The 72,089-nt window shown below is 44.2% G+C and overlaps 1 protein-coding gene across 1 annotated transcript; it reads left to right on the plus strand.

Moving 5' to 3' along the window:
• The first annotated feature begins 20,165 nt into the window (after positions 1–20,165).
• LOC137383654 (methionine-R-sulfoxide reductase B1-like) lies at positions 20,166–47,927 on the plus strand. The gene is made up of 4 exons (XM_068056810.1): positions 20,166–20,279; positions 42,447–42,589; positions 43,113–43,227; positions 46,856–47,927. Exons 1-4 carry the CDS (start codon positions 20,225–20,227, stop codon positions 46,879–46,881), a joined length of 339 nt encoding a protein of 112 aa, XP_067912911.1. The 5' UTR covers positions 20,166–20,224; the 3' UTR covers positions 46,882–47,927.
• Positions 47,928–72,089: the final 24,162 nt, after the last annotated feature.

Genomic DNA, 72,089 nt, shown 5'->3' on the forward strand with positions numbered 1-72,089 from the left:
TTGGAGACGAGTGCCTGACCCATTCCCTCCATGCTGGCAGTACTTTGAAAAACAGCATTGTGTTCCGGAGATGGTGAGACCCAGTGCCGACCTCCAAGAATGCAATATTCAAATTGTGCTTGCAGCCGTTCCTGCCCCCCAGCAGGTTTTGAAAATCCGGCCCCAAGAAGGTGGTGGACATATAGAACAGGCTGGCCAGAGAAGCAGTGAAGGCAGATAGCGTGGAAACTTTTCAGGAAGAATTAAGGGAGTGCGTGTTTGAGGCATTTGTTTTTGGGATTTGTTGGATGGACCACAGAATCTTTTCCTATCCTGTACTTTCCTAACTGAACAGGCACAAATAAAAAGGATTCTAAACTACCAACAGTGATAAGAGTCTTTTAACCCATCAGTCTGTGCTGAATTCAAATTTAGGTCTCTAAAATAAAAGGAATCGTGCTCATGTTCTGTACCATGTAGATCCTCTAATCTCCTTTTAAGCCTTCTTTATTGATCTGATTTTGTAGAAATTCCTGTGCTACTAATTATGAGTACGAAACTCTGATAATCAAGTCCCTGACCAAATGTCTACTTAGCTGTTTAACGAGCCATAATGTGGTTAAAAAGCAAATGGAAAATACCATAATCAGCATTAATATATATACATTGTACAGTAACACAATCGTTCTTTGTGATGGTTTCCCATCCTTGTCCATTGAAATATTTAATCATCATTTCACCCAAAGTTATTGCAAGGGGTCACTCCCAGCTTTTGAAAGCCTGTTTAAGCAACATAGATCAAGAATATGGGGTTGATTTCTTTTCATATTATTTCCCTAAAGAACTGTTTTTGTTTAAATTATTTTTGAACATTGTATACAATTATGCCATTGTAATTCCCTGAACCAGAAGATCTTTTCCTCAATTCAGGTTCATAATTTCCAATATTCCTTTATGTTCTGTTACACAAGACGTACCTTCACATCAGTTTAATATGACTTGGGAGAACAATGTTTAAATAATATGTGTTACTTATCCAACAACTGTAGTTTTGCTATTTCTTGCACACTAGGTCAAACAGCAAGCTCTACAATCTATCAAGGCTGAAAGCAAAGAGAAAAACACATCATGTCCTGATCAGAGAACTCCGCTAAGCTGACGATGCTGCACTAGTTGCTCACACGGAAACTCAGCTACAAAGACTCATGGACTGTCTCTCCCGTGCCTGTAACTTGTTCCCCTTAATATAAGCGTCAAGAAAACCGTGGTCAAGGTGTTGCATTTATGTTCCTGATCACAGTAAATAACACCCCACTGGAAGTGGTTAGCAAATTCTGCTACCTTGGGTCCATGGTGACAATCTGTCCCTTGATGCAGAGCTCGATACACACATAGGGAAAGCAGCTACTACCTTTGGCTGACTTGCAAAACGTGCATGGAATAACACCAAGCTGACCCTTAGGGCCAAGTTCATGGTTTATAAGGCCTGTGTTCTCAGCACCTTGCTGTATGGCTGTGAAACATGGGCGACTTACAGCTACAGTGACATGAAGGCCCTAAATATCGACTATCGCACGTGGGAGTGACTAGCTGGTGAAAGAGGGAAATGGCGAAACATCCTGTGGACTGGTGTGCACTACCACAACGACCAGTTGATACAGCAGCTTGACAGCAGGTGCCAATGTCAAAAACAACAACTCACAGTCATTTGGTAGCTTCACATGTGGGGGCACTTGCGGCAGAACCGACCTCTCAAGGATTGGCCTTAACAGCCATCAAAAAAGGTGCACCAAGAGAAGACACCCCAACTAAATGGATTGTTTGCTGCATGTCCATAATCTTTCATAGATGGAAGGATACCAACCAATTTCAAAAGTGAATAAACTTTATATGGCAAATTTCGAGCACCGGTGAAATTCCAAGTGTGTCTAGGTGCTTTTCTTTATACATTTACGAGTGCTTCTGTCAGGTATGACCCTTGCACTAGCAGATGGCCTGGGGTGACTTCGGCAGCTGCCCTCTGACTGCCTGAGGCCTGGAAGGCCCTGGCTGCCTGAGAGTTTTCTACACAGGTGCAGAATTCCCCTCAGGTGTCACAGCTGCTGAAGCTGGGCTCTCTGGCAGAGGGGCTGAGGAGCCACTGCCCATATTTGGAACGCCCTGAGGGAACCCCAAGATGTGGAGGTCAGCCTCTCCTCCTCCCTTTCAAGGCTCACTTGAACCTCCCTGCTGATCAGAGAAGGATGAAGAGCTGGAGAAGAGTTCCGGGCCTCGCCCTTCTCTCGTCTTGCCGCATCTGCGTTGAGTTCATGGCCAAGGCAATGTTGTGCAGGTCTGCGCTCATCTGTGGGATCTGACTCTCCATGAGGTTCACCAGCCTCTTGATGGAGGAAGCCTGCGCTCACATGCCTGAGACATAGCAGCACTCATGGCATGGATGGACTCCTCCATCGTCCGCTCATGGCCACTTTTGGCATCTCCACCAGATGTTGCCTTACCTCTCTCTGCGACACCAGCATGCCCTGTGCTGTTGATATCAGAGGCTCATCATCAGCCTGGGGCTCAGCACGGGTCTGGACACCCATAGCCTCTGACTGTCTCGGCCTCAGCCAGCTGCTCGGGCACGTGTGTGGTGTTGTCACTAGCTTGTGACCCTGAGTCTATAGCTGAGCAGAAACCCACTGAGGTGAAAGTATCTGCGATGATGGATGGTACAGAAGAGTCATGGGACAGTGCATCCTCTGACCGCTCACTGCTCATCCTCAGAGATTGACTGCTGCCTCCCTTTGGATTGTGTCTCCTGTGGACACTGACCTGCATGAAAGAACACAAAGGTGGGTGGGTTAGGCTGTGCAGATATCGCCATGATATCCATGCATTATGAGGAGCTCCAGAAGTGTGCTGTATGTCAATGGAAGACCATCCTCACTCTTTAGCACGGAGACTCCAGTCTCATCATCCATGAATAAGTGTGCGCCCTCGGTTCCCACCAAATCCAGTGCTTCACTCTCAGCTGCTGGAAGAGGCTATATGTCAGCTATTCCTCTGCCAGTCTGCGAGGTCTCACTGTTTAATATGGGCCTGCTTATCCTGCAAGTCGAAAGAGGGAAATAGTCATACTTCACAGGATGACCTACAGGACAGGTATACTAGTGGCAGCCCCTTGCAAGGGGAAATAATTGCTGGCCTAGCCAGCGATGCCCACATCCCATGAGTGAATAAAAGAAACTAAATCCAGTGTTACTCAGTACAAGAGTCTTGTGTGTTTTTAAAATAATCTTTTTAAACATTTGCCTGCTTGGATCATTAAAACATCACTGGAGATTGTCATACATCCTCCCTCCTCTGACCTATTGCAAGCAGGACTGTCAACTCTTCAGTATCAGAGGGAACAGTGTTGCCCATGGCTCTCTTGCATCACTCTGAATAAATATTCTATTATGCACGTCCATCCCAACTTCCACTTTAACAATGAGTTACAACCGTTTAGGTGCTGCTGCCAGGTTTTAAGCCTCCCAGTTAATGTGTTAGAGGTCAGATTCTCTGGGCAATCTATGTGCCTGTTCATGAAAAAGAGACTCACATTATGTAATTTGGTGTGACCAAGCCCTTAAACTGTAGCACAATGTCTTTTTTGGTTAGAGCCACAAATTTGGGGCTGTTATTCATGTCATATCTATATAGGGGGGAATTTTTTTGGCAAGGTTCAAAGGTCAACTTCCTGTTTTGTTCTTACCCAGCATGTCCTCTGTGCACCCTCACTACCAGCTCCTTCACGTTGGTCAGGCAGAGAAATGCACCAGTAGCAGCTTGCGGAGTGACCCCTTCTATTTTTACAGTGATTGGACAAAGTCCTCTTCTTGGGCAGTCCCTCAGCACAGAGAATTACTTACTTTCACTCCGGTTCAGTGAGCTCTAACATGGCTAATAAGTCCGATGGGCGAATCGCAGACTCTGTCACATGTGAGGCAGGTGACGTTTGAAGAGTTGGAAAGGCGAGTTACTTTAGGGGCTGTGAGCTCCTCCCACTGCCTGCACTTGGCTCCCGCATGCTCCCGTCGAAATCTCATGAGGTGCTCGGTACCTTCCCGAATGCACCTTCTGCACTTTGAGCAGTCGAGGAGTGTACAGGAGGAGGTGAGCGAGGCAGAGGCAGCTGTGGGCAGTTCCCTCGGGTAGTGGGAGGACAGACATAGCCCTGCTCAGCTGGACACAGATGCAGGGCTTTGGGAGTCACAGGAAAGGAGGCTCTACCTAGACCAGCAGCAGCAGATGTGCTCCCACATTTTGGAGTTTCCTGAAGCAATGCAGGATCATGGGCTGAGAATGAAGGAGTCCACCCAGCTTACGTGCGCCACCATGGCTCAGGGCTTTAAGCACATGAGCTCCTCCATTGAGAGAGTGGCCAACCTTATAGAGAACCATATGCGGCAGCACTTGGAGTACATGCAGGAACAGGATGCATGTGTAGCCTGAACTGGTCAGTGGTGCTGGCAACACAGAAACGTTTGGAGGGGATGCCTGGTACGTCTCAGCTGGTGCTCCTCTCCAGCCATCTGTAGTGTCAACCAAGGGCTGAGGATGTCACCGAGGAGGATGAGGGTGCCATCCCTCATGAAGCACTTTCATCATCTTCAGCCTCCTTAGCTCCTCTGACTGAGGGAGCATCTGTGCAGCAGGGCCCAGTGATGGAGGCTACCTCTGCATTGATTCAGGTGCTACAGCCTCTACAGGTGCCCCCATGGGCACCTCCACAAAGAGGAGGACTGCCACCAGTATCTCAGCTGCAAGCTGAGACAAATGAGCAGGCTGCCTCCACCTCCTGTGAGGCCCCAAGGGATGCACCATGTAGAAGTGGCCAAGTGCGGAGGCCACTGCATCGCGCAAAGCACCGAGTGGGTCACTGGAGTGTCTTCTTGCTGTAACTGTGCACTGTTTTGCTTTCCAAGCACTATGTAAATAATGACACTTGAAGCCAGATGTTTGAGATTCCTTTTATTGCTGGCAGGACAAGAATATTGTGGTGGTGAAGGAAAGTAAGCTTTCCTCAATGGTGATGATAAAACCTTTGGGCAGATGTGCATCCTTCATTGGCAGTCAGAGTTTACATTTTCCAGGCTGCATCTTCAATGGAAGTGTTCACACAGGCGTTCCAAACCACTACGGTTCAACCTGGATCAGAGGGGCACATTTGAAGCATTCCTTAATCAAATGATCCCTGACATTTATGGCATCCTGACAAGACCCTCAAGCCTCGTGCAGTGCCCGGGCACCTCCCAGTGCAGCCGAAGCACCTCAGTGTTCTGCATCTTTCGCCTTTCTCCTCCTCTTTCACCTCCTTTTCCATGTCCTGCTCCTCCTCTTCTTCTGATGAGCTGTGTCATTCCATGGTCTCACCGTCCTCAAGGCCCACACCTTTCTGGACAGCCATGTTAAGCAGAGCACAGCAAACAACCACAATGACCGAAACACTTGCAGGAGGGTATTGGAGGGCAGCACCCGACAGGTCCAGGCACTGGGACCGCATCTTCAGAAGCCCAATGGCCTGCTCAGTGGTGGTCATAATGAGCAGATGGCTTTGATTGTATCACCTCTGTGCCTCTGTCTGGGGCTCTCGTTGAGGGGTGAGTAGCCATCTCTTCAAGGGATATCCCTCGTTCCCTAGGAGCCAATCATGGACTTTAGGTGGATGGAGTGAAGAACTGCAGCAGTCTGAACTGGTGGAGGATGAAGGACTCATGGCAGCTGTGAGGAAAGCAAGCACACACATGGAGGATGCTCTTCTTGTGGTTTCAGACCAGCTGAATGTTGAGTGAATGGAAGCCTTTCCTGATGATGAATATGATTGGGTGGTCACTGAGTGCTTTGATGACCACATGGGTGCAATCGATGATGCCCTGCATCTGGGGGAATCCAGCAGTTGTGGTGAAACCCACACACACCTGTGCCTGGAAAGTCTCATCTGTTGTGAACGGAATTTACTGTCCAGCTCTGGCATATCAGTCATCAGTGACCTGCGAGATGCAGTGGTGTGCAGCCATTTGCGAGATGTCACCAAGGCCCACTGCTGATCCTTGGAAGGAGTCAGAGGTGAAGCAGTTCAAGACCAATTCTGATGAAAGGTCACAGACCTGAAACACTAACTCTGTTTATCTCTCCACAGATGCTGCCAGACCTGATGAGTATTTCCAGCACTTTCTGTTTTTAGTTCAAGGCCACAGTGACTTTGACGGCTACTGGTAGGGCATGACGACCAGTGCTGCAAGGTGTGAGGTCTTCAGTGATGAGGACACAGATGCCTGTGACCAATTGCCTGGAGAGTCGCAGTCTCCTGTGGCACGGAATCTTGATCATCTCCAGATAGCTCTTTCTTCGTTGGTTGATCCTGTGCTGAGATTATGTCCTCCTTCCCCTTTGTTCCTCTCCCCTGCCCTCCTGATGCCCAGGGCTCCACCCTTTCAGTGGAGGGTGTTGCTCCTCATCGCCACTGGGCTCAAAATCTGAGAGTCGTACCCCCATTTTCCAGCTGCTGCCTTCCTTGTGCGCAGGTGGCCGCCCAATTGTCCTTGGCAGCCTTATGCTATCCTCTTTTGCCCCCACGATGCCAGCAGGATGACGAACCCTTGCACTGCCCAGGCACTTACTGCCCACACTCCCTGCCACCTGCGTTGTGCCAATGGTACCTGTTGCCCAAAGGCCGAGTCCCCCTCTGCGCCGTTCACCCTTTCATGGGGCCCAGCCAATTCCCTGGGGTGGCCATAGTTGGCTCCCCATGTGTACCCCCCCCTTCCTTCATCTGGTCTGCCCAGACAGCGCGTGCAGCCCCCATGAAAATCACAACACCCCCCATTAACAAGCTCTTAATGAGCTCCTCAACTAGCTCAACTGGCCTTAATCAGGGATCGGGCGGGATCATGAGGCCGCTCTCCCCTCGCCCTAAGGAATGTGGCCAGCACTGGGAATGGCATCTGGAAACCTGCACACCGACCGGCGATAATAATTTGGACCCCCTGCCTCTTCTGTTCCCGGCCCTGGTGGGATCTGAAAATCCTGCCCTAAATTAATATAAAAATTTGCATGTTGTGGTAAGAAATAACTTTTGCCCACATTTTCCTCATCTGGGAGGAACGTTTCCTCTGTATGTTAGACGTAGCAGAATAGTAACCACGCTCTTTATAATTTACGTTTTTGTTGCAGCTAGTGCACAGAGGATATCTTCTCCTCCTCACTCCTGCCCCTATGATGAATTTATGGTCATACCTGTATCACTATGGGGAGGTTTGGTTTGGGGTATTATCTCTTACATTTGGAGAAGATGCATGGTACATAATCCAGAGACTCAAAGCTAGAAATTACTGTTAGCATTAATAGTGAATGAACCCATAATGTGAACATAAGACATTCATTTGCCTTATATTTTATTGGATGCACTAACACATGTTAAAATCACAGGCAGCAGAATGCCACACAAACCTATTAAACCTGCTATTATCACTGACAGTAATTACTAGCCTCTAATCACTAACATTCATTTCCTGATTTCTATTGCTGCATTGTGTTGCCAATTCTGTTTTTATTTTTGAAAGTCACAAACCCATTTAGTGGAATCCAACAGACACCTTTATTTAATTATTGATCGAGATGATGAATTCAAACAAAAAATTAAGTTGCCTAGAGAACAAAAATCTATAAAGCACAAAGAACTGGCCTCAAAATATCAACACTAATTCAACAAGCACTTCACCCAGCCTCCTGCTACATACCATTCTCCCAGTTTCTCCGTCTCTGACGCATCTGATCATGCTACCTTCTACAACAGCGCTTCTGATATGTCTTCCTTTCTCCTCAACTGAGGATTCCCCCCCCCACTGTGGTTAACAGGGCCCTCAACTGTGTCTGGCCCATTTCCCGCACCTCTACCCTTACGCCTTCCCCTTCCTCCCAGAACCGTGACAGGGTTCCCCTTGTCCTCACTTTCCACCCCATCAGCCTCCATGTCCAAAGGATCATCCTTCGCCATTTCCGCCACCTCCAGCGTGATACCACTACCAAACGCATCTTCCCCTCCCTTCCCCTGTCAGCATTCCGAAGGGATCGTTCCCTCTGCAACACCCTCGTTCACTCCTCCATTAACCCTACCACCTCGTCCCCTTCCCACAACACCTTCCCCTGAAATCGCAGGAGGTGTAAGACTTGCCCATTTACCTCCTCTCTCCTCACTATCCCAGGCCCCAAACACTCCTTTCAGGTGAAGCAGCGATTTACTTGTACTTCTTTCAATGTAGTATACTGTATTCGCGGCTCACAATGTGGTCTCCTCTACATTGGGGAGACCAAACGCAGACTGGGTGACCGCTTTGAGGAACACCTCCATTCAGTCTGAAAGCATGACCCCGAGCTTCCGGTTGCTTGCTATTTCAACACTCCCCCCTGCTCTCATGCTCACATCTCTGTCCTGGGATTGCTGCAGTGTTCCAGCGAACATCAATGCAAGCTCGAGGAACAGCATCTCATTTACCGATTAGGCACACTACAGCGTGCCGAACTGAACATTAAGTTCAATAATTTCAGAGCATGACGGGCCCCCCATTTTACTTTTATTTTTAGTTGTTTTTTTCTTTTTTTTTCCTTTTTTATATTTTTTTTGTTTATTTTATTTTATTTCATCTTAGTTTGTTCAGTTTGCTTACCCACTGTTTTTTTTTCATGTCTGTACTTGCGGCTGTTCAGTTTTCAGTCCATTAACACCCTATCTGTACTAATGCTTTGTCTTTCAACACACCATTAACATATTGTTTGCCTTTGCTCCATGACCTTCTGGTTGGTTATTCTCTGTGACCTTGTCCTATCTACACCTTCTCCTTTGTTTTCTCTTGCCCCACCCCCTCTTTACTTGCTTAAAACCTTTCACATTTCTAATATTTGCCAGTTCTGAAGAAGGGTCACTGACCTGAAACGTTAACTCTGCTTCTCTCTGCACAGATGCTGCCAGACCTGCTGAGTAGTTCCAGCATTTCTTGTTTTTATTCCTGCTACATAGATTTATTTTCAATTACTACCAGATCACTCCACTGTGTTACTTTTCATGCTTCTTTCACCAATGAATTCTAAAAGACATCTTGATCAAGATTTTTTGGCTGGCATATTTAAATATTAAACAGAGTCGATGTTCCAATCTAGACAGCTTATCCTTTCTCTCTTAAAGTGTCAGCCACAGCTCAGTTGGTAGCTCTTACCTCTCAAGCCCAAGGTTTCTGCTTTAAGTCCCACTCCAGGGCTTGAGCACTAAAAGCAAGGCTGATACTCCAGTGCAGTACTGAGGGAGTACTGCACTGTTGGAGGTGCTGTCTCTCGGATGAGACGCTAAACTGAGACCCCATCTGCCTGCTCAGGTGGATGTAAAAGATTTCATGGTGCTATTTCAAAGAAGAGCAGGTGAGTCATCCCTGGTGTCCTGGCCAATATTTATCCCTCAATCAGCATCACAAAAACAGATTATCTGGTTATTATCACACTGCTGTTTGTGGGAGCTTGCTGTGCGCACCTTGGCTGCCGCATTTCCCATATTACAATAGTGACTACACTTCAAAAGGACTTCATTGGCTGTAAAGTGCTTTGAGACATCTGGTAGTCATGAAAGGTGATATATATGCAAGTCTTTGTTTTTTTTTCTTATCTTGAGAAATCACAGTCTAATTATAGGCCATCTCCAGGTGTTATTATTCACTAGGCTCTGGACCGATCAACATCATGACTGGTCTGAAAGCCCGATGAAACCACAGCCAGCAACTGAAAGCCCTTAAAGGCAGTACAAAGGGTGTTATCTAATCTGTTCCCTACTGCCACCAGAACTGCTGTCTGTGCTTCACTGGAGAAGGCACTTCTTTTGGTATAAGAAGTTGGACACATATCAGAAATGTACTGCCTGATATATGTTGGGGTGATCAGGAAGAAGAAAATCTGTTATGCAAATTCTGTCAAAGCAAGATCTGAAAAGGACTCAAGGATCACATTTTTTATTGGTTGTGCCTCACGCGATATCAAGGATTGCGTGCTTTTCACATTAACTGATGGGGTTTAAGTGAAACAACTGTTGCAAGGCTTTTAACCAGGATCCTTAATGAAGAGCAGTAGGAAAACTGATCAACTGTGACTGGACTCCAGTTCTTAATATATTTTCACTCTTCCATGTCTTTAGAGAAAGCAATGCCATTAACAGCACTGTAAATGTAGAAAAATGTACTGTACTCTTCCAGAAGTATGATTTTAAAAACGGATACTGAGCCAAAGAAGGAGGTATTAGAAGGGATGACCTAAAGCTTTGTCAATGAGAATTAAACAAGAGGATGCAGGATTTAAAAAAAATTAAAAAATGACAAAATATGTTGAAGAAAGGGAATGCAAAATAGAAATAAAATGTAAATAATTTGTAGAAAAGGAAGTAAAAGCAAACATCTCATACCAAAAAATTACATTGGAAACCATCTCCTTCTTTTCTCAAATGGCTACATCAAAAAAGTCTTGACAAGTTTAGACACATGAGGTTGACACAACAGCTTGATGGTTCTTACAGCAATTCCAGCTGTAGCATTTGGCTTAACATACCAGAGGCAACTACAAGTGCCGAGAAGCACTTCAGCATTAGTCTAAAAGAAAGAAAGACATATTTTATATAATGCTTTTCAGGACCTCAGGATATCCCAATGCACCTTACAGCCAATTAAGCACTGTTGTTGTACTGGTAGTTTTGCTGGTCACAGATTCTATTTCAACAGCTCCTTGGGCCTATCCTGTTCTGAACGCTGCCCCTTTCAGTGGGAATAATTAATTCTGCCCCAGTTTACCATATGATATGTAGCAAGTGAATGAAATATAATTCAGAAGTTATATAGTAGAGCTCCTTTATTATGCTGTTTGACTGTACAATCCACTTATCACCACAGCACTTTAAAGTACCAATGTATTTCAAACATTACAACACCTCCGTTTTCCTGGGTGGTTGAGATGTCTGCCTGACATCAGGACCATGAAGCAATTTTAACTGCTGTCGTGGACACCCTGCTCAGGAGCAGTAGGAATGCTTATAGACCCAGAAACTTTAAGCCACAGCCACCCAGGGCTCCCACTCTCATCCCATTCCACCCAACCCTCCATGCTTCTGTCCTGTTAACCCTCCCGAACCATCCACCTAGCTCCCGGCTTTCTTACCTAACTGCCTCTGGGCAGCCTCTAGGTTCAAAACCAGTGTGCTCCCTCTGAAAGCCTGTTTTGGGGAGGCAGTTGACCGGTAAAATGTTAACGAGGCCCAGTCATTAAAATGCCTCAGACCACCCGTTGTAGTTCCTGGGCGTCTTCCGGCTTCGGAGTTCGAATTCCCCATCAAGTACATTGTCACCTAACACATTTCAACGATTAACCATTGAATTAATTTACGAATTTGCTGCAGGACATATGAAAAGACACAGGTAGTGGAAAAGATTCAAAAATAGAAGTAAGAATGCAACCAAGTCTTAGACTATTAATCCATAAAGAGCAGTTAAGGAAGCGAAGTGGGTTTTGCTTGTTTATACGTAGATTTGTATTTTAATACTGCTGTCTGCCTGTCTTAGCGTCATTTGATTGTAAAGTTGAATGCCAAGAAGCAAATAAAGATATTTGGATTGAAATCTCCTTGCAAGTTCAACAATATGCTGCATCCACATCTGCTGCTGGACGTGGCAAAATGCACATCCACGGGTCCAGATAGGGCTGCCTGCCTCTAAGGCTTCAAATTTCCAGCAACTGCAATTTTTTTCCCGCCTATTAATTTCTCAGCCACTTCCCGAGAACTCACTCAAACACAAACAGCCTCCCCCTCCTCCCAAGCTGCCAATCTTCACCTTAGCTAACAGCTGTAAATCGGTTGGTAGCTCTCTCACCTCCGCATCAGAAGGTTGTGGGTTTGTATCCCACTCCAGAAGCTTTAAGTGCAAAAATCTAGGCTGATCCTCAAATGCAGTTCTGAGGGAGTGCTGCACTGTTGGAGGTGCCCTGCCTGCTCTCTCAGATGGATGTAAAAGATCTCAATGCAATATTTGAAGAACAGAGGAGTTCCCCCCCCAATGTCTTGGCTGATATTTATCTCTCAATCAACATAATTAAAACAGCTAATCTGGTTTGTGTGAGTTTGCTGTGTGCAAACTGGCCTCCTTATTTCCTACAACAGAGACAAATCTTCAAAAGTGCATCACAGACTGTAAAGCACTTTGGACCATTCTGTGGTAGTGAAAGGTACTATACAAATGCAAATCTTTCTTTCTCTCTTGTGTTGGTTTGTCCGTGCTTGCATGGTCCTCGAGAAGGAGCACATGATGGCCACTGGTATGCCTGAGGCCTTAAGTGGGGATTGGAGTTTATCGTAAATACAGCGAATAATAATATTATTTTATTTAATGTATCCTTTGTCTTTTAGTGATTTAGGTTTTATCGATTGTGCCCCTCTAAAAGGGGCACATCTGATACAAAGTATTACAAAATATTTACAGCACAGAAAAAGGGCTATTCTGGCTAGTATATCCATGCCAGTGTTTATGCTCCACATTAGCCTCCTCCTACCCTTCATCATCAAACCCCATCAACGTATATTTCTATTCCTTTCTCTCTCACATACTTATCTAGCTTCCCCTTAAATGCATCTATGCTATTCCAGCACAGACACCTCAGGCCCTGTGGCCTCATTCTGTGCTGTTACCATTCTATAATTCTAGTCGCCTGAACTACTCTTTGTGGCAGCGAGTTCCACATTCTTACCACTCTTTGGGTAAAGAAGTTGCTCCTGAATTCCCTAATGGATTTATCAGTGACTATTTTATATTTATGACCCCTAGTTCAGTTATATTTCTTTTATCTGGGTTAATGGCATTGGGAAACCCATTAGTTAAAAGAAAAGGCTTGCGTCAATCATCATGAGCAATTCAAATAAACTAGACTCATTTGAAATCTGTAAAGCCTGGGTCTGCACTATCCCTAAATATTTAGGTTAATCTGCCAATACTGCTGAGCTGAAAGAGTGTACGCACTTAATGCGGTAAGATGAGCAATGCCCATTGATCCTCTCCTTCCTGTAATACTCACCACATAAAGTGACTAGATCACAAATGCCAAAACATATCGCCACTGAAAATCATGAAGCTTTATTGAAATAGACCATGCACCAATGTGCAACCTTGTTATTGTTCAGATTTAAACAGAGTTTACTGAGGAAGTTTGTAACAATTTGTTCTTGGGATATGGGTGATCATGACAGGGCTATATTTATTGCTCAGTGCTAATTGCCCTCAGAAGGTGGTGGTGGGTCTTAGTTTTGAACCTCTGGATTCCTTGTAATGATGCTACTCCTACCATGGTGTTAGGTAGGGAATTCGAGAATACGTATCCAGTGACAGTGCAGAAACAACGATATATGTCCAAGTCAAGATGGTATATGACTTAGAAAAGAATTCGTAAATAATGGTGTTTTCATAGCTTTGCTGTTCTTGTCCTTCTTGATGAGGGGGGGGGGGGCTTGGGGTGAGGGACAGCTGGGTTCATCCTATGTAAATGGCTAGATGGTCTTAAATCAATTGCAATTTGAAGTAGAAATGACCATCAGGCCAAAAATAGCTTATCCTGTCCTTTAGATAGTGCACCCTCATTTATCACCCTCTTCAGTCACTGGTAATTCCAACTTCTGAGGGAGGCAAAAAAAAGTTCTCATCAGAGGAAACTCTGAGCTTTACAGGCCCTTTGTAGTACTTTTTGACATATTGCAAAATGTAATTTGAGATTTCTTGGACCAACATCTCCTAATTCTTATTTTGCTGCTTGTTTGATGCCAAAAATCTCAGTGCCCTGAGTAGACTTAAGTGGATGCAACTTCCATAAATGTACATAGAGAATATACAATAAACATTTGTACCTAATCCATGCTCATTTTTCCCAGAACCCCATGTTTGAATCCCTTCTATCGCCATTGTACCCTGCCACAACATTAAAACAGCTGTTATCAGTCACAAATGACATCCATGTGACTGTGGCAATGGTAAACTATCCTTCTCAACCTGTCTGCAGCCTTTGACACTGTTGAACACAACATCCTTCTTCAATGTCTCTCTTTCTCTGTCCAGTTGGGTGGAACTGCACTCGCTTGGCTCTATTCTTATCTATCCAGTCACAGCCAGAGAATCATCAGCAAGGGTTTCTCTTCCTGCTCCCACACCCTGACATCTGGTTCCCCTCAAGATTTTATCTTTGGCCCTCTACTATTTCTAGTTTACATGATGCTCCTTGGAGACATCATCTGAAAACACAGGATCAGTTTCCACATGTCTGCTGATAAGATCCACAAGAACACAAGGAAAAGGAGCAGAAGTAGACCATATAGCCCATCGAGCCTGCTCCACCATTCAAAATGATCATGGCTGACCTTGGGCTTCAACTCCACTTTCCCGCCTGCTCGCCATATCCCTTGATTCCCTGAGAGACCAAAAATCTGTCTAATCCAGCCTTAAATATAAGTAATTTCTCCTCATCTCAGTCCTAAATGATAGGCCCCTTATCCTGAGACTGTGCTCCCATGTTTTAGATTCCCTGACCAGTGGAAATAAACTCTCAGTGTCTATCCTGTCAAGCTCCTTCTGAATCTTGTATGTTTCAATGAGATTACCACTCATTCTTCTAAACTCCAGAGAGTATAGACCCAAGTCACTCAGCATTTCATCATAGGACAACTGTCATGCCTATGTAATTGGCTGTATTTAAATTTAAGATTCTTCTTTGTGATTGGAGCATGCCACTTTCAAACTTAACACGGAATTCAATGGTATTATGATCACTATTTTCCAGTGGATCTTTTACTATGACATTGTTAATTAACCCTGCTTCATTACTTAATACTAGATCTAAGATAGCTTCATTCCTAGTTGGTTCCACAATGTATTGATCCAAGAAACTGTCCTGAAATCATTCTACAAACTCATCTTCAAGATCACTCCTGCTAATTTAATTGTCCCTGTCTATATGAAGATTAAAATCCCCCACAATTATTACACTGCTTTTGCTACAAGCTCCAATAATTTCTTGTTTAATGCTCTGTCCAAAGGTATGACTACTGTTAGGGGGCCTATAAACAACTCCCACCAGTGTTTTCTGATTCTTGCTATTCCTTATTTTTTGAAGCCAGATCATTTCTCACTAATGTCCTTACGTCATCCTTTACCATCAGTGCTACCCCTCCTTCTTTGCTATTCTGTCTGTCTTTCCGAAATATTGTGTACCCTGGAATATTTATTTCCCAACCTTGATCACATAGAAACATAGAAAATAGGAGCAGGAGTAGGCCATTCGGCCCCTCGAGCCTGTTCCGCCATTCAATATGATCATGGCTGATCATCCAACTCAGTAACCTGTTCCCGCTTTCGCCCCATACCCTTTGATCCCTTTAGACCCAAGAGCTATATCCCACTCCTTCTTGAAAACATACAATGTTTTGGCCTCAACAGCTTTCTGTGGTAGCGAATTCCACAGGCTCACCACTCTCTGAGTGAAGAAATTTCTCATCTCAGTCCTGAAAGGTTTACCCCGTCTCCTTAGACTATGACCCCTGGTTCTGGACTCCCCACCATCGGGAACATCCTTCCTGCATCTACCCTGTCAAGTCCTGTTAGAATTTTATAGGTTTCTATGAGATCCCCCTCACTCTTGTGAACTCCAGCGAATACAATCCTAACTGACTCAATCGCTCCTCATACGTCAGTCCCGCCATCCCAGGTATCAGTCTGGTAAACCTTCACTGCACTCCCTCTATAGCAAGAACATTCTTTCTCAGATAAGGAGACCAAAACTGCATAGGGAACTGGTCTATAATTCCCTGCTTTCTCTCTACTTCTCTTTTTAAATAGTGGGGTTACATTAGCTACCCTCCAATCTGTAGGAACTGTTCCACAGTCTATAGAATCTTGGAAGATGACCACCACTGCATCCACTATTTCTAGGGTCACTTCCTTAAGTACTCTGGGATGCATACCATCAGGCCCTGGGGATTTATCGGCCTTCAATCCCATCAATTTCCCCAACACCATTTCTCTACTAATACTGATTTCCTTCAGTTCCTGTCTCTCACTAAGCCCTGTGTTCTCCAACATTTATGGTATGATATTTGTGTCTTCCTTTGTGAAGACAGAACCAAAGTATGCATTTAGTTGGTCAGCCATTTCTTTGTTCCCCATAATAAATTCCCCTGTTACTGACTGTAAGGGACCTACATTTAGGTCTAACATCTAACCTACATCTAACCATGTCTCTGTGATGGCGATTAGATCTAAATCATTTGCCACTAAGCCTACTATCTTATTGCAGATTCTTCGTGCATTCAGATATAGAACCTTTAATTATATCTTTTGCTTCTATTCCCTTCAATGACCTTATTTGCTGATGTACAATTTCCATTAAACTCTGTGTCCCTTCCTGTCACACCCTGATTATCATTTTCCTTATTGCTATCTTGCTCTCTTGCCTTCTCCTCTCTCTTTAAATTATCACATCTCTCATTTAATCCCTCACCCCCACTATTTAGTTTAAAGGCCTCTCTCCAGCTCTACCTCACCATCCCTTCTCTCAAACCTTCCACTGTCTCTAAGTCAGACTGCGTGTATGACATCCAGTACTGGACGAGCAGAAATTTCCTCCAACTAGAGATCGAAGCCATTGTCTTTGGTCCCCACAACAAACTTCATTCCCTAGCCACTGACTTCATCCCTTTCTCTGGCAACTGTCTGAAGCTTAACCAGACTGTTCACAACCTCAGATGAGCATCAAACCTTTTATTCACCATAAGAGCATAAAAATAGGAGCAAGTGTAGACCATATGACCTGTTAAGCCTGCTCCGTCATTCAATATGATCATGGTTGATCTTGGGCTTCAACTCCAATTTCCCACTCATTCCCATATCCCTTGATTCCCTGAAAGTCTAATCCAGCCTTAAATATATTCAATGATGGAGCATCTACAACCCTGTGGGATAGAGAATTCCAAGGATTCACAACCCTTTGAGTGAAGGAATTTCTCCTCATCTCAGTCCCACACGATTGTCCCCTTATCCTGAAACAATGCCCCTCCGCCCCCTTTTTCTAGATTCCCCAGCCAGGGGAAACAACATCTTAGCATCTACCCTGCCAAGCCCCTTCAGAATCATGTATGTTTCAATGACATTACCTCTCATTCTTCTAAACTCCAGAGAATATAGGCCCAAGTTACTCAGCATCTCATCGTAGGATAAGCCTCATCACAGGGACCAATCGAATGAACTTTCACTGAACCGTCTCCAATGCAAATATATCCTTCCTTAAATATGGAGACCAAAACTGCACACAGTATTCCAGATGTGGTCTCACCAAAGCCCTGTACAATTGTAGCAAGACTTCCTTATTCCTGTACTCCAATCCCCTTGCAATAAAGACTAACATGCCATTTGCCTTCCTAATTGCTTGCTGTACCTGCATGCAAAGTTTCTGTGTTCCTTGTACGAGCACACCCAACTCTCTCTGAACATCAACATTTACAAGTTTCACAACTTCTGCTCTTCTATTCTTACTACCAAGGTGAATAACTTCACACTTCCCCACATTATACTGCAACTGTCACCTTATTGCCCACTCACTTAACCTGTCTATATCTCTTTGCAGCCTTGGTGTCCTCCTCATAGCTTGCATTTCCACCTTCCTTTATATCATCAACAAACTTACAGTACTCCCTGTCTCTTCATCTAAGTCATTAATATAGATTGCAAATAGCTAAGGTCCAGTGCTCATCTAATTCTGGCGTCTTGAGCACCACCAATTTTAATCACTAAAACATTAGCTGCCAAGCCTTCAGCTACCTGGTCCCTAAACTTTGGACATCCCTCCACTTCTCTTATCCTTCTTTCAAATGCTCCGACATCTTTGACCAAGCTTTTTTAGATCTGCCTGACTACCTCCTTCTGAGGCTGAGTGAAATTCCATCTGATTATGCTTCTCTGAAGCCCTTGGGATGTTTTCTACGCTAAAGGCGCTATATAAAATGCAAGTTATTGTTGTACTATGTGCCAATAATGGACCGCTGGGTTGAACACTACCTAGAACTGTACTCCAGGGAGAATGTTGTCACTGAGACTGCCCTCAATGCAGCCCAGCCTCTGCCAGTCATGGATGAGCTGGATGTACAGCCAACAAAATCGGAACTCAGTGATGCCATTGATTCTCTAGCCAGCGGAAAAGCCCCTGGGAAGGACAGCATTACCCCCGAAATAATCAAGAGTGTCAAGCCTGCTATACTCTCAGCACTACATGAACTGCTTTGCCTGTGCTGGGACGAGGGAGCAGTACCTCAGGACATGCGCGATGCCAATATCATCACCCTCTATAAAAACAAAGGTGACCGCGGTGACTGCAACAACTACCGTGGAATCTCCCTGCTCAGCATAGTGGGGAAAGTCTTTGCTCGAGTCGCTTTAAACAGGCTCCAGAAGCTGGCGGAGCGCGTCTACCCTGAGGCACACTGTGGCTTTCGTGCAGAGAGATAGACCATTGACATGCTGTTCTCCCTTCGTCAGATACAGGAGAAATGCCGCGAACAACAGATGCCCCTCTACATTGCTTTCATTGATCTCACCAAAGCCTTTGACCTCGTCAGCAGACGTGGTGTCTTCAGACTACTAGAAAAGATCGGATGTCCACCAAAGCTACTAAGTATCATCACCTCATTCCATGACAATATGAAAGGCACAATTCAGCATTGCGGCACCTCATCAGACCCCTTTCCTATCCTGAGTGGCGTGAAACAGGGCTGTGTTCTCGCACCCACACTTCTTGGGATTTTCTTCTCCCTGCTGTTCTCACATGCGTTCAGAAGAAGGAATTTTCCTCCACACAAGATCAGGGGGCAGGTTGTTCAACCTTGCCCGTCTAAGAGCGAAGAGCAAAGTACGGAAAGTCCTCATCAGGGAACTCCTCTTTGCTGACGATGCTGCTTTAACATCTCACACTGAAGAGTGTCTGCAGAGTCTCATCGACAGGTTTGCGGCTGCCTGCAACGAATTTGGCCTAACCATCAGCCTCAAGAAAATGAACATTATGGGACAGGACGTCAGAAATGCTCCATCCATCAATATCGGCGACCACGCTCTGGAAGTGGTTCAAGAGTTCACCTACCTAGGCTCAACTATCACCAGTAACCTGTCTCTAGATGCAGAAATCAACAAGCGCATAGGAAAGGCTTCCACTGCTATGTCCAGACTGGCCAAGAGAGTGTGGGAAAATGGCGCACTGACACGGAACACAAAAGTCTGAGTGTATCAAGCCTGTGTCCTCAGTACCTTGCTCTATGGCAGCGAGGCCTGGACCACGTATGTCAGCCAAGAGCGATGTCTCAATTCATTCCATCTTCGCTGCCTCCGGAGAATACTTGGCATCAGGTGGCAGGACTGTATCTCCAACACAGAAGTCCTCCAGGCGGCCAACATCCCCAGCTTATACACACTACTGAGTCAGCGGCGCTTGAGATGGCTTGGCCATGTGAGCCGCATGGAAGATGGCAGGATTCCTAAAGACACATTGTACAGCGAGCTCACCACTGGTATCAGACCCACCAGTCGTACATGTCTCCGCTTTAAAGACGTCTGCAAACGCGACATGAAGTCCTGTGACATTGATCACAAGTCGTGGGAGTCAGTTGCCAGCGATCGCCAGAACTGGCGGGCAGCCATAAAGGTGGGGCTAAAGCGTGGCGAGTTGAAGAGACTTAGCAGTTGGCAGGAAAAAAGACAGAAGCGTAAGGGGAGAGCCAACTGCGCAACAGCCCCGACAAACAAATTTTTCTGCAGCACCTGTGGAAGAGCCTGTCACTCTAGAATTGGCCTTTATAGCCACTCCAGTCGCTGACCACCTCCAGGCACTTACCCATTGTCTCTCGAGATAAGGAGGCCAAAGAAGAAGATGTGCCAATAAATGCTGCCTTGCCAAGTGATTACAAATGTCCCAAGAACAAATGTTCTGACAAAGGCAAGAAAACTTGTCGAGATACTCGTCTCCACTTGTCAGCTGATTCAATAGCTGACACAATGTCGCCCTCAGCAGGTCCGCCCCGGTCCAACCGCTTGCGCATGCGCTCACCCTCCGCTGTCCTCGGCCGTTCGCGCATGCGCTCGCTATAACTGTCGCGGCGGGCGCGTCTGGTGAGGGTTGGTGGACGATGTCGTTTTGTTCTTTTTTTGGTGGAGAGGTTTACAAGGATCACTTTGAACGCGGTGAGTCTGGATGTTGCTGAGTTGGGACGGACGAGTATTGTTTTTCACTTTTCTTTTTAGAAACAGGATTGAGTTGGTGAAAGTGCGGAGTCGAGCTCCCAAAAGCGGTTAATCCCCATCCCAGAGGGACTTCCTATCCTTAATCCCCATTCCTCAGGGACCCCCATCCCTATCCTTAATCCCCATCCCTCAGGGACCCCCATCCCTATCCTTATTCACCATTCCTCAGGGACCCCCATCCCTATCCTTAATCCCCACTACTAAGGGACCCCCATCCCTATCCTTAATCCCCATTCCTCAGGGACCCCCATCCCTATACTTAATCCCCATCCCTCAGGGGCCCCCATCCCTATCCTTAATCCCCATCCCTCAGGGGCCCCCATCCCTATCCTTAATCCCCATCCCTCAGGGACCCCCATCCCTATCCTTAATCCCCACTACTAAGGGACCCCCATCCCTATACTTAATCCCCATCCCTCAGGGACCCCCATCCCTATCCTTAATCCCCAACCCTCAGGGACCCCCATCCCTATCCTTATTCACCATTCCTCAGGGACCCCCATCCCTATCCTTAATCCCCACTCCTCAGGGACCCCCATCCCTATCCTTAATCCCCACTCCTCAGGGACCCCCATCCCTATCCTTAATCCCCACTACTAAGGGACCCCAATCCCTATCCTTAATCCCCCACTCCTCAGGGACCCCAATCCCTATCCTTAATCCCCACTCCTCAGGGACCCTCATCCCTATCCTTAATCCCCACTCCTCAGGGACCCCCATCCCTATCCTTAATCCCTATTCCTCAGGGACCCTATTCCTGTCCTTATTCCCCACCCCTCTGTGACACCCCACTCCCCCTGTCCTTATTCCCACAGGCGGCGCAGTGGTTAGCACCGCAGCCTCACAGCTCCAGCGACCCGGGTTAGATTCCGGGTACTGCATGTGTGGAGTTTGCAAGTTCTCCCTGTGTCTGCGTGGGTTTCCTCCGGGTGCTCCGGTTTCCTCCCACATGCCAAAGACTTGCAGATTGATAGGTAAATTGGCCATTATAAATTGCCCCTAGTATAGGTAGGTGGTAGGGAAATAGAGGGACAGGTGGGGATGTGGTAGGAATATGGAATTAGTGTAGGATTAGTATAAATGGGTGGTTGATGGTCGGCACCGACTCGGTGGGCCGAAGGGCTTGTTTCAGTGCTGTATCTCTAAACTAAACTAAACTAAAACCCCTGGAGCCCCCATCCCTCTAGGACACTCCCTGTCCTTATTCCCCCACCCCTCTGTGGGGACCTTTGCCCCCTCTCCACCCCATTCGGACCCCCACCCCCGTTCTCCTTCCCCCACCCCTCTGGGACCCCCCTACCGCCCCCCCCCGTCCTTATTGTCCGCCCCCCTGGGCCGGTCCTTAATCCTCTGGGCCGATAAACTTAAATTGGTGCCGTCTGGTTCTTGACCGTTCCGCCAGTAGGAACAGTTTCTGCTACTCTGTCTAAAGCCCTCATAGTTTTGAACGCTATCAAATCTCCTCTCAACCTCTATTCCCTGAGGGAAAAAAACCCCAGCTTCTCAAATCTGTCCATGTAACTGAAGTTCCTCATCTCTGGAACTGTTCTTGTAAATCTTTTCTGCACCTCTGTAAAACCTTCGTATTCTTCCAAAAGTGCAGTGCCCAGAATTGGACAAGTTGAGGCCAAACCAGAGTTTATAAAGGTTCATCCTAACTTCTAGAATCATAGAATAGTAATCTCACAGAAGGAGGCCTTTCAGCCCATCATGTCCATGCCAGCTCTCTAAGAGCTTCTCTGCTAGTCCCACTCCCCTGCCTTTTTCCTGTAGCCTTACAAATTTTTTCTCTCCAGATAATTATCCAGTTCCCTTTTGAAATCCACGAGTGAATTTGCTTCCACCACACTCTCAGGCAGTGTATTCTGGATCCTAACCACTCACTGCATCAAAAAGATTTTCCTCATGTCACCTCTGGTTCTTTTGATAATCACCTTAAATCAGTGCCCTTTGGTTCTTGAGTACTCTGCCAATGAGAACAGTTTTTCCCTATCTTCTCTGTCCGGGTGCCTCATGGCTTTGAGCACCTCGATCAAATCTCCTCGCAAACTTCTCTGAATAGAACAGTCCCAATTTCACCCATCTATCCACATAACTAAAGTCTCTCACCCTGGAACCATCCTTGTAAATCTTTTCTGAACCGTCTCCAGTGCCTTAATGTCCTTCCTAAAATGTGGTGCCTGAAATTAGACACACTACTCCATTTGAAGCTGAACCAGAGCTTTATAAAGGTCACCATAACTTCCTTGCTTTTGTGCTCTATGCCTCTATATATAAAGCCCAGGATCCTATACACCTTATTAACCACTTTCTCAATCTGTCCTGCCACCTTCACCTAAATGTGATTTGTGCAAATTTACTCCCAGATCTCTCTGTTCTTGCATCCCCTTTAGAAATGTGCCCTTTATTTTACATTGTCTTTCCTCGTTCTTCCTACCAAAATGTACCATCTTCCACGCATATGCCCATTTCACCAGCCTGTCTATATCCTCTTGAAGTCTATCCCTATCCTCCTAACAATTCGCAATATTTAAGTTTTGTGTCATCTGCAAATTTTGAAATTGTGCCCTGTACACCTGTCTAGGTTATTAATATATATCAAGTAAAGCAGTGGTCCTAGTACTGATCCCTAGGAACCACACTGTACACCTTCATCCATTTGATATTCTAGTAATCCTATTAAATAAAAAAGGAATTTTATGATTGAATTTCCATTGGAAGATAGTGAATTGTCACCCCGATCAAAAATCGGGCAGAGTATAAAATGTGCTGCCAGTTTTTTTTATTGTGATTCGTTTGTATGACTGACCAGGACTGATTTCACCCAAATGCAGCTACTAGCTCCTGCCCACTGTCCGCTCTCTTTTTTTCCCCCCCCACCCCTTGGCAACTTGCTTTCTCCCCCCCCCCCGCCCCACTTCAGCCGCTCGCTCCAGACCTCGCTGCTCCCTCCACCCCCCATTCCCCTGGCTGATTGTTCCCTGCTCACGCCACCCCGCTCTCCGGCCGCTCACTCCACGCAAACCCCCCCTGCTCCCCAGCGTTGATCAGTTTGCACGCGCCACCCAAAGCAGCAAGGAACAATCGTCCAGGGGAGGGGGGGAGCAGCGAGGTCTGGAGTGAGCAGCTGAGGGGAGGAAGCGTCGAGGCCTGGAGCGAGTTGCCGAGGTGGGAGAGCTCCAGCCTCAAAGTTTCCCATCCAGCTGCTTCCGATTGCTGAACGGGGAACTGGGTACCCTATGACGCTTTATCGTGCATGTGCAAAGATGGACCAGGCGTGCATACATGATGGCATTGGCGCTGCGTGATGCCATCGTCCTGCACACGCGCCACTTAGTCCTGGCAAGATGTAGCTGCGCATTTGGCGCACTTTGATTATGTTTTAGCGGGCCGCTGAGTTGTCAGGAATCACTTTGAATCGGTAAATGAGATGCTGTTCCTTGAGCTTCTGTTGATGTTCACTGGAACACTGCAGCAATCCCAGGACAGAGATGGTCTCCTCTACATTGGGGAGACCAAACGCAATTTGGGTGACCGCTTTATGGAACACCTCCGCTCAGTCCGAAAGTATGACCCCGAGCTTCCAGTTGCTGGCCATTTCAACACACCCCACTGCCCTCCTGCCCACATCTCTGTCCTGGGATTGCTGCAGTGCTCCAGTGAATATCAGTGCAAGCTCGAGGAACAGCATCTCATTTACCGATTAGGCACGCTACAGCCTGCCGGACTGAACATTGAGTTCAGTAATTTCAGAGCATGACGGGCCCCCTTTTTTATTTTTAGCTATTTTTTTCTTTTTTATTTGTTTAGTTTGTTTTTATTGTGGCTACCCACTTTTTTTTCATGTTTGTGCTTGGGGCCAGGCTGTTCATTTTTCTGTCAACTAACACCCTCTCTGCACTAATGCTTTGTCTTTCACCACACCATTAGCCGTTTGCCTTTGCTCCATGACCTTCTGGTTAGTTATTCTCTGTGACCTTGTCCTATCAACATCTTCCCTTTCGTTATCTCTTGCCCCAACCCCCCTTATTTGCTTAGAACCTATTACATTTCTAATGTTTGCCCGTTCTGATGAAGGGTCACTGACCTGAAACGTTAACTCTGCTTCTCTCTCCACTGATGCTGCCAGACCTGCTGAGTATTTCCAGAATTTCGTGTTTTTATTACTTAAAAAAAACTGTTCACTACTTTGTTTCCTGTAATTCAGCCAACTTTGTCTCCCTGCTGCCACTGTCCCTTTTATTCCACGTGCCTTCAACTTTGCTGGCAAGTCTATTATGTGGCACTTTATCAAATGCCATTTGGAAGTCCATATACACCACATCAACAGGGTTACCCTCATCAACCGTGTCTGCTACCTCATCAAAAAATTCAATCAGGTTCGTTCAACATGATTTGTCTACCACGTGGCATTGTAAGTAATCTGGAGGTTGCTGGCTTTGAGGTCCTGCTTGCTAGTTTTCTAGCTCCCTAAAATCTGCTTGCAGGACTTCATCCCTCTTTCTACCTTTGATGATGGTACTGATGTGGACCATGACCTCCTGCTGTTCACCCTCCCCTCTCAGACTGCTCTGCAGCTGCTCAGTATCATCTTTGACCCCAGCATCAGGGAGGCAACGTACCTTCCTGGAATCACATCTGCGGCTGCAGAAACACCTGTCTGTTCCCCTAACTATAGAATCCCCACTCACTATTGCTTTCCCAATCTTCTTCCTGCCCGCCTGTATGGCTGAGTCAGTTGTAGTGCCATAGCCTTGGCTCTGGGTGCCCTCCCTAGAGAAGCCATCACCCTCACCAATATTCTGAACTGAAAACCAGTTGGAGAGAGTGATGCACTCAGGGGACTCCTGCACCACCTGACTGGTCCTGCTTGACTGTCTGGTGGTCACCAATTTTCTCGTTTCCTGCACACCCTTAACTGCAAGGTGACCACTTCCAGAAACATGCTATCCACATAGCTCTCAGCTTCATGATGCACCGCAGTGATGCCAGCTGCTGCTCAAGTTCTGAAACCCAGAACTCGAGCTCTTCCAGCTGGCAACACTTCCTGTGCCAGTGGTTGTGCAGGACACAAGAAGTGTGCTGGAGCAAGATGTGCATCTAATGGGACTGAGATGTCTTGCCATATCTCCATTTATTGGACTGCTAACTACGTTTATCAGAAATAAGACTGAAGGCTTTAAAAACAAATCTAAGATTTAAAACCATGTCTAATTATTCTAGTTCCTTATCTTAGATTCTTATATTATCTTACATTACATTCTGAGTACTGTTAGTTTAATACAGAATGTCTGAAGAGTCCAATGAGTTAAAAGAAAGAGGAACTTTATTGAAACCTGACTTACTGCTATGGCTTACATCTTCCAAGAGACTGCACGAGGGTTCCACACCACGTGGTATTACATCACTTTCTGTGATGAGATATACAGTATGATTAGCACATTAACCCAGTAACAACCCAGTGTACAGTATAACACATTATACTACAACCTCAATACTTACACTCTCTATACTGAGTTGAGTTCGCTCGGGTTCTGCTGCTCTTTCCTCTCCACACACGCTTGTGCTCCCTCTGGGCTCTGTCCACTCTGTTGCTCTGCCCCTGAACCCCTTCAGGTCCGCGCTCCTTACCTCTGGGCGCTCCAATTTAATAAAATAAGTGCTATATTTCCCCAGCTCTTCATTAACACAACTGCCCTAGCTTTGAGAGACAAGAAAAAAAAATACTGCAATACTCACCAACACAATTCATGATCCCCAGGATGTCCCAAACTGCTACAGCCAATGAAGTACTTTTGAAGTGTTGTCACTGTTGTAATGTAGGAAACGTGGAAGGCAATTTGCACACAGGGAGGTCCGACAAAGAGCATTGTGATATTGGCCAGGACAGCAGGGAGAACAACCCTGCTATTCTTCGGAAGAGTGCTATGGGATCTTTTACAGACCAACATGATGAGGTGGACATCTTGGTTTAACATCTCACCTGAAATACGGCACCTCTGACCAGCACAGGGAGTGTCAGCCTGGATTATGTACTCAAGTCTCTGGAGTGAGGTTTGAACTTGGAATCATGTGACTTGAAGATGAGAGTGCTACCACTGAGCCACAGCTGACACTTATTAATAAAAAAAAATTGGTCTGTTGTGTTAGTGAGGAAAACCCAATCAGGATTCCACTCCCTGATTGCTATTCAGTAAGCTCCATTGAGGTACATGTGAGTAAGGATAAGATCAGGTTTGGTATTGATGTACTTCATGGCTGAATAGGATACCCAGACTGGGCAATATTCAGAGTCGGGCTGATAAATGGCAAGTATCGTTCGAACCACACAAGTGCCAGGCAATGACTATCTCCAACAAGAGAGAGCATAACTACCTCCCCTCAACACTCAATGGCGTTATCATCGCCAAATCATGCCCCAGCAACATCCAGGGGGTCACCATTGACCAGAAACTGAACCAGACCAGCCACATAAAAGCCATGGCTATTAAAGCACATCAGTGGATGGGTATTCTGTGGTGAGCGGCTCACCTACAAGGCACAAATCGGGAGTGTGATGAATTTTTAAAAAAATTCTTTCATGGGATGTGCGCATTGCTGGCAAAGCCAACATTTGTTTCCCATCCCTAATTGCCCTAGAGAAGGTTGTGGTGAGCTGCTGCCTAGAACAGTAGGTGCCTGGCTAGGTGCAGCTGCAACAACGCTCAAGAAACTCATTGCCATCCAGGACAAAGCAGTCTATTTGATTGACACTTGGTCCACCAGCATAAACATCCACTCTTCCACCACCAATGCCTTGTGGTTGCGCTGTGTACTATCCACAGGATGTACTGCAGCAACTTGCTAAAGCTTCTTTGACTACACCTTCCAAACCTGCAACCTTCACCACCTAGAAGGACAAGGGCAGCAGCTGCATTGGAACACTGTCAGCTCCCAAGTTACATGCCATCCTGAATTGGACATATATCACCATTCCTTCATCGTTACTGGGTCAAAGTCCTGGGACTTCCTAAATTGACAACTTATATAGAGCCTTGAACATAGTAAAATATTCCAAGGCATTTCACAGGAGTGTTCTCAAACAAAATTAAGGAAATACTAGAACAGATAATCAAAAGCCTAGTCAAAGAAGTACATTTTAAGGTGAGTCTTAAAGGAGGAGGGAGAGGTTTAGGGAGGGAATTCCAGGAGGTTGGACGTCAGCAACTGAAGGCACAGCTGCCTGTGGTGGAGCAATTAAAACCAGGGACGCGTAAGAGGTCAGAATTGCAGGAGCGCAGATTCCTCAAAGGGTTCTAGGGCTGGAGGAGTTTATATAGATAAGGCAGGACGAAGCCATGGAGGGGTTTGAAAAAAAAACAAGGATGAGAATTTTAAAATCGAGGAGCCAGTGTAGGTCAGCAAGCTCTCAGCTTGGCAGTGTAACAGGCTCAGGAACAGTGTGCTTCGGCCCACTTACGGCCTCGTTCCTGGAACCTGAAGCTGCTTGTCTTGTCTGGAACCTGCTGCCTTAAGCAGGGCCTGTTGGCACTGATTGTTCCTGAACCTGATACATTGCTTTGCCGAGCCTGGAGGCAGGCAGCTGCTGCTGAAGTTGCACATCTCTAACTGGTGGTGTATTTTTTCATTCTGCAGTCCAGAGAGTAGTCAGACATTTAATGTGTGCTGCTTTTGAAGTGACTTGTAAGTAGTTCCTGGTTCTTGCTGTAGACAAAACAAGGCCTCAGATCCACATTTGCTTCTGGCTCAGCAAGACAGCTTAACCTTTGAGTCCGGTCGCATGCTTGGATGTGACTGATCAAGTGTGCATGTGCTGTCCCAAATAGGATGCTCATGCACAGAGGGACTGAGGCACCTTGCAAGTAATAACTCTGGCAGCAAATGGAAGCAATTGTTATGATCTGAAATGGTTGAGTTCCGAAGACTGTAAGATTGTCTATTCGAAAGAGTAGGTGCTTTTTTTTTCTATTAGTTCATGGGATGTGGGCATTGCTAGTAAAGTCAACATTTATTGCCCATCCCTAATTGCCCTTGAGAAGGTGGTGGTAAGTTGCCGCCTTGTACTGCTGTGGTTCATGTGGTGTAGGAATATGCATAGAGTTAGGAAGAGTGTTCCAGGATTTTGACCCAGTGACGAAGGAACAGCGATATAATTCCAAGTCAAGATGGTGTGGTGGCTTGGAGGTGAACCTGCAGGTGGTGGTGTTCCCATGTGTCTGCTGCCCTTGTTCTTGTGATAGAGGTTGTGGGTTTCGAACGTTGGATCGAAGGAGCCCTGGTGAATTGCTTTAGTACGTTTTGCAGATGGTACACACTGCAGACACTGTGCTGGTGGGTGGAGGGAGCGAATGTTTAAGGTAATGGATATGGTGCCAATCAGCCGGGCTGCTTTTTCCTGAATGGTATTGAGCTTCTTGAGTGTTAGAGCAGAGCTTGTCCAGGCAAGTAGGGAGTATTCAATCACACTGCTGACTTGTATCTTGTACATGGTGGATAGGCTTTGGGGAGATGACAAGTGAGTTACTCGCCACAATGCCTAGCCTCTGACCTGCTGTTGCAGCAACAGGATTTATATGGCTGGTCCAGTTAAGCTTCTGGTCAATGGTGACCCCCCAGGATGCTGATGGTGGAGGATTCAGCGATAGTAATGCTGCTGGGAGGTGGTTAGATTCTCGTTTGTTGGACATGGTCATTGCCCAGCACTTGTGTGGCACAAATGTTACTTGCCACTTATCAGACCAGTCTGAATGTTGTCCAGGTCTTGCTGCATGCGGGCATGGGCGACTTCAGTATTTGAGGCATTACGAATGGAACTGAATACTGTACAGTCATCAGTGAACATCCCCACTTCTGACCTTATGATGGAGAGAAGGTAATTGATGAAGCTGCAGATGGATAGGCCGAGGAAACTGTCCTGAGGAACTCCCCCCAGCGCTGTCCTGGGGCTAAGATGATTTGGCCTCCAACAACCACAATCATCTTTCTTTGTGCTCAGAAATGACTCTAGCCAGTGGAGAGTTTTCATCTGATTACCATTGACTTCCATTTTACTAGGGCCTCTTGATGTCAAAGGCAGCCATTTTCACATCACTTCTGGAATTCTTTTGTCCATGATTAGACCAAGGCCGTAATGAATCTGGAGCCAAGTGGTCCTGAGGGAACCCAAACAGCATTAGTGAGCAGGTTGTTACTGAGTAAGTGCTACTTGATAGCACTGTCGATGACTCCTGTGGAGGAGGCGGGGTTGGTCATCCACTTGCCAATTCTGATTGAAGATGGTTGCAAATGCTTCAGCCTTGTCTTTTGCACACACATGTTAGGCTTCACCATCATTAAGGATGAGGATGTTCATGGAGCCTCCTCCTCCCATTATTTGTTTAATTGTCCACCACTAACATGACTAGATATGACAGGACTTCAGAGCTTTGATCTGATCTGTCAGTTGTGGGATTGCTAAGCTCTGTCTATAGCATGGTTCTGCTATTTAGCATGTATGTAATCCTGTGTTGTAGCTTCATCTGGTTGGCCTCTCATTTTTATGTATGCCTGTTGCTGCTCTCCTACACTCCTCATTGAACCAGGGTTGATCCCCTGGCTTGATTGTAATAGAGTGAGGGATGTGCTGAGCCATGAGGTTACAGGTTGTAGTGTAATACAATTCTGCTGCTGATGGCCCACAGTGCCTATGGATGGCCAGTTTTGGGCTGCTAGCTCTGTTTGAAATTGATCCAACTTAGCACGGTGTTAGTACCACACAACACGAAGGAGGGTGTCCTCAGTGTGAAGATGAGACTTGGTCTCCACGTGGACAGATGCAACTCCAACACGTAGGTTGGTGAGGAAGAAGTCAGTAGTTTTTTTCCTCCTTTTTGGTGTTTTCACCACGTGCTGCATCCCAGGCTGGCAGCTGTGTCCTTCAGGACTTGACCAGCTTAGTCAGTGATGGTGCTACTGAGCCACTCTTAATGATGAACTTTTAAGTCCCCGATCCAGATATGTTCTGTGCCCTTGCTATCCTTAGAGCTTCTCCCAAGTGATGTTCAGTATGTATTGATTCATCAGCTGAGGGAGGGAGATAGGTGGTAATCAGCAGTGCTGATGCCATAAAATGTCATGGGGTCTGGAATCAATGTGGTGGACTCTCTGGCAATGTTCCCCCTCAGCAACCTGGATGTTCCCATACAGAATGAGCACAAGAACGCCCCTATAAGTTGTCGTGTGTTCTTTGTGTTCTCTTAAGTAACACCGTGCGATACATGTATTTTAGTTCCTGGAAGATCTCTAAAGCTTTTCTAACAGCTAAACTAGTACATACAATACAGAGCAAACTATTTACAGAACCTTCGTTTAGAGTGTTACAGTTGCTGAGTGACATTGGCTTCTAGTCACATGACTACATCCTGGTACTTAGCTCATTAGCATACTGAGTTCTCAAGGGGACATCCTCTTGAAGCGATCATACAATATCCCCTTTCTTTCCAAAGATAAGTCTCATACGCTATAAGTCAAAACACATAAAATTGGACAATATCAATTATTTACACAGGGATAGAGATGATGAAATTTACAAATTCAGAAGCTTAAGAGTCCATATATCGTTTCGGTGGTTTGACAACTCCTCTGGATGTTATGGTATAACCATGGGGATGTGGATTTCACCCTTGGCTGTTCAAGCAGTGTATCCTGCATCTCGGAGAATTTGCATATAAGCTGTTGCTATTTTTTTCTGACGTTGCTCCCTGTCTGCATTCATTTTCTGTTGCTCTGCCTTCAGCCTGCTAAGATACTCTGTTGCTTTCTTAGGATGACCACTTTTGAGGCCATGTCATTCTTGGAAAGTTCCGGCACCTCATCTCGAAGAGCCGCAGACAATACTTCAACTCATTCCTCCTCTGTCTCTTCAGGACATTGTGTGTCCTTCGCCTCTCCTCATCCTCTTCGTCTGAAGGCCTGGGGCTGAAGGGCAAGGATTTGTTGGGGGAGGAGGACTTGGCCTCTTGGAGATTCCTGTCTGTTCTGGCTCGTGTTGGTGCTGGCAGTTCTCTAGTGAGCAGAGGTGAGTGCACGACATAGTTGTGCTGTTGTTGGATTTCCACACTGCACCATTTGATGCTGGCCAGTGTCTGCGGGCGGGTTCCAGTCCTTGGAGATTTCCTCTTGGTAATGCTCCCCACTGTCAGCCTTTGCTTCTCAGTGGTTACAATGTCAATCTGTACTGAGTCGCTGGAGCGTGAGGGAACACTGCCTATTGATAAAGAACTTTCACCATCTGAATTTGGATCTTAATTTTCTTGGTGTGGCGTCTTTGAGAAGGGACTGATGCTCTCCAAACCAGAACCATTGATATCCTGGAATAACTGTGACTCAATGTCAGACATTAGGGGCTGGACACAGAGGGTGCATCCTCACTGAGGTGCAGTGTGGCATCGTCTTTGAAATCTCCTATGGTGTCGAACCTGTCCGGGTACACTTGTAGGTCCTGGACTGAGTCAATGCAGGTACCCTTGGTCTCTTCTGTAATGGGTACCTTGGTGACCTCGTGGAAAGTCACAATGTTGAAGTCCTTGCACACTGGTAGTCCTGCCACTGTTGGTCTGCTCGTGTTTACCTGGTAAAATATTTGTGGTTTCCATGCCAACTTGTCATATCTGCATTGCATTGTTAGTGTGCCACTGCAAGGGATGGGTGACCCATTGTAAGCAGTTTACTTTGTAGTTGTCAGTTGTATCGTTAATTTCTAACGATCCCGGTACATATCCTTCAGGATTCTGACTGGTAGGATATTTGCCCTAGCTCCAACGTCAGTCTTAATCCTGAGTGTATGTTTGCCAACTTTCTTTGGGCACATCATGTTAATAGTAGCAAAGGCATCCAGTTGTTTGACTTCATCAACATAATGTGTCAGGGTCACAATGTGAAACACCTGCTCTTCTTCTGGCTGAGAATTGCTCCACTCTGAGCCTTTTTTTGGGTCTATTTCGCTGTGGACTTCTTGTATCAGCTTCCATTGATGTAGGTCTCTGGTGCTCTCCTTGCTGCTGTTGCCCTGTTGCTGTGCCTATCTTCTGTTTGTGTCCTATTGTGACTTCTGGCTGCATCTTTGGAGCCAGATTTCTTGCATAGGCGGGTCTAGTGTCGTTTTGCACTGCATGCCTTGCAGTGGTCTTGAAATGCAGGACAACTTGGCGGTGAGTGGGACAAACTACACTTACAACACAGCTTGTTTGCTTTTTGCAAGCTGGTTATTGTGCCAATACTGTCAGCTGCACCTAGTGCTTGCAGGGGCTGTTGTCCAGCTACAATGGCTTTGTATTTCCTGCCATCTAGCAGTGCATCAGTGCTGTGACTTTTTATCAAGAGGTCTTTCTGAAATGCATCAATAGGTGTTGTGGCAATCACCAGCTCCGTTATTTGCTCTGACAGCTCAGTTTCTGAAAAGTCGCATTCATTGCCCTGACTACAGCATCCACTGATGAATTGATCTATTGATCCCTGTGGCTGTTGCCTGTAGGACATAAATTCCAGGCAATAAATTCTATACTTCATTCTTATCCGAAGCTGATGATCTCGCACTTTCCATATCTTTGTAGGATTTTCCTGGTCCACTTCAGATAAGCCAGAGGTATTGATTCTGTATAACCCCTCATTTCCAACTGCTATCAGTAATTTTACAGCCTGCTTCTCTGGTTCTACAACCACTTAGTCTATGTCTTGGGACAACTCGATCACCACACGAGGAGACTCTGGTACAGGCTTCGATCGATTTTATTCAAACGTACACAGTCTATCTCGGGCATTCCGAGGTAGAACTCTGACTTTACATTCAAGAGCACAAACTTATGTACTGTTCTTGCCACGCAATGTCTTCAAACAACAGATGATCGATATGATTGATCATGTGCTTTAATTAAAAGAATGGTGATTGATTACACATTCTGATGAACATACAGCCTCAGCCTTATCAAAACACATACCAGATGGCTCCAATCCGAGTCTGTTATCTCTTTGTTTCCCATTACACTAACATTCCACGGGAATGGTTGATTGTGTGTGGCCTTGAGGCCCCCGGCTCCAACCTTCATTCCCTAATACTGCCCTTTGCCCTAGCAGCTTGTCTGTTTCTTTTCTCAAGCTGACTGCTATATTCTGCTGAGATGCTTTTCTAAGACTCAGCTTGTTTCTACTTAACTCCTTCAGTCTGTGAAGCATAACTGCATTCTTTGTTTAAAAAGTTTGAACTTGGGTAGGATCTCTGTGGCCTTCCAATATATGCTAGGAGATTTGATATCCATCTTTCTACTGTTCTTTTGCTTTCTGCTCTGCATTTAACTTTTTTCAGCACTGTATTTGTTATGACTTTTCTATTTGTGGTTTGAAACTGGTTTTAAAACTTGTTCTATTGATTCTGTGCTGTTTTCCCCTTCAAGAGAGTCTCTTTTTAGACTAGCTGCTTTGATGGAGAGTAACAGATGCTTGACCGTGTTCTCTGTTTAATTTGCTTTCAGCTTTTTAGCTTGTATGCTTGCACAGCTGTTCAATAGACAGTTCAAGGGTTTTCCCCTTTGCTTTTTTTTTTGCTAGAGTTTATTTATCTTCATGGTTCAGCGGTTTAATGACTTTTCAGCTTGACTGCTTCAATGCGGTGTCTGGGGGTTTCCTGCACTTTTTTCCCAGACGATTCCTGTAATGACGCCGACCTCAATCAGCCTGAGAGAGGAATTGGGTTTTCTCCTTTTGTTTTCCTCTCTCCCACGGAGCCTTTACAAATCTTTTTTGAAAGTTTACAAAGCTTTTTTTAAAAAACAAAATTCCTCGACTGTGGGCACAATGACTCACCCAGTCACAAGAATTTATTTGCAGCCTGTCGTTCAGTGCTCTGTCTCCCACAGCTGGAGGTAGGTTTTTTTTTCTTCTTTCAGCTGTTTGGGTCAGTATTCTTTCACTCTTTTCAGGTACTTGTTTTAAAGTTTCTTCGCTAGGTTTGCTGTTTTGCCCATTGTCTTCAAGGTGTTATGAAAGTGCTTCTATTTTGTTAATATTTTTTTGAGGATTTGTATTTTAGAGTTGTGGACATTAGTTTATTTGAGAAAACTGAAAAGACTCCATGGATTTTTTTTTAATATAAGGGTCACCGAGAGATCTTGTTTACTGGAAGTCACCATGCCTTCAGCTCAATAAACAACAGAAAACTTGGTGGCTTGGAGATGTTTACAGAGAAGTGATATGTCAAGATTATAGTGGTCAGGAAGTTCTGACTTGCTATTTGGGGTTTCACTTCTGAGATATTGTTTTGGTTCACTTGGGGTGTAGACTGTGTTTGAATACAGTTGGAGGTCAGCCTGCTGAGAAATAAGACACCAGTTCATCTTTCTCTACCTCTTTGAAAAACCTGCGAATCCAGAGTGGGATAACTGAAATCCCTGATGCTACATTTCTCCTGGAAAGCCGATCAGACTATTTCTCAACCATCTCCAGAACAAACTGCTCCAGAAAAGATCCCAAAGATCCATCTCCATATACCCGGACACCAGACCTAAAGGGACAATTGACATCCTTCCATGTCTTCTCTTTTTCTTCAAGAAATAGCAAGGATTTGGCCAAAGTAGCAAGGATTTGGCCAAAGTACTTTTCTTTTTTGTTGTAGAAGGGCTCTGCAGAGAAAATCTCTCTCTTTTTCAGCTAACCTTTCTGTGCGTGCATATGCGTGTGTGTCGGGGGGAGGATGCTAAGGTAGAAAGGGAATTTTCATATTTCAATCTGTGTGTTAATGCTTTGCTTCATTACTGGATAAGTCTTGTTTTATAATAAACTGATAATTTTGTTGTCTGTTAAAGAAACCGGTTGGTGTATTTTATTCTGGGATAAAGAGTAGAGTATATGGTTGACCATATTGGTAACTGGGTAAACATGTTTAAATGTATGTTGTGACTGATGGAGAAGTGGAACTAGAAAAGACAGTGCACTCCTCCCACTTCGGTCTTAACAAAGGTTATAGCTGGTCTTTTCACCACAGCTGTCACCATGTCATGTGTTCTTTGTGTTATCTTAAGTAACGCAATGAAATACAATGGATTCTAGTTCCTTGAAGATCTCTAATGGTTTATTAATAGCTAAATTATGTTACGACCAAGGTGGGAGTAATGCACTGTTAATTCAGTCCCACTACCCCACAGGTCATAGCATATTAGCAAAGTCTCCCACCTACCAGAAAGTAGCCAAATTAAACACTACTTGTCTGCCCAAATAAAGTACAAACTAGGTTCCTTTAAACAACAAAATTAACTATTTATTAATAAACAAAATCTTAAACAATAATGAGATAATTCTATATGTGAAAAGATTGTTTTCAAACTTCTTGTTCCTAACCCTCATGCACACACACACACAAAAAAAAAAGTTAACCAGTTTTTAAAAGGATGTTTTGGTTTACAACTGTTTCATAGGCATATCAAATTAACTAACTGGGTTGTAACGTTCTGGTAGGATATTTCTGGGTTGGTGGGTGTCCCAGAGTCAAATAGTCAGATGCCACTCGAAGTCTTTCCGGGCAAGGTTGATGAACAGTCTGTGATGGGTAGGCATTAATGGCACTTCGTCTGCAGCAGGCATCACACAGATACTTCAGCAAAGGGTGTAGCAACAGGTCTACTTGGATTTTGAAATAGCAGTCTAGCAATAGAAGCTTTCTTGAATTTTCAGAATCTCCCAAAATATGAGGCACCGGGAATCACTCCTGAGGCAGAGATTTTTAAGAGACTGGAGGCAATAGGAGACTGCTACCTTTTTAAAATTGAAATTCAAAATTGAAGCTTCAATCTATGGAAACCTGTGTGGAAGAGAGGCAGAGAGGAGCTGAGCCCGAGGAGCAGCAGGACCGGAGGTTTAAAAAAAGCGTGCCAGAACCTGTGTGTGAGAGAGGCAGAGAGGAGCAAAGCCCGGAGAGCAGGGGAAAACTCAGTGACATCAGAGTGACGTCGCATTGAACAGTGAGAGCAGGGAAACAGAGCAGCTGGGGTCAGTATTCAGGTAAGATTTTAATTTAATTTAATTGAATCAACATAGAGTAAGACATGATTGATTGATTTATAAGTACATAAGCTAAAGACTAAAGTGGATTTAAAAAAGATAAGACCAGTTGGAAATTTAAATAACCAATTAAAATCTAATTTTAAAAGAATAGAGATGCAGGACCAGGTGATGTGTTGTACCTGCATGATGTGAGAGCTGGTGGACCCCATTGTGGTTCCTGGTGAACACATCTGTAGTATTGGCTGCTCGAGGAACTCCGGCTCAGAGTTGATGAGCTGGAGTCTGAGCTTCGGAACTGCCACACATCAGGGAGGGGGAGAGTTACCTGGATGCTGTGTTTCAGGAGGCAGTCACACCCCTTAGATTAACTACCTTGAATTTGGCCAGTGCTCAGGGACAGGAGAGTGTGACTATGAGTGAGGCAGATATAGGAATCCAGGAGGTAGTGCTGCAGGAGCCTCGGCCGTTGTCCTTGTCCAACAGGTTCGAGATTCTTGCTCCCTGTGTGGACGAGAGCTGGGACTATAGGGAGGATGAGCAAACTGACCACAGCATCGTAGTACAGGGAGCCATTTAAGTGGGGGGTGAAAAGAGAAATGTAGTCGTAATCGGGGATAGTATAGTTAGGGGCATAGACACTGTTCTCTGTGGCCGGATCGAGAGTCCCGAAGGCTGTGTTGCCTACCTGGTGCCAGGGTTTGGGATATCTCAACTAGGCTGCAGAGGAACTTTTGAGTGGGAGGGGAAAGATCCAGTTGTCGTGGTCCACGTAGGTACCAACGATACAGGTAGAAGGAGGTTAGAGGTTCTGCTGAGGGAATATGAGCAGCTAGGGGCTAAATTAAAAAGCAGAACCAGAAAGGTAATGATCTCCGGATTACTACCTGAGCCACAAGAAAATTGGCAAAGGGTCAATAAGATTAAAGAGGTAAATGCATGGCTCAAAGATTGGTGTGGGAGAAATGGGTTCGAATTCGTGGGACATTGACACCAGTACTGGGGAAGGAGGGAGCTGTTCTGATGGGACGGGCTCCACTTGAATCATGCTGGGACTAGAGTCCTGGCGAATCTCATAACTAGGGCTGTAGATAGGGCTTTAAACTAAATAGTTGGCGGGGGGGGGGTGGAGATTCAGTTGCATAGAAAAACAGGAAGTTAAAGGAGAAGGTAGGAGTGCAGGTTAGTAGTGAGGCTGATTGTTACCAGAAAATAAAAGGAAGGGATAACAAGGAATCGTACAAGAGTAGGGAAATTTAATAATAGAACAAACTTAAAGGCTTTGTATCTGCACGAAGCATTCGGAATAAAATTAATGAGTTAACAGCGCAAATAGAGACGAATGGGTATGATTTAATGCCGATTACTGAGACGTGGTTGCAGGGAAACCAGGTTTGGGAATTGAATATCCAAGGGTGCTCAGTATTTCGGAAGGATAGACAGGAAGGAAAAGGAGGTGGTGTAGCTTTGTTAGTGAAGGAAGAGATCAGTGTTGTTGTGAGAAACGAAAGAGGCACTGGAGATCAAGGCGTAGAATCAGTCTGGGTAGAAATAAGAAATAGCAAGGGAAAGAAGTCCCTGGTGGGAGTAATCTATCGGTCCCCAAACAGCAGTTCCGCAGTGGGGCACAGTATAAACCAGGAAATACTGGGGACTTGTAAGAAAAGTACGGCAATAATCATGGGTGATTTTAATATGCATATAGACTGGATTAGTCAAATTGGCAAGGGTAACCTCGAGGGAGAGTTCATTGAATGTATTAGAGATTGTTTTTTGGAGCAGTATGTTGTGGGAGCAGGCTATTCTAGATTTGGTGTTGTGTAATGAGGTGGGATTAATAAATGATCTCATTGTAAAGGATCCTCTAGGGAAAAGTGATCATAGCATGCTAGAATTTCAAATTCAGTTTGAGGGCGAGAAGCTGGAGTCCCACATGAGCGTTCTGGAGTTAAACAAAATTATATAGGCATGATTACAGATTTGGCCCTAGTGGACTGGGCAGGAAGACTACAAGGTTGGAAAGTTGACTAGCAGTGGCAGATGTTTAAGGAGATATTCAATTTATCCCAACTAAAATATATTCCAGAGAGGAAGAAAGATTCTAGGAGGTGGAAAAAACATCCATGGCTAAGCAAGGAAGTTAAGGATAACATTAAGACATACCATATTGCAAAGGCCAATGACCGGCTGGAAGATCGGGAAACTTTTAAAGATCAACAAAGGGTAACTAAAAAAAGTAATAAAAAGAGCAAAGGTAAATTATGACAGAAAACTAGCGCAATATATAAAAACGGATAGCAAAAGCTTCTGTAAATATATAAAAGGGAAGAGAGTAGCTAAAATGAATGTTGGTCCCTTGGAGGATGAGATTGGGGAGTTAATAGAAGGGGACACAGAAATGGCGGAGACACTAAATCATATTTTGCTTTTGTTTTCACGGTGGAGGACACTAGTACCATCCCAGTAATACCAGGTAATGCAGAGGTTATAGAAAGGGAGGAACTTGGAACAATTATCATCACTAGGGAAAAAGTACTGAGCAACCTATAGGGATTGAAGGCAGACAAGTCCCCAGGGCCTGATGGCCTACATCCTAGGGTCTTAAAGGAAGTGGCAGTGGAGATAGTGCATCCATTGGTTATAATATTCCAAAATTCTCAGGATACGGGAAAGGTTCCAGTGGATTGAAAAAAGCTAATGTAACGCCCTTATTCAAAAAGGGAGGGAGGCAGAAAGTAGAAAACTATAGACCAGTTAGTTTAACATCTGTTGATAGGCGATTGTTAGAATCTGTTGTTAAGGAAGTAATAATAGGACAGTTAGAAAGTCAAAATGCAATCCATCAGAGTCAGCATGGTTTTATGAATGGTAAATTGTGTCTGACTAATTTGCTAGAGTTCTTCGAAGCTGTGACAAGCAAAGTGGATAATGGGGATCCTGTGGATGTAGTATATCTGGACTTGCAGAAGGCATTTGATAAGGTGCCGCACAAAAGGTTAATACACAAGGTCGGTTCACGTGGGGTTAGGGGCAATTTATTGGCTTGGATAGAGGATTGGCTAACCAACAGAAAACAGAGTTGGGATAAATGGGTCTTTTTCTGGTTGGCAAGATGCAACTAGTGGGGTGCCACTGGGTTTGGTCCTTGGGCCTCGGGCCCCAACTATTCACAATCTATATAAATGACTTGGATGCAGGGATAGAAGGTACTATAGCCAAATTTGCAGATGGCACTAAAATAGGCAGGACAGTAAGTTGCAATAATAAATAAGAAATCTACAAATGGATATGGATAGATTAGATAAATGGGCCAAAATTTGGCAGATGAATTTTAATGTGGATAAGTGTGAGGTTATCCAAAATGGTTGGAAGAATAGAAAGGCAAATTATTATCTAAATGGAGAGAAACTTCAGAGTGCTTTGGTGCAGAGGGATCTGGGTGTCCTCTTGCATGAATCGCAGAAAACTAGTTTGCAGGTACAGCAAGTGATAAGGAAGGCAAATGGAATTTTGGCATTTATTGCTAAAGGAATAAGAGTATAGAATTAGGGAAGTGTTGCTGCAACTGTGTAAAGCTTGAGTGAGATCACGCCTGGAGTATTGCGTACAGTTTTGGTCCCCTTACTTGAGAAAGGATGTAGTTGCATTGGAGGCAGTTCAGAGGAGGTTCACTAGATTGATTCCAGAGGTGAGGGGTTTGTCTTATGTAGAGAGATTGAGCAGTTTAGACCTTTACTCTCTGGAGTTTAGAAGAATGAGAGGAGATCTAATTGAGGTATATAAGATGATTAAGGGGATTGACAAAGTAGCCATAGAGAGGATGTTTCCTCTTGTGAGGCAATCTAGCACAAGAGGTCATAGTTTTAGGATAAGGGGTAGCAGATTTAAAACCGAGATGAGGAGAAATTACTTCTCTCAAAGGGTCGTGAATCTGTGGAATTCACCACCCTAGAGTGCGGTGGATGCCGGGACATTGGGTAAATTTAAGGAGGAGTTAGACAGATTTTTAATTAGTAATGGGTTGAAGGGTTATGGAGAACGGGCAGGAAAGTGGAGTTGAGGCTGAGATGAGATCAGCCATGATCGTATTGAATGGTGGAGCAGGCTCAAGGGGCTGAATTGCCTACTCCTGCTCCTAGTTCTTATGTTCTTAAAATGGCAGGGCTTCCTCTCAGCAAAGGAACCTTTCTCCAGAGAGCAGCAACTCCTTTTTTCCTGGATCTTTTCCTCTCCAGGGGTCTCTTTCTCCAGGCAAACCATAACCACCACCTCAAATGTAGAATTTCTTTTTACAAGAGAGGCAAGCCTTTTTCAAGGAGGAGAGGTCTTTTATTTGATCTGCAAAAAAACAGATCCCAGCCAGTTTGTTCTGCCTCCTGCCTGTCCAGCACTGGTTTTTCACAAAGCTAAAGTGAAACTGAACGCTAACAATTAAGTCATGTGATCTGTCATTTCCTTTGCTGCTGTTTGGAACAGGTGTCTTGCAATCTGTCCCACTCAGCTCAAACACCAAGTTTCAGCATTCAGTGTTCACAGAAGATCCTTTTTCTGTCTTTTACAAACAGAATTCTGAGCTTTTCAAATTAAAAAAAAAACAAAACTCTTGTGACTAGTATATACAATACAGATCCTTTTGTCTGGAATGTTACAGTTTCAGTGACTGGCTTCTCGTCACATGACTGTCCTGATACTTAGTTCATTAGCACACTGAGTTCTTAAGGGGACATCACTCTTGAAGCGACCGTACAACGTAAGTTACTGCGCATGCGTGGCCGTGCTTAAGAAAACTTAAAGGTCTGCGCACTTTTATGTATAGGCTGCGCACAACAAAAAGAGAGGGGATGTTGCTCCCAGGGCATCTCCCTCCTGACTGTATTCCATTGCGCCGCCCCATCGGTAGGTCTGTCCTGCCGGCGCGACAAGATGTACCCAGGGATAGTGATGAATGAGTCTGGGAATTGGCTGAAAGGTATGTTTTGGTGAGTATAATCATCTCAGCCTATCTGTGGGACAGCTCTTCCATATTTGTCAGAAGTCCCCCACTTTCGTGAAGAGGACTTTACAGGATTGACTGTGCTGGGTATACCTTTGTCATAGGTTGATGCTGAGTGGTCTGTTTGGTTTTCTTAGTAGACTTATTGGTAGTAGTTTGCAACTCAGTGGGTTGCCAAGCCAGTTCAGAGTCAGTCATATTGCTGTGAGTCTGGAGTTACATATAGGCCAGATTAGGTGAGGATGGCAAATTTCCTTCCCTTTTGGACAGTAATGAAACAGATGGGATTTTACAACAATCCTGTAGTTTCATGATTACCATCACTGATACTAGCATTTAATTCCAGATTTATTTAATTAGTTGAATTTTAAGTTCCCCAGCTGCTGTAGTGAGATTTGGAGCAGTGTTTCTGGAGCATTAATCCAGGCCCCTGGATTACTAGTCCAGTAACATAACCACTATGCTATCATTCCTGATATAACCGTTCTCAAGCTTCCATTAAACTGCGTAGTGGTAGGAGTCTGAGGTCAGAGTGCGCACGGGTAGAGAATTAAAATACCAAGTGACTGGAAGCTCAGGGTCTCACGAACTAAACAGAGGTGTTCTGCAAAGTAATCACTCATGCATTTGGTCTCCCCAGTGTAGAGGAAACTGCATCGTGAACAGTGAATACAGTTTACTAAATTGCAAGAAGAACAAGTAAATTGCTGTTTTCCCTGGAAGGAGTGTTTGAATGGTTAGTAGTTAGTGGGAATAGGGTCGAGGGAGCAGAAGGCAAGTATCATGGACAAGTTGATCTTGGAGTGGGCAGAAGGGGAGATGGGAGAGAAATCAAAGAAAGATGCAAGTTTTGGGCGGGGGCGGGGACCTTTAAAGGAAGTTTAGCCTGATTAAGTTTTATACTTCAGGTGTAAAAATTTGGGATGTAGGCAAAACTGTGTAACTTTGTCTTACAAAACATTTATTTCTAGTGATAGGGGAACATGTTAATACCTTGCTATTGATCTAAATGTTATTGTACAGGTTGTTAGTATTCAATTTTGCTGACCACGTTAGACTCCTTTTAAATATTGTTTCTTTTCAAACAGGGATATACGTCTGTTCAAAGTGTGGGCATGAATTGTTTTCAAGTCAAGCTAAATACAACCATTCCTCACCATGGCCTGCTTTTACTGAAACTATTCATTCAGACAGCCTATCTAAAAGAAAGGACGGCAAAAATGCCTTAAAGGTAGGATGTTAATGTAGTAAATGGAAAATTAAGATTATTTCTTGTGCTTCTGTTAGTATTTGACATTACCTAGTCTGGACCATATTCAGTAGTGATGTGTGACCACTGTATTGTGAGACTTCGTTTAAGTTTCTGCATTTTGGTTGGGAATCCTTACAAAGCTTTTGACCAATTCCTGATCTGACTTGCACCTTGTTTACCAGTCCATTATAAAAGGTAGGAGGAGAGTAGGGCGGGGAGTTGAGAGAAGAGAATGTATGTTTTTAAAAACATACAACCAATAACCTAATGTGTAATGAACTGTGAGAGAATTTGTCATCACAGAATTTGCAGTAAAGGAACACAGGTTAACGAACAGTGCTTTTCAGCTCAATTACAGAACTCCAGGACTGCTTGCAATAAAGTTTTTGTCATCTTTTGGAGTACCTACCATCTTCTGGCAAGTCTGCATAAAATGGTTGTAATCGTTTTGGAAAAAGGTGCCCAAGTAGAACGTGTCAATTTTAAAACCTCTTTGTTTCAGGTTTCTTGTGGAAAGTGTGGGATTGGACTTGGCCACGAATTCCTCAATGACGGGCCCAAGGGAGGCCAGTCACGTTTCTGAATATTCAGCAGCTCATTGAAATTTGTCCCCAAAGGTATGTGCATTATGGCCAATTCAGCTGTATATATGGCTAAAGAAAAGTAACTGCATTAACACAGTTTTATTTTTCTCTCCCCATTTATTTTACATATCCATTTCAGGTTAGTTTTATAAATTTGAAACCAGTCCATCTAAACCAGTTTTGAAAATGAAACCTATAGTAAGGAGCAATAAGATTAGCATTAAATTATTGTGCTTAGTAAGGCTCATGTGTAACTAGATCAGATCTGTTTGCAAATTTGATTTTGTAACACTTCCTGTCCCCCATAAAGTTAAACTTGATTTTAAAAATAACGTTTGGACTTGTTACAGAATCCTTTTCTTGCTGCACATTTAAGTTGATGAAGTAATTTTGAAAAATGATTGGAATGCTGTTTTCATTAGATTTTCTGCTGCAGTTAATGTTGACATTTCAGCACACAATCGATTCTGTTTAATTCTGTGCCAACAAAAAAATGCCTGTTACGTTTATCTGTTGTAACTCCTGTGTTTTGCTGAATCACTAGAGGGAAAGGGTGGCAATATAACTGTTGGTTTTTATACAGACCAAGATACCTAAATCAGTATTGCATAACAAAATAAATCGTAAAATCCATGTTAAACTGTAATTTGTATAACCAGACTACCCCACACAATGTTGTATGAAACATTTTTGATTGAAGCAAGAATGGAGAGCAGGAAGAGGGAGGAGTATGGGGGTTGGCGGGGAGGTTGGGGGGTGAGCAGCAAGGAGAGGAGACTTTTCTCCATTCTCCTCTGAACATTGTGCAACTTTTTATACCCTTGTGTGTGAACTCCGTGCTGTTAACATTTTATGATAGAGCCATCTAAAGCATAAATAAGTTTTGTCACCAAGCATTATGGTCAGAGTGCCAGCTATAGTTTTAGTACCTTTTGCAGTGCTGTGACCATGCATGATTTTGACTATATAATAGATAAAAGCATTGCATGAACCTCAGGAAACAAGTTAGTGTTGCAGCACTTCTGATTCTGTGGCAGAGAAATTCAGTGATGGAACAAATTCTGCAGCTGCAGAATTAGGGAGCACTTGGGGCCATGACTATATTATGATCCTATTTTCAAAGTAAGATGACAAAGCAGACAAATCTATTAGCTTCACAATAGCACTAGTAATAATTAAATCATTTGTTAATTAATTTGATCTAACCCAGCAAACATAAGTTCAGAAGGAACAGGTCCTACCTGATCAACTTTTGACTTTTTTTGAGTGACATTGTAAACAAATGGCAGAAAATCCAAGGCAAGGGTATCTAGACTTCTGAGAAATTTTTGATAAAGGAGAGGATGCAAATTTGTCTGTAGGTTAGGCTGAAGCAGATGTTTGTTGGGAACTTATGGTTGGGGATCGAACAAGTATGGCATGGTGTCCTGTAGGATCGATGTTTGGGGCCTTATTGTCCCTAATTTACATCGAACTTCTGAATCTAAGTTTTTAATGTAACTGGTCAAATTCACAGAGAATACTAAACTAGCAGGGGCAATTGGACCTGTGAAAGCAACACATGATTTACAAAATGGGTGAGAAGATGTGTAAGTGGATGCAACTATGGCAGATGGAATTTAGTAGGGACAAGTGAAATGAGCTGTAAACTGGGCAGCATAAATATTTTGTGAATGTGTCAAAATAATTAAGGATAAAGCTGAAAGAGGTCTTTGGGTATTAATGATGGTGTCTAATGTCAAATCAGTACAGGGCAACAATCAACAAAGCAATTAGAATACTAGAGCATTAAAGCAAATAGTATGCTGAACCATATAGCCAAAGCAAGAGTGCAAGTCAGCTGAAGTTATTGTTTAAACTGTACAGTGCACTAGTCATACTACACCTACAGGGCACTACCCCTAGCTTTGGTCACAGAGACATAAGGGAGGCATTTAAAGCCCTGGAAATGGTCCTGTGACGAGCCAGTGTTAGAATAAGGAAATGGCAGAGATATTAAACAAATATTTTGTATCTGTCTTCACAGTAAAAGACACAAAAACATAATCAAAGCTAGTGGGGAATCAAGGGGATAATGAGAGTGAGGAACGTAAAGTAATTAATATAAGTAGAGAACAAGTACTAGAAAAACTAATGTGACTAAAAGCTGACAAACCTCCAGGACCTGATGGCCTACCACCTAGAGTTCTAAAAATGATGGCTGCAGAGACAGTCGGTGCATTAGTTGTGATCCTCCAAAATTCTTTAGATTCTAGAGCTGTCCCAGCAGATTGGAAAGTAGCAAATGTAACACCGCTACTCAAGAATGGCAGTTGGTGGGGGTGGGGGAGAGAGAAAACAGGGAACTATAGGCCAGTTAGCCTGACATCAGTACTTGGGAAAATGCTGGAATCCATTATCAAGGTGTTAAGGCACTTAGAAAATCTTAATATCATCATTACCAATAGTCCAGTGTTAACATTTCTGTAGTGGTCTTAAATGTATAATTTTAATTTATTGCTGAAAAGAGAGATGTGCTGTCAAAGCTTTTCGTCTTGCACTTATCAGGACAGATGCAAGAATGCCAAATTTCAAAGGCAGCAACAGTTGATACTGTATGGGAAAAGGGTGCTGATTGGTTGGCAAATCAACTCTGGTTGATGCATTGCCATGGATAATGTACCAGGGAACATGTTTTTTGTTTACTTCAAAAAAGGCACAATGCCTGGACATGTTCCTTTTGCCTGTGAATGAATATGTGCAGCTTCTCGCAAGCATAAGTGAACCACATTGCAAGCCCGACTGATGATCTTAAATTGGTTGCTAGTGTAATTCTTAGCACGCTCGGGATTGTTCAGTAAATGCTGTCCAATCACGGAATCACATCTAACGTTAGACTTTGTGTTCTGAGTTTTGCACGTACTGGCTGAATACAGTCAGTACTCTGCCTATTGCGAACAGTCGAAGAGATGTGCTGTTTAATACAATCCGCCAGTCATTGGAAAATATGGCTTGTGCACCTGGCATCGCACTGGCATTGGAATTCATCTATCACATTACTCATTTGTGTGGTTGGCAATGTCTTTTTGGCTTGATGGCAGCATCCTGTTAGTGGAAAATACCACTTGTGTTGCTACTGCATACTAGCAGCTAGCTAGAGCAGCTAGCTTCACCTCTTGCTCAAATTTTAATTTAATACAGAGCATTGCACATTTTACTGCATTGAGTTATAAGATAAGAGATGGAATCAAAACTTGACGTGCAATTTTTAGTCTTTTGTGTTTTGACTTAATTTAATTGAGTATTTGACTCTAAATGCTATTGTTAGTATTCATAAAATGTCAGAAAATACTTAAACCTGTGAAGCCTGATTCATTGAGATTTTGTTGTGTTCATGTATAAACCATTTTTTTGAGTAGTAAGTACAGTAATTCAATAGACTTGTTCCAGCCATCATTTCTAAAACTATCTGCAGATAGTGTCGATGCAGAAAAAAAATTGTAAAATTGCTCAGCTGTTTCTTTTCATATCCAAATTGACTGGATTTAGGGTGCATTATGTTTATTGAACTTAATTTTAATAGATTTAGAATATTTTAAAATGAACCAGTTATCAATAGAGTGCAAATAATGAAAAAGCTGTTGACGTACAAAATGTTAATTGTCTTTCTTTTCATTTGCAGTCAATGGACCTCTTGAGGATAAATAAAATGAGCATGGGACTGCTTTTATTAATTCGACTGGAATTTGTAGGGCTTCTTAATGTCTTGTAACTAAACATCTAGAAGAATAACTGTTTCCTCTGGAAATAGCAACAAAGAAGTCCTTGTTGGTATTTTTTTGGTGGTTAGTCATTACATGAAATTTTCTGGATAAACTCTTCCTTGAATGCCCAGGAAATAGATACTTGCATGATTACACTGACAAAAATACTTATTGTGTTAAGTGGGACTTAATTTTGTAATGTTATCTAATTTCTTTTGAAAATGTCAAGCAAAGCACAACATGGCAGTAGGGAAGCATTTGTAAAGGCACATTTTTATCTGGTTTGCAACAGAGAGCAGATTAATATTTTGTTCGAATAATGTTTTGTGCCACAAAGGTATCCATATCAAGACAAAGTTCTGAACTAAAATGTTGCCTGATCAGTTAAAGCAAACTGTACTTGTAATCTTAAACAAATAGTAGCCGTGAGATTAAATTTTGGAATATGATACCAAAACAACATTGCTCTAGCTGCACATTTACATACTGCACTGAACTATCAATCTTTACTTATTGGGAAGAATCACAGTAGTTGACAGGGAATTATGGTCCACTTTAAATTCTGGCTTTGTGAGTAACTTTGTCATTGCTGACAATTAAGTAGGGAACTCATTACACTGAGATGCTATGGATTAGGCAGGAATTTTTCACCTCTAATCAAAAATTTTTAATCACACTACTCCGTATTAGTCACCAAGTGGTTGCTGTTGGTCATATGCCTACTGATAATCCTTTGATCTTTCTCCCCCCTCCCTGTTTTACTTTAAGGAGTGCAGAATAAGTAGCAGATTAGTGTTGTGGGAGTTGATGAAAACTTTTTGCGGGGGCGAGGCAAGAGAGGAATGAAATTAAAGAATTAGGCTTACCTTTTCACTCGTTCTTTTAACGCTGTGCACTTCACTTGCATTAAATGTTTCTGGTTAGATTTTAAATGCATAATATATGTACTGTAGATTTTTCTAAATTAAAGTATTTTGATTCTTGCCTACATTTACAGTTCATTTCTTTTGCCAACAGCCTTGCTTTCTTTCCAAATTTATGCATTCAGCCTTTTTAACTAGGAGTAACTTTAATAATCATGGGAAGAAATGATTCAGTAATGTAGACATGAGGGAATGAACTTGCCTGATGGTTCAGTGGGTAAATTTACCACCTGGTGTGGTATTGAGTTTTGTGTAGCATCACAGTCCCATGGTTGTTCCCCAGTCTATGCTGATCTCAGTCTGTATGGGCCATTGGTAAGGATGAGATCTGCCAGTGCATATTGTCTAGGTCCTCATGAAAAATGACCATGTGATGAGGTACTAGAGTTCTGCTTACACTTGTGGAACTGAACAACAGCATGAGTTCTCCTCTTCAGGAGAAGAGGAGAGGAAATTGAGGCGGGGGCAGCATTTACGGAATTGTATGTGACATCACTTTTTCAATCAAACCCATAAGAAGCAAAGCTCATCTTGATCTTGTGTTAGTTGATGACTTAAAACTCAAGTGTATAAGGAGCAGTGACCACAGACCTTACAAAGTTTAACATGATCTGGAAGTCAGAAATATTTAAAACTAAGAACCACGGATGTACCATCAAAACAAAGAACTTCATTTATACAGCACCTTTCACAACCTCCGGATGATTCAGCATGTAAATACGGTAAAAGCTTTGTTATCTGGCACTTTACCAACTGGCAAGCTTTATTATCCAGAATTTCCAAAATCTCCCTAAACAAATCTTGATTTGTAGTAATAGGAATCCATATGGTACCTCCAGACATCTGCCAAAGCTCTCCCGGGCTGAGTTTTTCCGAATGCAGTTGATTGTTCTCAGCATTAGTGATGCTGTCGATAGTCATCTTCGTGGTGCTGCATTTGTACATCTTTTTGTACTTTGTATGTAATCATTTCTCTTAAAATTAAAACGATTGTATTGCCTTGTTAAGTACAGCTCTTGATTAACAGGAATTTTCGATTATCCAGCACCTCTCGGGTCCGACACCTACTGGATAACCACTTTTACTGTATTAAATGGGTAGTAAAAGGAGGGTTGGGTCCTATTAGGGACAAAGAGGGTGATGTATGCTTAGAGGCACAGGGCAAAGCTAGAATACTTAAATAAAAACAGCAGGTCTGACAGCATCTGTGGAGAGAGAAACAAGAGTTAACGTTTCAGGACTGTGACCTTTCATCAGAACAGAATAGAATACTTACTGAGTACTTTGTATCTGTGTTTACTATGGAAGAGAATACTGACAAAATATCTGTAGAAGTGGCAATGGTAGAAGTAATGGATGGGGTGCAAATTGATGAGGCAGGATGTACTGGAAAGGCTAGCTATGCTCAGACGATAAATCACCTTGTCCGGATGGCTTCCATCCCAGATTGCTGAAGAAAGTGGGAGTGGAGATAGCGGAAGGGCTTGCCATAATCTGCCAATCTTCCCTAGATACAGTGGAAGTGCCAGAGGATTGGAAAGTGGCAAATGTAATACCCTTATTCAAGAAAGGGTGTAAGGACATTCTTAGTAATTACAGGCCAGTTAGCCTAACATCAGTGGTGGGTAAGGTTTCAGAAACAATAATAAGGGGAAAAAAAATCAACAAGCACTTGGCGAGGTTTGAGTTAATTAAGGATAGCCAGGGTGGATTTGTAAAAGGCAGATCGTGCTTGACTAATCTAATTGATTTTTTTTTGATGAAGTAACCGAAAAGGTTGATGAGAATGCAATGGATGTTGTCCACATTTTAAGAAAGCTTTTGACAAGAAACCACATAAAAGGTTGGTTACCAAAATGAGGCTCGTGGAATAGGAGGGTCAGTATCAGCTTCAATAATAAATTGGCTTAAGGACAGGAAATAGTGAGTCGTGGTAAATTGTTGTTTTTCAAACTGGAGGATGGTAGACAATGGTGTTCCCCAAGTTTCAGTACTAAGACCACTGCTTTTTTTTTTGCTATATATAATATGTGAGACTTGGATATTGGAATACAGAGTAATATTTCAAAATTTGCCAATGATATCAAACTTGAGAGGTGTGTCAGACTGTGAGGATGATGCCGATTGACTGCAACAGGACACCGGCGAGCAGAATGGGCAGACAAGTGGCAGATGGAATTTAATACAAAGAAGTGTGAGGTAATGCATTTTGGCAGAAAGGATAGGGAGAGGCAGTATAAACTAAATGGTACAATTATGAAGAGTGTGCAGGGACAGAGGGAGCTGGGAGCCCATGTGCACAGATCCTTGAAGGTGGTGGGACATATTGAGAGAGTAATTAGCAAAGCCTATGGGATCTTGAGCTTCATAAATAGAGGTATTGAGTAGAAATGCAGGGAAGTTAGGCTGAACCATTTACAAAGCTCTGGTTAGGTTCAACCAGAGTATTGTGTCCAGTTCTGGTCACCACACTTTAGGAAGAATGTGAGAGTCGTTGAGAGAATGCAGAGGAGATCTACCAGAATCGTTCCATGGATAAGGGATTTTTAGCTGCAAGATTAGGTTGGAGAAACTGGGGTGGCTCTTCTTGGAGTAAAGGAAATTGAGAGGAGACTTGATAGAGGTGTATAAGATTATAACTGGTTTAGATAAGGTGGACAAAGAAAAGCTGTTCCCATTAGCCTAAGGCACACAGATTTAAGGTTTTAGGCGAGAGATGCAGGGAGGGATATGAGGAAAAATGTTTTTTACGCAGCAGGTGGTAATGACCTGTAACACTGTCTATGAGGGTGGTGGAAGCAGAGATGATTAATGATTTCAAAAGGAAATTGGATGGGTACTTGAAGGAAATAAACTTGCAGGGCTACAGGGTACTTACTCCAGGGTAATGAGACTGACTGGATTGTTCAACAGAGTGTCAGCATGGACACAATGGGCCAAATGGCCTTCTATGTTTCAGTCAGTGATGTACCTTTTGAAGTCTAGTCACTGCTGCAGCAATACGATAAATGACAAATTAATCTATTTTTGATATTTGTTGAAAGATAAATATTAGCCCGGATACCAAAAGGTACTAATGTGACAGCAAAATACTGTGGATGCTGGAAATTAAAAGAAAAACAGAAAATGTTGGGAATAGTTATGTTGAACTTGCATAAGGTACTAGTTCGGCATCAGCTGGAGTATTGCTTCCAGTTCTGGGCGCTGCACTTTTGGAAAGATGTGAGGGCATTGGAGAGAGTACAGAAAGGATTCACGAGAATGGTTCCAGGGATGAGGAATTTCAGTTATGAAGATAGATTGGAGATGTTAGGACTGTTTTCCTTGGAGAAGAGAAGGCAGAGGTGATTTGATAGAGGTATTCAAAACCATGAAGGGTCTGGACAGAGTAGATAGAGAGAAACTGTTCCCACTTGTGAAAGCATAGAGACGAGAGAGCACAGATTTTTAAAGTACTTGGTAAGAGAAGTAAAAGCAACGTGAGGAAAACGTTTTCACGCAGCAAATGGTTAAGGTCTGGAATGCGCTGCCTGACAGTGTGGTGGAGGCAGGTTCAATTGAAGCTTTCAAAAGGGAATTATTGTTATATGAAAAGGAAGAATGTGCAGGGTTACAGGCAGAAGTCAGAATGGCACTAAGTGAATTGCTTTTTTGGAAAGCCAGTGCAGACATGATGGGCTGAATGGCTTCCTGCGCTGTAACAATTCTGAGATTCTAGTCAGGTTTGGCAGCATCTATGGAGAGAGAAACAGTTAATGTTTCAATTTGATGGCCCTTCATCAGAATTGAGTGTAATTTGAGATGTAACAGCAGAATTGAGTGTAATTTGAGATGTAACAGTTTTTAAGCAAGGCAGGGAAAGAGTGGAAAGGGAAGAAAGATCAAAAGGGAAGGTCTATGATGAGGTGAAAGCAGGAGAGACAAAAAGAATGGTATTGCATGGCATAAAGAAATGGTAATGGAGCAAGTAAACTACCTGGAATTCCCTAACAGTATTGTGGGTGTACCTACATCAGATGGACTGCGGCAGCTCAAGAAGACGGCTCACCACCACCACCTCAAGGGCAACTAGGGATGAGCAACAAATCCTGGCCTTGCCAGCAACACTGCCATCCTAATGAAAGAATTAAAAAATACAAAAGATGGGTCCAGAGAAGGTGTAAATATGAAATGCAGAATCAGTAGCTGCTGTCCAAAAATAAAAAGCACAAAAAGAAAAGAATGGGGGTTGTAGTTATCTGAAATATTTGAACTAAATGTTGACTATGAAAGGCTGTAAAGTGCCTAGTTGCAAGATGAGCTTCATTGGAACAGCATAGGAGGTTGAAGACAGACGCCAGAGTTGGAATGGAGCGAATAATTAAAATGATAGACAACCAGAAGTTCGGGGTCACGCTTGCAGACTGAACAGAGGTGTTCTGCAAAGTGGTCACCTAATCAGCGTATGGTCTCCCTAATGCAGAGGAGACCACATTGTAACCAAAGAATATAGTATACTAAATTGAAAGTGCAAGTAAATGGAGCCTTGTACAGTGCGAAGGGAGAAGATAAAAAGGCAAATATTGCATTTCCTATGCTTGCATGGGAAGTGGAGGGGTGTTGGAGTGACTAAGGAGTGGACCAGTGTGTTGCAGTGGGAACGATCCCTTCGGAAGGCTAAAATAGGAGTGGAGAGGAAGATGTGTTTGGTGCCATCACGCTAGACGCTGTGGAAATGGCAGAGGATGATCCATTGAATGTGGACTGAATGAAAAAATTGTTCTCATCTCCTCTCCAGAATTTTACTAATGATTTTAAATCCATGATCTTGAGTTTTGACCCACTTGCCAGAGGGACCACCTCTAGCTTTTATAAGGCCTTTGCATCTTTCCTGAAGTGTGTGTTATGTTCCTTGCTTGCTGTGCACACACGAATCACACTGAGACAACTAGTACGAGCAAGGTAGGTTCTTTTATTTGAAGACTAGGACTGTTGCATTTGGATTACAGGACAGCCCACTAGACATATTGCGGCGCAGTGGTTAGCACCTCAGCCTCACAGCTCCAGCGACCAGGGTTCAATTCTGGGTACTGCCTGTGTGGAGTTTGCAAGTTCTCCCTGTGTCTGCGTGGGTTTTCTCCGTGTGCTCCGGTTTCCTTTCACAAGCCAAAAGACTTGCAGGTTGGTAGGTAAATTGGCCATTATAAATTGCATCTAGTGTAGGTAGGTGGTAGGGAAATATAGGGATAGGTGGGGATGTGGTAGGAATATGGGATTAGTGTAGGATTAGTATAAATGGGTCAAAAACAAGAAATGCTGGATTCACTCAGCAGGTCTGGCAGCATCTGTGGAAAGAGAAGCAGAGTTAACGTTTCGGGTCAGTGACCCTTCTTCGGAACTGACAAATATTAGAAAAGTCACAGATTATAAACAGGTGAGGTGGGGGTTGGGCAAGAGATAACAAAGGAGAAGGTGCAGATTGGACCAGGCCGCATAGCTGACCAAAAGGTCACGGAGCAAAGGCAAACAATATGTTAATGGTGTATTGAAAGACAAAGCATTAGTACAGATTAGGTGTGAATATACTGAATATTGAACATCAGCAAGTGCAAACCTGAAGAAAAACAACCTGAAAAAAACAGTGGGTAAGCAAACTGAACAAACTAAGATGAAATGAAATAAATGCAAAAAAAGATTGTAAAAAATGTAAAAAGGAATACAAAAAAAAGGAAGAAAAAATAACTAGAAATGACTAAAAATGAAAGTAAAGTGGGGGGCTGTCATGCTCTGAAATTATTGAACTCAATGTTCAGTCCGGCAGGCTGTAGTGTGCCTAATCGGTAGATGAGATGCTGTTCCTCGAGCTTGCGTTGATGTTCACTGGAACACTGCAGCAATCCCAGGACAGAGATGTGAGCATGAGAGCAGGGGGGAGTGTTGAAATGGCAAGCAACCGGAAGCTCAGGGTCCTGCTTGCGGACTGAGCGGAGATGTTCCGCAAAGCGGTCACCCAATCTGCGCTTGGTCTCCCCAATGTAGAGGAGACCACACTGTGAGCAGCGAATACAGTATACTACATTGAAAGAAGTACAAGTAAATCGCTGCTTCACCTGAAAGGAGTGTTTGGGGCCTGGGATAGTGAGGAGAGAGGAGGTAAATGGGCAGGTATTGCACCTCCTGCGATTGCAAGGGAAGGTGCCCTGGGACGGGGACGAGGTGGTGGGGGTAATGGAGGAGTGGACCAGGGTGTCGCGGAGGGAACGATCCCTTTGGAATGCTGACAGGGGAAGGGAGGGGAAGATGCGACTGGTAGTGGCATCACGCTGGAGGTGGCGAAAATGGCGGAGGATGATCCTTTGGATATGGAGGCTGGTGGGATGAAAAGTGAGGACAAGGGGAACCCTGTCACGGTTCTGGGAGGGAGGGGAAGGGGTGAGGGTAGAGGTGCGGGGAATGGGTCGGACACGGTTGAGGGCCCTGTCAACCACAGTGGGGGGAAATCCTCGGTTGAGGAAAAAGGAGGTCATATCAGAAGCACCGTCATGGAAGGTAGCATCATCAGAGCAGATGCGTCGGAGACGGAGAAACTGGGAGAATGGAATGGAGTCCTTACAGGAGGTAGGGTGTGAAGAAGTGTAGTCGAGGTAGCTGTGGGAGTCAGTGGGCTTATAATGGATATTGGTAGACAACCTGCTATGGGTACCCGCATGGGTCCTAGTTATGCCTGTCTTTTTGTGGGATATGTCGAGCATTCTTTGTTCCATCTCCTTCAACTCCATGCATTTCCTTCAAGTGAAAGGTGTCGCTATGGGTACCCGCATGGGTCCTAGTTATGCCTGTCTTTTTGTGGGATATGTCGAGCATTCTTTGTTCCAGTCCTACTCAGGCCCCCTCCCCCAACTCTTTTTCCGGTACATTGATGACTGTATCGGTGCCGTTTCCTGCTCCCGCCCCGAACTAGAAAACTTTATCAACTTTGCTTCCAATTTCCACCCTTCTCTCACCTTTACATGGTCCATCTCTGACACTTCCCTTCCCTTCCTCGACTTCTCTGTCTCCATCTCTGGGGATAGGTTGTCTACCAATATCCATTATAAGCCCACTGACTCCCACAGCTACCTCGACTACACTTCTTCACACCCTACCTCCTGTCAGGACTCCATTCCATTCTCCCAGTTTCTCCGTCTCCGACGCATCTGCTCTGATGATGCTACCTTCCATGACGGTGCTTCTGATATGACCTCCTTTTTCCTCAACCGAGGATTTCCCCCCACTGTGGTTGACAGGGCCCTCAACCGTGTCCGACCCATTCCCCGCACCTCTACCCTCACCCCTTCCCCTCCCTCCCAGAACCGTGACAGGGTTCCCCTTGTCCTCACTTTTCATCCCACCAGCCTCCATATCCAAAGGATCATCCTCCGCCATTTTCGCCACCTCCAGCGTGATGCCACTACCAGTCGCATCTTCCCTCCCTTCCCCTGTCAGCATTCCGAAGGGATCGTTCCCTCCGCGACACCCTGGTCCACTCCTCCATTACCCCCACCACCTCGTCCCCGTCCCAGGGCACCTTCCCTTGCAATCGCAGGAGGTGTAATACCTGCCCATTTACCTCCTCTCTCCTCACTATCCCAGGCCCCAAACATTCCTTTCAGGTGAAGCAGCGATTTACTTGTACTTCTTTCAATGTAGTATACTGTATTCGCTGCTCACAGTGTGGTCTCCTCTACATTGGGGAGACCAAGCGCAGACTGGGTGACCGCTTTGCGGAACATCTCCGCTCAGTCCGCAAGCAGGACCCTGAGCTTCCGGTTGCTTGCCATTTCAACACTCCCCCCTGCTCTCATGCTCACATCTCTGTCCTGGGATTGCTGCAGTGTTCCAGTGAACATCAACGCAAGCTCGAGGAACAGCATCTCATCTACCGATTAGGCACACTACAGCCTGCCGGACTGAACATTGAGTTCAATAATTTCAGAGCATGACAGCCCCCCACTTTACTTTCATTTTTAGTCATTTTTAGTTATTTTTTCTTCCTTTTTTTTGCATTCCTTTTTACATTTTTTACAATCTTTTTTTGCATTTATTTCATTTCATCTTAGTTTGTTCAGTTTGCTTACCCACTGTTTTTTTCAGGTTGTTTTTCTTCAGGTTTGCACTTGCTGATGTTCAATATTCAGTATATTCACACCTAATCTGTACTAATGCTTTGTCTTTCAACACACCATTAACATATTGTTTGCCTTTGCTCCGTGACCTTTTGGTCAGCTATGCGGCCTGGTCCAATCTGCACCTTCTCCTTTGTTATCTCTTGCCCAACCCCCACCTCACTTGTTTATAATCTGTGACTTTTCTAATATTTGTCAGTTCCGAAGAAGGGTCACTGACCCGAAACGTTAACTCTGCTTCTCTTTCCACAGATGCTGCCAGACCTGCTGAGTGAATCCAGCATTTCTTGTTTTTGTTTCAGATTTCCAGCATCCGCAGTATTTTGCTTTTATTTTAGTATAAATGGGTGGTTGATGGTCGGCACAGACTCGGTGGGCCGAAGGGCCTGTTTCAGTGCTGTATCTCTAAACTAAACTAAACATATCTAGCGTAGAGATCCACGCACTAAAACTGCAGGGTAAAGGCCTGCTACCCAACCCGAACCCGATGGGATCCGACAACGTGTCGGGTTTGGGCCGCTCTTCCGGATCCGGCTTTCAGGCCGGGTCCGGGTCGGGCACAGGAAAAAATGGAGGGACTCTGGCCGGGTCGGGCTCAGGTCCAATGTGGTTCTGTCGGGTTCGGGTTGGGTTTTTTCTTTCTGACCTGAGCAGGCCTTTACTGCAGGGTCACATACTGTGACATTACTTCCTTTGGTGGTGATCATGCTCACTCTTTATACATTCCCTTAAAGCCCTAATACAATATCCCCTTTTTTCCAAAAACAAACGCATCACACACAGTAATAACAGGTACACATAACGCAGTATGGTTGTTGCAAAATCTATATACATAAAGATGGATCTCCATTTATCATTTTGAGAGTTTGCATCTCTATAACATAGAGATGGGTCTCGTGATGGTGAAGCCCTTTTGGGATCTGGACTCATCATTTTGTTGTTCTTGACTTGCAGATATGCTAGCCTCCTCTGTACTATCATGGCGCTGGTTGTCTTTGCACTAACTTCCATAATCTCATTCTCTGGTCACCCTGGAGTGTGTTCTTGAGTGTTGGATGCCACACAGTTGGAAAACCCCTGCAGCTGTCTTTGGTTCCTCTGTAATGTTGCTCCGTTCAGTATTATGACCTCATAGGATCAAGGCTCACTGCATACTTTCGAAACTTCTGTGGGAAATCAGGTCCCTCCAGTTGGATGTATCACCCGAACCTTTTGTCCCACACGTAGTCTAGGTAGCTCCAAATCCGCATTTCGTTCACATATTTCTCCCTGTGACCGCATGGGTTTCCGCTGGGTGCTCTGGTTTCCTCCCACCGCCAAAGACTTGCAGGTTGTTGCAAATTGTCCCTAGTGTAGGTAGGTGGTAGGAGAATGGTAGGGAATATGGGATTAATGTAGGAGGGGATGTGGTAGGGAATATGGGATTCATGTAGGATTAGTATAAATGGGTGGTTGATGGTTGGCACAGACTCTGTGGGCAGAAGGGCCTGTTTCAGTGCTGTATCTCTCTATGACTCTATTTAGCCTTCGTCTTCCCCTATTTTTCAAGAAGCTTCTCTTGCACTATTGAAAACTTGGACAAATGATGGCTAGGCAGTGTGGTTCTCACTTGCCTCCCAAACATCATTTCCGCTGGCGACGGTAAGCCCATGTCCAAAGGTGTCACTCTCAGATCTAACATGGCAATTTGGAGGTCTTGATTTGTCTCCCTGCACTTAATGACCAACACCTTAATGGTACGGACCATCCTCTCGGCAAGATCATTTAACCTAGGGTAACATGGCAAGGTAGTCATACAAGTTATGCCCCATTTGGCGCACACATCTCAAAGGCTTTCCAATGTACTGCGGCCTGTTCTCTGATATGATCTCTTCTGGTGTACCAAACAAACTGCATATAGCACTCAGTGTGTTTGCAACAGCCAAGCTCAAGGTATCCTTCAACTGCCAGATGATTGGGAACTTGGAGAAGTAGTCTGTGACTAAGAGAAGAATAATCACCAGGTACAGTGAACAGATCCATTGCAATCTTAGATCAAGGATGCGATGGAACTTTGTGAGGAGTTACAGGCTGCCTGTGCTGATTCGGCTGGTACCTCTGGCATGCCTCGTACATCCTCACATACTTTTCTATATCGCTGCTGATCCCTGGCCAGTACATAGTTTCTCTCACCAGGCACCACGTCCAAGCCCGTATGCCCCTGGTGCAACTGCGACAAAATGTCCTGACAACTTCGGGTATAAGTACCTGCTTTCCTTTGAATATTATGCCTCCCGAGCTGCCTAATTCATCTCTATACAGCCAAAAACATCTTAAGTTGGCTTGCACTTCCAGAATTATGTCCGGCCAACCTTTGATAATGACTTTTACACAGTGCCATTAGTAGTGGCTCTCTAGCTGTTTCCTCTTTAAGTTGTTTGCATTGTGTTGGCTGAAACTCATCAATTCGACTTTGTGAATAGTGCAAGTGGATAGCTTGGATATCGAACGAAACATCAGCCATTTTCTTTGGATTCAGGAACCTGCTTAGAGTGTCTGAAGTGATAGTTCTGTTACCTGGTTTGTAGTGGATGTCGCAATCATATCCTTGAACTTTTGTTAGAAGTCTCTGCAGTCTAGGTGGTGCACTTGTCAATGGTTTGCACTAGATCCTATCCACTGGTTTGTGGTCTGTTTCCACAATGAATTTTTTACTGAAGAGGTAAGTGTGGAATCTTGTTACCCCAAACAAAGAGCTAGAGTCTCGTGCTCTTTGAATAATTTGATTGCCTTTGGCTCGAGGAGCATGTTGAAAATGCAATCAGTTTTCTCTCCTGCATTATTCACACTTCTAGCCCTTTCTGAGACGCAACGACCTCTAGGACTGTCTCCTTCATTAGGCCATAATATTGCAGAACACTTGTCTGCTCCAATAATGCCCGTTTCAGTGATTCAAACATGCGCTGATGGTCCTCCTGCCATAGGAATAGGATATTCTTCAACTATCTCAGTGGCTCTGCTCCCTCTGCAAAATTAGGTATGTATGGTGCCAAGAAGTTAAATAATCCAAGGCGCTGCTGCAAGTCCTCCCAGTCCTGGGGAGTCGGCATCACTTTCACATCCTCTATGTTTCCTGGATCAGGCATATCCCAGAACTGGTGTATATAGAGCCAAAAAGTTGATATAACTCCCGTTCATCTCGCACTTTTTACTGTTGAGAACAAGTCCTTCACAGCGAGTCACTGACATCAATAAGTGTAGATTACTGTCATGTTCCTTTTTTTTCCCATTAGCACAATATCATCTGCAATGCATATGCATCCTGACACATTCTCTGTAATTCTGTCCATATACTGTTGGATCAGATCCTGATTAACACACAAGCCAAAAGGCAATCTCTGGAAGCTCTATCTTCCAAATGTTATCCTGAAAATAGTTATATCTTGAGACTCCACTGCTAGATGAACAGACCATAACTTGTGTTTGGTGCCCAACTTGGAGAAAAACTTTGCTCCTGACAATTTGGGATTCAATTCCTGTAATTTTGGAATCTTGTGTGGGCATCTCTTTAAACAACCGCCTTCGGTCTAAGCACACCCAGATTGTACCATCTTTCTTTGAGATGCTCTTAATTGAGCTGCACCAGTCAGTGTGCTAATGCACACAGAAGATAATGCCGCTATGCTCCATGTTCTCCAGCTTGGCCTTTCGTTCGTTGGTGTTATCTCTTTCCCAGAAGGTTGACTGTCATGGATCTCCACCTCTGTCTATCCTGTGTTGTCTTTACACATTCTGCATAGGTCAACTGCATCCAGTCCATTATATCTGTCATCATTTTCTTCTCTGCTTCCTTCTCTGATGTCTTCCATTGATCTTTCCTTCTAATAATTGTCTGTCTACCTTCTGCTCTAAAGATATGACTGAAGTATTGTATCTTTCTCTCTTTGATGTTATGCACTAATTTCCTCTTCTCAACAGCCATTTTCAGCACTTTCTCATTGGTCTTTCTGTCTGTGGAACGTCCTCCAATAACGTCCACATCTCAAATGCATTCAACTTATCAATCATCTCTTTATTTGTTGTCCATGTCTCTGAGGCATATAACATAGATGACAAAATGTAACACCTCAGCATTCTTTTCCTAAGGTTCAGGGTCAGTTTCTTTGATGTCAACAAGTCCTTCATTCTGACAAAGCTGGTCTTGGCTATCTCAATGCTCCTTTGGATCTCATAATAACATCTCCCATCATCTGTGATCAGCTGCCCAAGGTATGTAAACCTTTTCACTTGTTCCAGGACTTGTCCATTTACTTCAATTTTCACTTCCAGGGTTAGGTCCCTGCTGATCACCATTGTCAATCCGTTTTCCACACTCCTTGCATTCACTTTGTTGACGATTTCCTGTAGGGCCTCTTTTGACTCTGCAATCAGTGCAGTGTCATCAGCATAACTCAAGTTGTTAGTGTTCAACCCAGCAATATTGAAACATGGTAGATGTTCAACGTCTCTGAAGATAGTTTCAGTGTACAGGCTGAACAGTTTTGGGGGCATAACACATCCCTGACGCACTCCTCTTTTGATTGGGAAACTGACCAGCTGCTCTCAAGTCCAATCACCGCTGATTGATTCCAATATAGATTCTGAATTATCCTTTGATCATTTCTGTCAATTTCTTGTTTATTTAAGCACTCCCATTATTTTCTAATAGTAGACTCTGTCAAAAGGCTTCTCATAGTCTATGAAGCGTATATACACAAGCTTTTGTACTTCCAGATATCTTTCGACCACTACTCTCAAGTTAAAGATGCCCTCTCTTGTTCCTTTTTTTGGTCTGAATCCTGACTGACATCATCTATCTCTGCTTCTATAGACTGGTCATTTCTTCCCAAAATGATTATCAAAATCATTTATCACATAGCTCATGAGGCTTATTGTCCTGTGCTCTGAACACTCTAGGACTTTTGGTTTCTTTGGGAGCTTAATGTACACTGACTGCATAAGATCCACAGGATTGATCTTGTTCTGTAAATTTTGTTGCAGAGGTCTGTCAGTTTCCCAATGCTAACATCATTCAGGACTTTCAGGCATTCTGTTGTTATCTCATCGATTCCAGGTGCTTTCTTTGCTTTCATCTTTTTGATCACTGCATTGACTTCTGCCGCTATTATTTCTGGTCCTTCTTTTCCCTCTGCTGGTACCAATTCACCTCTGTCTTCATTGTCATACAGCTCACTAATGTACTCCACTCATCATTTCTCTACCCTTTCTTTTTCAACGAGAAGTTCACCTTCCTTGCTCCTTATACAGCCACTGTTTGTGGCTGTTTTCTTCTTATCTGTCAATGCTTTAACTTTCTCATGCAATGCTCTCATATTATGCCTTTTCTCCAGTTCTTCTAGTTCCTTGCAACGGTCTTCATACCACCTTTCCTTGGCTGCCCTACATGCTTTTCTTATCCACCTTTCTATTTTTAATTATTCTTTATTCTTATTCTGTCTCCTTTTTCTCTATTGTATCTAGTATTTCATCAGTCATCCACTCTGCCTTTACGCTTCTCCTGTATGTGCACCCTTTTGGGAGGGTCGATCGACAAACTTGCATCCTCCTTTAGGTGTAACACAGCATCACCCCGGAAACTCCCTATGGCACGAATTTGTCTGGATACATCAGTCGCAGATAGAGGACTGACTCTATGTTCGTTCCTGGCATCTTCTGTTGCCGTTGGTGCATAGGATATCCTGCGAATGGTTGCAATGTTCAGTTCCCTGCACACCAGTAACCCTGCTACTGCCAGTCTACCCATGTCCACTACGTAGAAGACTTGCGGTCTCCAGGCAGATCTGCCTTAACTGCACTTCAGTGTTATTGTACCGATGCAATGGATGGGTGATCCATTGTAAGCTGCTAATCTGGCCGTTGTAGGTTGTACCACTGACGCCCAATGGTCAAGGTACCTGTCCTTTAGAATTTGAACTGGCAAGATGCTTATACTCACCCCAGTGTCAATCTTAGCAGTGAGTTTGTGTTTGCCGCTTTTCTTCGGGCATATGATGCTAATTGTAGCCAACACCTCTGATTGCATAACTGAATTCACACGTCTTGTCACATTCATGATATGCAAAACCTGTTCGCTTTCGAGTTGAAAATTTCCCCTGTTTGAATCTTCGCCCTGGTCTGTCTTACCACTGACTTTGTGTGTATGCTTGCACTTTTGTTGGGTTCTGGCGCATCCCTTGTTGCTGCCAGTATGCTGAACATACTTCTTGCTGGCTCGTAGCTTGCTGCACCCTCTGGTTGTGCTATTGGAACCAGACCTCCTGCACTGGCCGCCCAATGCCTTCTTAAGGAGCATGCCTTGCAAGTGTCTTGGAATACTGGACAACTTCACAGTGAGGGTAGGAGGCCACATTTCCAACATGATTTGCTTGGTTTTTGCACTGTGCCAATACTAGTAGCCACACCTAATGCCTGCAAGTGTTGTCATCCAGCCACGATGGCTTCGTCCTTCCTGCCATTGTTCAACAATGCATCAATGCTTGACCTTCTTCTCCAAAAGGTCTTTTTGGAATGCTTCTATCAGTGTTGAAGCTATAACTAGTCTGTAATCCTCTCCGACAGCTCAGCCTCAGAGAAGCCATAGTCTCTTATCGTGGCACCTGCCAATAAACTGATCAATCGACTCTTCCAGCTGCTGTCTGCAAGTTACCAGCTCCAAATGGTGGATTCTGAAGATCACCCTTACACGAAGCTGACCCTCCAGTGTACTGCAAAGTTTGGAAGGACCCTTCTGATCTTCCTCAGATAGCCCCAATGTGTTGATTCTGTGGTGCCCCTCCTTATCAACGGTAATCTTAACCGCCTGTCAGTGTCTACGCTGGCTAAGTCTAAGAAACATAGCTCCATCGTCTGTTGGAAAAGCTTAAATTCCGACATGACATCTGCTGGGGAACTTGGTTGTCATGCTTCTGATGTTCTTGGTCTCTCACAGACATTTCCACTTGGAACAGTTTAGGGATTTTTCAGCCTGCAGTTCCAGTCTTGCCACCCTCTGGCACTATTTCCTGGCCCCTGCACTCTTGTTAGGCCCCGCCCACAAAGCAGTCCACTGGGGAAGGAGACTTCCAGTTTCACTTCCAGTTGGGCTAGAACAGACTTTGAATGGCGCAACCCCAGACCAACCTGCAGCGAACTCAGACAGCAGATCCTGGACCGGCCTGCTGCTTCTACTGATCCCCGCCCCAGTTCGGCAATTTTAAAATTAGCTACTTGCTGTGCAGCATGAATGATTTAAAGAGACTTTTATTTTGTTCCTGGCCTTGCTATAGGTAGCCAGTGTGGTTCCAAAGTTCTTCTGTGGCTCTCCTACTCTGGGTTGGCCCCTCTCCCCAATCTTGCGCTGAAGTAGAGCATCACGATCCCAAACTTCTGTTCTACTTGTCAACTTTAAACTTTTTGAATTCTGCAACATGGTCCTCCGGCCTTCACAGGCACATCGTTGCCACCTATTATGTTCTTTGCTTGCTGTGCACACACTTACCAATTAATCATACTGAGACAACTGACACTAACAAGGTAGATTCTTTTATTTGAAGACTAGGACTGTTACATATAGATTACAGGAGAGCCCACTAGGCACGTCCAGTGTAGGGATCCACACACTACAACTGTGGGGTCACATGCTACATGACATCACTTCCTTTACTGATGATCATGCTCACTTTTTATACATTCCCTTAAAGTCCTAATACAACAGTGTGGCGCCCAGAATGGTTCACAATACTCCTCCAGCTGAGGCCTGAGGTGATTTATAAAGTTCTAGCATGATTTCTCTGCTTTTATATTCTGTTCCTGCTATTTATAAGCCCAACCCAAATGCTTTTTTAACCATCTTATCAATTTGCCCTGCTACCTTTAAGGAATTGTATATATGGACATATATGGATATCTGCTCATCTAAACTGTTTCAAAATGATGCCATTTATAGTATACTGTCTTTCCATATTACAGTGGCTCTCAATCTTTTTTGGTTGGAAGAATCCTATTCAAATGGATTAATAATCATGGACCCCACCCCCATCTAAATTAAGACTGTATAAAATGAAAGGGCTATATGTAAAGAGTGTTTTAATAATGCTTTTAAGATAACGGATGGGTGTTATCCTGCTTCTCGCTGCAGTCTCTCTATCCTTGGCAGGAGCCTGGAGATAGCCGAGCATGGAGAAAGCCCTAGGGGAGCAGGGGGAGAGCAGGACCATGGTGGTTGGGGGGGTGGGGGTGGTTAGTGGGGGTGGTTGGTGATGGGGACCAGCCGCCACTTACTTGCTTCATCTTGACCACAGTGCTCTGGGTGTTTACCCACGTTGCCCAACCATAGGGCCGGCCGCGAGTAGCCCATCCCCTTAAAGAACTCTGTGGATCCCAGTTTGAGAACCACTGCCATTGTTGGTCCTCCCAAAGTGCATCACTTCATACTTCTATCTATTAAACTCCATCTGCCTCTTTCACCATTCAGTCCACATCATTGTGAAGCCGAGAGCCATCCTCAACACAGCTACATTCTCAAGTTTTGTATCATCTGCAAATTTTATTTTTAAAATTTCATGAGCTTCAATTTTAGCTAACCTATGAGGGATTTTATCAAATGCTTTCTGGACGTCCATATAAATAACATCCTTATATATTCCTCTGTCCACTACTTGAGTCACCTCTTCAAAAATGTTATCATATCAGTCAGGCATGACCTACCCTTGACAAATTCACATTGCCTCTCTCTAGTCAACTGAAATGTTTCAAGGTGTTCAGTCACCCTATCCTTGATCATAGACTCTAGCCATGCTGAATTGTGCCTTTCATGGAATGAGGTGATGATACTTAGTTGCTTTGGTGGACATCCGATCTTTTCTAGTAGTCTGAAGAGACCACGTCTGCTGACGTGGTCAAAGACTTTGGTGAGATCAATGAAAGCAATGTAGAGGGGCATCTGTTGTTCGCGGCATTTCTCCCACTGCAGTTAAAGCCACGGTTGGTTCTGCTGTGCTTTCCATCAGGGTCCCTTCTCCTTCACTAAGCATGTGTGCCCTGATTAACCCTACAGGCTTTTCCCGTTGTTTCCAGCAGTCAGGTCTGAGGTGACCTGCCTTATTACAATGGAAGCACACCGGTCTCCGGGTCTCACTCCTACTTTCAGCACTATCCTTTTTGGCTGGAGGAGGGCCCCCGCTGTGTCCTGCTTTTCTTTCTCTTCCAGGACTGCATGGGCTTCTCTCACCTTCCCACCCTTTGTCCTTTTTGGATTTGTGGGGGTGACTAGGAAAGGTTTTCCCCTGGGGAATAGACTTGTATATTAGAGCAAACGCACCAGCCAGAACTGCAAGGAAGGGCAGTGGATGTTATCCATATGGACTTCAGTAAAGCCTTTGACAAGGTCCCTCATGGCAGAATCGTACAAAAGGTGAAGTCACACGGGATCAGAGGTGAGCTGGCAAGCTGGATACAGAACTGGCTCGGTCATAGAAGACAGAGGGTAGCAGTGGAAGGGTGTTTTTCTGAATGGAGGGATGTGACTAGTGGTGTTCTGCAGGGATCAGTGCTGGGACCTTTGCTCTTTGTAGTATATATAAATGATTTGGAGGAAAATGTAGCTGGTCTGATTCGTAAGTTTGCAGACGACACAAAGGTTGGTGGAGTTGCGGATAGTGATGAGGATTGTCAGAGGATACAGCAGGATATAGATTGGTTGGAGACTTGGGCGGAGAAATGGCAGATGGAGTTTAATCCGGACAAATGTGAGGTAATGCATTTTGGAAGGTCTAATGCAGGTGGGAAGTATACAGTAAATGGCAGAACCCTTCGGAGTATTGACAGGCAGAGCGATCTGGGCGTACAGGTCCACAGGTCACTGAAAGTGGCAACGCAGGTGGATAAGGTAGTCAAGAAGGCATACGACATGCTTGCCTTTATCGGTCGGGGCATAGAGTATAAAAATTGGCAAGTCATGCTGCAGGTATACAGAACTTGAGTTAGGCCACACTTAGAATATTGCGTGCAATTCTGGTCGCCACACTACCAGAAGGACGTGGAGGCTTTGGAGAGGGTACAGAAGAGGTTTACCAGGATATTGCCTGGTCTGGATGGCATTAGCTATGAGGAGAGGTTGGATAAACTCAGGTTGTTTTCACTGGAACGCCGGAGGTGGAGGGGTGACAGGATAGAGGTTTACAAAGTTATGAGCAGCATGGACAGAGTGGATAGTCAGAAGCTTTTTCCCAGGGTGGAAGAGTCAGTTACTAGGGGACATAGGTTTAAGGTGAGAGGGGCAAAGTTTAGAGGGGATGTGTGAGGCAAGTTCTTTACACAGAGGGTGGTGAGTGCCTGGAACTTGCTGCCGGGGGAGATGGTGGAAGCAGGTACGATAATGACGTTTAAGAGGCATCTTGACAAATACATGAATACGATGGGAATAGAGGGATATGGTCCCCGGAAGTGCAGAAGTGCAGGCATCAAGATCGGCGCTGGCTTGGAGGGCCGAATGGCCTGTTCCTGTGCTGTATTGTTCTTTGTTCTTTGTTTGTTCTTTGCAGCTTGCCTCGCTCTATGTACTTTTTATTCCTCCACATGGGTCTTTATGGAGAGGGGGAGAGAGTTTTTAAACTCCTCGAGGAGAATTACTTTTCTGAGCTTTTCATAGCTGGGCTGCACTTTAAGAGCTCTCAGCTACTGGTCAAAAGCCAGCTGCTTACTTCTCTCAAACTCCAAGTAAGTTTGATTAGCTTGTTTCAGGAGGGTTCGGAACTTCTGGCTTCCGGTAGCAGCTCAAATGCTCCGAGGATAGAGTTTTTAGTCAGTTCATAATTTGATGAACTCTCATCTGGCAACAGGGAATAAACCTCATGGGCTTTTCCTGTTAGCTTGCTTTGTAGCAGTAGTGTCCATTTCTCAGCCGGCGATTTTAACTGCCTTGCAATTTTCTCAAAAATGCTTCCACATCTCCCTCATTGAATTTTTGAATCAATTGGGAAAATTTTAAAAACTCAACACGCAGCCAAGAATTCTCCATATTCCATGCTTTCACTGGGGTTACTCTGTCGTCCCCCCACCCCCACCCCCAGTTAACTCAAGTCGCCTCAGCTCTCTTTCCTCCTGTTCCTTCTGGAAATTTCTTTCTCTCTCTCTTTCTCCTCTCTCTCTTTCCCTGTCTTCTAATTCAAGTTTCCATTGTTCCAATTGTATCTTTGCCAACATTACCGTGTCTGACTCGAATTCTAACCCTGCCTCTGATTCTTCAGATTCGAGGGAAAAATGGTTGGACACTAGTCTTAGGAGTTCTGATTTCCTAGCTTTGGCACGGAAAGTGATCCCACACTGTTCAGCCATATTTCTGAACTCTTCCATAACAGTGCCTTTAACTTATCCCAAGTTCTTCATCCTGGCTTGGGTAGTTACTGGCTTCAGTCGCGGACATGTTCGTATTCTAGCACACACAACCACACGAAAACCTGTATTGAAGTCTTTTCCCTTTTCCCAATTTGATTTCCCATTCCAATTTCTCGTTTGTCTGTCGGTGCAATCTGGACACTAGCCCCCAAATTTCTGTTACAACCGGATGAGGAAGGGGTCTCAGGCTCCCCTCTTGCCCCTTTCCTGGTTTGCCTGTAATAGAGTTTAACTCTTAAAACATAGTGTTTTTAGCTTAACACCTCAGTGAATCCTTACTCACTGTTCTCTAATTGTAATTGTAAATAAACCAACCAGACAGGCTTTCTTAGGTTTAAACAAGAAAGATGTAAGTTTATTAGCCTTACCACTCTAACTCAGTTAAAGTGACTAAAATACGCGACGTAACCACGCTAGCATACATACAAGGTAAACAAACACACAAATTGATACAGAGGGGCAGAAAGAATTGCTGCGGGGGTGGAGGTTGGAGTTGTAAATGGAATTCAGTTACTGTCTTTAGTTTTGCTGTAAAGTCTGTGGTTGGAACTGCGATCTTGTAGTTCTCACTGGGGCCCAATGCACACTTTCAAACTTGCTTCTCTGGTACCAGAAGGCTGAAGAGGTCCTCTGTCTTGAGGCTTAAGCCACTTCCATGGGTCCCTGGGATTTTGCTTGAGAGAGAGAGAGGGACCTTCTCTTTGGTCTTCAAATTGTAGTCTGCTCAAACCTTTCTGTGAGGCACAATTCAAATAGCTCCCAGTCTGGCCAGCAGGTAAGTTATGTTACTAGCTCTTTGTTTGAAACAGCACCTTCTGGGGGCAGATTGTTGATTCAAAAGTTCTCCAGTCACACTCATTTGGAGGGTGGGGGGGGGTGGGGGTGGAGGTTTGTCTCTTACAAAGTCAATGGCTCTCAATATCTTTTGATCATCACTATTGACAAAACCCATCTGGCTAATTGAATCAGGGAGCACTCCCATTGTCTCTCTAATCAATGTCTCTCGGAATGCAAATGTGCAATCATGTTTTAGCCGTTCAGCTCTGTGGTACTTTTAAACAAGTTATGTTCAATGCCCAGTAAAAAGTTCAAGTCATGTTCCATATGACAGAATTAATATGTTTCCATTTGGCTGGTGTGGTTTCCGTCACAAAGGGGTTCAGCGTAAACATGTTCCTAGAATGAAAAAGCGTGGGACGGCCAAATCTACAGCCCCATGGATGTCAAGGAGCTCACAAGGTAAGATGAGGCAGAAAAGGAAAGCTTATGTCCGACACCAAGTACTCAATACTACAGAAAGCCAAGAGGAGTATAGGAAGTAGAGGGGTGAAATCAAAAAGGAAATTAGGAAAGCAAAGGGAAGGCATGAAAGAATATTGGCAAGTAAAATCAAGGTGAACCCAAAGATGTAAGAGGATAACTAAGGAAAGAGTAGGGCCCATAAAAGGCCAAAAAGGTAACCTATATGTAGGGGAGCAAGATGTTGGTATTGTTCTTAATGAATGCTTTGCATCTGTCTTCACAAAAGAGGAGGATGATACAGATATTGTAGTTAAGGAAGAGGTGTATGAAGTATCGGTGTGATAAGCATAGGGAGAGAGGAAGTATTAATGGGATTAGCATCCTTGAAAATTGATAAATCACCACAGCCGGATGAAATGTACCCCAGGCTGTTAAAAGAAGCAAGAGAGGAAATAGCAGAAGGTCTGACCATCATTTTCCAGTCATCACTGGATACAGATATGGTGCCAGAGGATTGGAGGACTGCTAACGTTGCATCTCTGTTTAAAAAGTGAGCGAGAGATAGACTAAATAATTACAGGCCAATCAGTCTAACCTCCGTAGTGGGCAAATTATTGGAATCAATTCTGAGAGACTGAATAAACTGTCACTTAGTAGGACACAGATTAATCAAGAATAGTCAGCATGGATTTGTTAAGGGAAGACGTTGTCTGACCAATTTGATCAAATTTTTTGAAGAAGTAACAAGAAAGATTGGTGAGGGTAGTGCAGTTGATATGGTCTACAAGGAGTTTAGTAAGGCTTTTGACAAGGTCCCACATGGCAGACTAGTTTTAAAAAAAAAAAGCCCATGGGTTCCAGGGAATTGTAGCAAGGTGAAAACAAAACTGCTCAGTGGCAGGAAATAAAAGGTGATTGGTGACAGGTGTTTTTGCAACTGGAGGACTGTTTCCAGTGGCGTTACGCAGGGCTCAGTACTAGGTCCCCTGCTTTTTGTGGTATATATAAACGATTTGGACGTAAATGTAGGGGGCATAATCAAGAAGTTTGCAGATGACACAAAGATTGGTCGTGTGGTTGATAGCGAGGAGGATAGCTGTAGGCTATACTAGGACTGGTCAGGTGGGCAGAAAAGTGGCAAATGGAATTCAACCCGAAGAAATGTGAGGTGATGCATTTGGGGAGGTCAAACAAAGCAAAGGAATGCACGATTAATGGGAGAATTTAGAGGTGTAGAGGAAGTGAGGGACCTTGGAGTGAATGTCCACAGATCCCTGAAGGTAATAGCTCAGGTCGATAAGGAGGTTAAGAAGGCATATAGAAGCCTTCCCTTTATTAGCCGGGGTATAGAATACAAGAGCAGGGAGGTTATGCTGGAACTGTATAACTCATTGGTTAGGCCATAACTTGAGTACTGTGTGCAGTTCTGGTCACCTCATTACAGAAAGGATGTTGTTGCACTAGAAAGGGTACAGAGGAGATTTACGAAGATGTTACCAGGACTAGAAAAATGCAGCTATGAGGAAAGATGGGTTAGGCTGGGGTTGTTCTCCTTGGACAGTGAAGGCTGAGGGGGGATCTGATTGAAATGTACAAAATTGTGAGGGGCCTGGATAGAATGGATGTGAAGGGCCTATTTACATTGGCAGAGAGGTCAGTGACTAGGGGGCGTAGATTTAAAGTGATTGGTAGAAAGATTAGAGGGGAGATGAGGAAATATTTTTTCACTCAGAGGGTGGTAGGGATCTGGCACTCACTGCCTGTAACAATAGTGGAGGCAGAAACCCTCAACTCATTTAAAAGGTGTCTGGATTTGCACCTCCAGTGCTATAACCTGCAGGACTACGGACCAAATGCTGGAAGGTGGCATTATACTGGGTGGCTCGCTTTTTGGCCGGCGCAGATATGATGGGCCAAGTGGCCTCTTTCTGTGCTGTGAACCTTCTATGATTCTATGAGTGGGTTGCCCATCTAAGTTCCTGGAGATACTCCAACAGTTGTACATAGGACAGGAAGGTCAGGTGAAACTGAATGGAGCTCTCTCTGACAGCTTCCCTATCTCCAGTGGTGTAAATCAAGGCTGTGTTCTTTCTCCGGCCCTCTTTTTCCATCTTCTTCAACATGATGCTTCAGGAGGCTGAGAGATTTGACAGAGGGTATTTACATCCGCTTCCAAACAGATGGCAGTCTTTACAATGTATGATGACTCATGGCGTTTACAAAGACCACAGAAGTGCACATCTTGGAACTTGTTTTTGCTGATGATTACGCCCTTGTGGCACACACAGGGAAGCACTAAGCTCATCGTGAACCGTTTCTCAGAAGCAGCAAAGGTATTCAGCCTTACCATCAGCCTGAAGAAAACAGAAGTACTGTTCCAACTCCCCCCATCATCCCGTGAAAATTACAACCCACCACAGCTCAATATCAATGACAAAAGTCTCAACACTGTTGATCAATTCACATATCTGGGCAGTGTTATTTCAAACAACACCTCCATCAGCAAAGACATTGACAATCGCTTGTCCAAAGCCAGCAGCTCTTTTGGTCGCCTCTCTAAATGAGTCTGGAAAAATCGCTCCTTGCGCATTTCCATGAAAATCCAGGTGTACAAAGCTGCTGTTATCACTACCCTCTTGTATGGCTCAGGATCTTGGGTCCTGTGCAGTAAACAAACTGCTTGAATGCTTCCATCAACGCTGCTTGTGCTCCATCATGAATATCAAATGGCGGGACTACATTACAAATATTGAAGTCCTTAGAAGAGTGAGTTTACCCAGCATTGAGAACATTCCCCTACAAAGACATCTGTGCTGGACCAGGGCATATGTCACACTTGGAGGACACCAGAGTGCCAAAGGCAATGGAGAACAGTGTCTCAGAAGGCGGAATCGAGGTGCTCTGTGAAAATGTTTCAATGACCAGCTGAAGAAACAACTCCCCTTGGCTGACATTGAACAACAGATGTGGGAGCAGGAAACTGCTGACAGGAACAACTGGTGTTCAAAATTCCGGAATGCTATGCACAGGTTTGAGTCTTTAAGAGGCAAAGCTGTAGGAGATAAACAATGGAAAACAGAAGGAATCTGCTTCTGCCTGGGATCCCGCAGGTCAAGAATTCCTGTGCCCCAAATGCTCAAGAGTCTGCAGGTGTAGAATTGGATTGTTTAGCCACCAGCGAGTGTGCCAGCACCCATAGAGCCAAAACTTCCCTTGATCTTTGTCTGCAAAGGACTAGCTATCATAGGCCAGACTGAATAAAGATGACAGATTTCCATCCTTAAAGGCCATTAATGAACCAGATGGATTTCTATAACAATCCAGTAGTTTTGTGATCACCATTACTGAGAGTAGCTTTTTTTATTCCAGATTTATTTAATTAATTGAATTTAAATTCCCCAGCTGCTATGGTGGGATTTGAACTATGTTTC

Source organism: Heterodontus francisci, chromosome 24 (assembly GCF_036365525.1).
Source record: "Heterodontus francisci isolate sHetFra1 chromosome 24, sHetFra1.hap1, whole genome shotgun sequence".
NCBI lineage: Eukaryota > Metazoa > Chordata > Chondrichthyes > Heterodontiformes > Heterodontidae > Heterodontus > Heterodontus francisci.